The sequence below is a fragment of the Acinonyx jubatus genome, chromosome B2 (genome assembly GCF_027475565.1).
Source record: "Acinonyx jubatus isolate Ajub_Pintada_27869175 chromosome B2, VMU_Ajub_asm_v1.0, whole genome shotgun sequence".
In the NCBI taxonomy this organism is placed as follows: domain Eukaryota; kingdom Metazoa; phylum Chordata; class Mammalia; order Carnivora; family Felidae; genus Acinonyx; species Acinonyx jubatus.
The window spans coordinates 118,664,015-118,735,385 of NC_069385.1; the positions used below are offsets into that span (position 1 = coordinate 118,664,015).

Genomic DNA, 71,371 nt, shown 5'->3' on the forward strand with positions numbered 1-71,371 from the left:
AAATTAAAAATAAATAAATAACCACTAATCCTAAAGAAAGTTTTTTAATAAAAAATAATATAGATTCTGAACACATTGATAAGCTAATTATAGGGACATTTATGGATGCCAGCTTTACAATCCAGGCCTCATCCATTAAACTTATAGTAAAAATATTAGAATACAAATTGACCAGCCAGATGGGTCTGATTTGGTCATGCTGGGAGAGCCTTTATGCTTGGGATATAATTTGAGAGTGGTATAAGGACAAACTGATTCATTTGGGCATCACTTCCATTGGTACCATTTAATGCAGAAGAAAGTGAACTTGGTCAGACTCTATGGCCAGAATCCATGACACACAGGCTGAAATCCTTCCAACCAGGCAGGCAAGTGCTTGATGCTCAGCCATCCTGTAGTGCAGTTGTGTCCCTGCTGAATGTGTTTCAGCACACTTCCTGAGAGAGTGTTAGACACACGGGGTCTAGTATCAATCTTATTATCCTGCACTACATAGTAAGAGTAATAACCGCAACCAAAGAGTGTACTTGCATTTGAGTAGTTTGCGAGGCCTCCTTCAGGGTGTGCAATATGGATACGGAATGAGGGCAATGTATACTTCCTTTGGAGCAAAAGATCCTTTACTTCTTCCTCTAAGGAGCTGCAGGGACCTCGCCCACTTATGCTGAGAGCAGCTGCTAGATCCTGAGGTTCCTATATGAAGTTCATTTTCTAATGTGGCTGTGCACTAGGTGCTTCTTTTCCTATCTCTGAGATCCATACAGTTCCACTAGTGGTTCCTGGAGCTATAATTTCAATCTTCTGCAAAATTTTCAATGAGTTTTATTTAATTAACCAGGCTTTATAACCTGAGTTGTGACGCAAACCCAGTGGCTTTAGAGTCATGGCTGGTACCGGGCCATCATCTGGGCCAATAAATCTGTATAATCATGATCTCCAACAAATTTGGTAGGGGTTTGTACCCTTGGACTCTGTATTAGAAGAGGATCATACTGCATAATTCACCCTTGATTGGCTTGCTGGGATGTAGAAGATGGTGAATGATCAGACAGCAAAAGGTGAAGGACACATTCATCTGGTGAGTAGATATGAATGGCATTCTCTCTGACATCATAGGAGTAGGGGTTTACAGGGAATTGGTATATTTTTATATTGTGTATGAAAATAGGCACCATTGTAAGAATTTTTTGGAAACTATTAAAAATTAGAATTGTTTTATTTTATCCCCCATTCCCTTTCTTTCTCCTTTTGACCCCTTTTACTTTTCCTCCCTTTCTCTCCCCTTCCTTCCTTCCTTCCAAATCTTGCTTCCTTCCCTCGTTCCTTCCATCTTTTCCTCCTCCCTTCTTCCCTTCTTTCTTTCACTCCATACATTCTTTTTCTATACCTGCTTCATATTTTTTTACTTAAAGGTCTTGTCCAGCTGAGCATTTCAGAAGGCAGGGGGAATGTACATGATGGGGGTTGAAACCAGTCAATGAACACAGTACTGAGACAGCTGCAATCACCCATCAATTCAGTGTGGGAAGGAAAAGAGAAACAGCCTAAGTCCAGAACAACTTGCTACAAAAAGTGATTATTCCTTCTAGAGGTTAGTGACCTCTTTAATCCATACCCTGCTTTTCCTAAAACCTCCATCTCTTTCATTCATTACCTATAAATAAATAGCAGGTAGAAAATATTATGGATGACACAATTCACACAGGATTAATTTTTTAAACTATAACTAAAACTCAACTATACAAATTCATTTGTCATTATGGAATGGAAACTTTGTCTACAGAAAAGTAAAGTTTACAGCTCGCTTCCCAGGCAAGGCTCAGATCCAGCAGATGACTCTTGTAGACTTATGCAAAGCAGCCTGGAGATGGCACCAACTATGGGAACAGGCCACTGCCTGGGTCACATCTGGGGATATCCATAGGCTCCTCTTCCTTACCCCATCTTTATCCCGGCCACCAGAAAATTGAAATGGCCCAACAGTGGATAGTGCAGACTGAGAAGTAAAGCTCTTAGACCCATGGAAGACAGAACCATCCTTAAATTGCCTTGGAATCATAAGGAACAAGAAAGAGGGGAGGGAGTAGAGACATGCAATAGGGTATGGAATAAACAGAAAACTTCAGCTAAATGGGGTAAAAAGGCTGATTTTAAACAAGTTGCAAGTGTTTTGATTGAAGGGGAAATGGAGGAGGTCTCAGAAATGACAATGTTACGCTCACATTTCTAGAGTGAAAATACCTGATTTACTTCATGTCTTTTCAAAAATCTACGTGAATAATACACTAGAGTGTATTAATGCTAAGCAAAATAAGCCAATCAGAGAAAGATGACTATCGTATGATTTCACTCATATGTGGAATTTAAGAAAGGAAACAGATGAACGTAGGAGAAAAGAAGGATAAATAAAATAAGGTAAAAACAGAGAAGGAGGCAAACCATAAGAGACTTAAATACAGAGAACAAACTGACAGTTGCTGGAGGGGTGGGGGTGGGGGATGGGCTAAATGGGTGATGGGTATTAAGGAGGGCACTTGTGATAAGCAGTGGGTGTTATATGTAAGTGATGAATCACTAAATTCTACTCCTGAAACCAATACTACAGTATATGTTAACTAACGTGAATTTAAATTAAAAAAAGAGAAAAGATCACATATTAATAATCTATGTTCCTACCTCAACAAACAGTCCATGTCATTTTCTATGTCACCCTCTATTCCTTTTGTTGTTGTTGTTGCAAATGGCAAGATTTTACTCTTTTTGATCCCTGAGTAACATTCCATTGTGTATGTATTTTCCATTCATTAGTTAATGGACATTTGAGCTCTTTCCATAATTTGGCTATTGTTAATAGCGTTGTTATAAACATTGGGGTGCATCTACCCCTTATCCCTTTGGGCATGTATTGTCCATCATCCGGAAGATCTAGTCTTGGGTAGGAGCTTTAACAGCCCCTGGTGTGAGTCCTGATGGTGACCCCACATGAATGGTGGTGGCATGTTCCATTCATTTCTGCTTGCACCATGCCACACATGGATCATGCACAAGCATAATTATTAAACAACCAGTGCATCATTAAACAATCAGACACTGATTATACTGTCCTCGTGTGCGCCAGGTTGGTTTCAATAGCACTCCTTTCCTATTGCAGCTTTCTGTCAAGCTTCTGTGAAATTGATGTCATGTGTGGGGAAAGAAGTCCACATATCCAGCTACAGCACCTGTCTTTGCCATGGACAAGATGGCAAAGCAATGGATGGTCATAGCCAGCAGCTAGAAATTCATACCCGCTTTTATGCAGAGCTTGGTATGTGTGTCAGAAAACAAGAGGGAAAGTCAACGTGACAATCAGATACTTAATCAAACTGCACAGACTCAGAACATCTGCTGTAAGCTGGCTCCCACCTAGCAAAGGTACAAAGATAAAGTTTCAAGCCAGGATGAATGTGCAACGGCTAGTGGTGAGATTAGAAGGAAGGGAGGTGATAGGGCTGCTGATGGCTCCCATCCCCACCCAGCCTGTTCAGACCTCAAATCTGAAATTGTAAGAATAGGTGTCACCAGGGATCCAGTACCAAAAAGCAAGAGACACTGGAGAAGAGATGGGACACTCAGATATACATTCTCTTTTTCTTTCGTGAAGGGTTTGGTACCTTGTTGTGAGTTTCCCTAAGAGAGAGGCCTGTTCTTTGGATAGTATTCAAGTTCTGGAGGCATCTTTCACCCCTGAAATCTAAGAAGGAAGGTGGCACTACCCACATGCTCAGCAAATGTTAAGGTAAGTGGCTTTGGCAAATTGGAGCAATATTGGTGCAGAAAGTCAGAGTCCATAGTCCATAAAAAAAACTGACTCTAAGATTGGCCCCAATGTGCCAGGGTGCATGCTAGGGTTTGAGGGAGCTCCACTATTCCTGACAAAGTTGTCTGCCATCTCTCTCACTTATTTTGTTTTATTGCTTCTCAGCCTACTACAGTGACAGCTGCCCAAGGTGCATGTGGAGCTTTTCATGCAAAATTATGTGCAACAGGAAAAGACTGAAAACAATCCAGGTACCCATTACAAGTGACTGGTTGAACAAATGGAGGACTGTCACACAATACAGCATAGTGCGGCTGTTAAAAGTAGCCAACGAGGGAAGGGACGTGAAGCAGAAGGTCTTCAGATAGAAGACTTTGGGCCATGCTCTGCAGCTACTGGTAATGGGAGCAGCAGGAGCTGCAACGGAAGTCAGAAGCTAGAACTGGTTCCAGAATGAAAGTGCGGCAGTACTGGAGCAAAAGATAGAATTTACCCTGGAAAGGTGCCTAATTTCTCCAACCACTGTTGAATCCCTCCCCTTCCCGCCCTCCCCCCCCCCCCCCCCCATTGTTAATCTCTGCTTATTTAGGTGTTTCTTCATGATCCCTATCTTCAGTCACCAATTTTGCTGAGGCCCTGAGGAGACTGAAGCATACTGGGCAGCAGCAAGTTTCCTACACTTGCCCCGTTCCACACAATTTATGAGAAGAAGAGGTTGGAAGTTAAAATCTGGGATGTTTTAGGACGCAACTCTGTACAGCCTCCCTCACTCCATAGTCGTTGAGCCTACTGAAATCCCCGTTCTTGACAAGCCTGCCATCTACCGGTGACATGAGGAACTACAGTAGCCTGCTTCAGAGTGGCATGGAGGGTGGAATACAAGAACCTGAGAAGTTTGGCAGGGCAAGAGGGTGCAAATGGGGGGGGAGGGGGGGGTGAGTTGGTAGGTAGATAGTCATGCCTGGCTATCTCTGTGAGTGCACTCTCTGGGGTCCTGGGAGGAGTGGAAGTGCATTAACACACATTCGTGATTTTCCTGATTCCCCAAGTGCAGCATCGGCTCTGGTTTGCTAGTCAGCTGGTGTGAGTTTCACCCGTGCTTGTAGCTCTTCTTGGCACTTCACGCCTACGAGCTAAACCCCACAGTAGAATCAATTTATTGTAATTTTTATCATTTTCAAAAACTCATGGTTGCTCTTAGTGATTGTTTCTACACTTATGTAACTTTTTTGTAAAATTAAATTTAAAAGTGCATTAAACTTTTTTAAATGTGAGAGGAATTGGTTTTTCAGACATGTTTTGGATTCAGAGTCAGTGATTGGTCTGACAGTACTAACAGCTTTCAGACTGTAGGTCCGTCAGAGCTAGGAATTCCCCCAGTGCCCCATCCCTAAACGTTTGGGTATTTCAAGTACCACTCTGAAGAAGTTCTACTGCTTTTTAAAAAATTCTACTGACCTCTGGTAGCAAATCTATAATGTGAGGAGATTTTGCTAGGAAAGCTGCATCTGGACAAGAGTCCTTGAGGCAACTGCAGTTACTCTATTCTTGTGGCATGAACTTTAGGAATCACAATCTTCATTCCTCTCTCAATGACTATTCAATCCATAAGATCTCACTTTGCCACTGATTCTTTGCCTTCCTTGTCTAGATGACAATACTCTGCTCCCTATCATTTGATGGAACATTGTCACAGTCCTAAGCCCTAGAGGTCTCAGGAGAGCTTGCCACAATTCCATGTCCATTGTGTCCCCTGATGAGGCCAAAACGACACTGGATAAGGTAGGTAGGATGAGGAGAGTCATACATACCAAGGAGCCCTCCTAGCTGTTTCCTGACAGTTTATTCTCATATCACCTTCATCTTGATGGACCTGAGGTATCACAGAGGGACTCCAGTATAGTCATGAACACAGAAGAGCTTGTTTCTATTCCATCAGGGCTTGAGTTAATCCTCAGGCTATTTATACCTTGGAACACACCACTGTGGGGTGCAAGCTTCCCAGAGGTCAGGGTTGTTGACATGCTTCTATTTAGTCAGCTCCCTTCTGCACACATGGCCCCCTGTAGACCTCCATCCTTACTGATCCTGTAATGGGCAGCCTGAATTCATCATTTAAGCCTCAAATATTACTTTAAAGTGAGGGAACCATTCCTCCTCTCAAAGCCAATTATCTTCTATCTTGTGTCAGAAAAATACATTTTCAAGAGGAACAAATACAAGAAATATTACTGTAAAACATTATTTCAAAGCCTCAGGCCTCTTCTAAACAGCAATAATGACAGTCACACTTTCTTGTCTGTTGTTGTTCCCAAGTTTAAAGGGTGATGGAGGAGGGGGACAGAGAAGGACCACACCCCCCTTCCCAAAGTGCCCATTGAACTTGTGAAGAGAGGCCACGCTCCGCTTCTGAGCAGCAGCTCCCCGTCAGTGCTCTGGGGAAGCCATCTTCTGGGTGGGATCTTAGGGCTCTGCCAGTGCCGTCTCCTCTCCAATCAGAGAGAAGACCAAGAAGGCTATGAAATGATATATTGGTATATCACCAGGATATGAGAATTGATTATTTTTCTTTCTTTTCCTGGAGAGAACTCTATATTTATAAGACCCATTGCTATGGGACTCCATGAAATAAATTATCTTTCTGGTGAGTTGACCTGACAATTCTCAAAAAAGGTTTCCATTAGGAGCCCCAAGAATAGGAGCTGATGGTCATCACCTGAATGTCTCCAAATTCTTAACAAGGCGTCTGACTCCTCTTGCATTACTCCTTTCTTGTCATTTCTCATCTCCTCTACTGTTGTAGTCTCCCTTTTTTCCACAACTCCACTCCCAATAATGAAACCTATACCTAAATAGGAATTTTATGTCATGATTATATTCTCACATTACCCTTTTAGGAATATTTTAACATGAGTAGTGCACGTATTATCCTTATCCTTATTTTAAAGCTAAGGAAATTGAAGCCCCAAAAAGAGACTTATCCAAAGTAAAGCTTATCCAAATTTATAGCAAAACCAGAGTTAAAATCTCAGACATCCTAAGCTCAGGGCTCCTTTTATCATACTGGCTGAGGGAGCCGTGAATGACCGCAGCATTTGGAGGAAGAAACAGCTGAGTGAATCATGTGTTGAAGAAAAGCCCTTGAAGGCCTAATAGTGAGTGTGTCTCTGCTGCCCTCTGGTGACCATGTAGATGCATGACTCTCCTTTCCTTCTGTTCTCCCTCCCGCCCTCTCTGGGATCCTTGCCTGGTCCCAGATGCTTAGTCTCCTCAGTGCTTCCTGACTGTTTCTCCCACATGTCAACATATCCCTACACAAAATGGACATCCATAGTTCACATAATAATTGAGCACACAGTTCTTACTTCCAAACTGGTAGGCCCTTGAGAAAGCATATGTAAGGGTTTTTTGAGAAGAAATGCACAAAAATTTAAATAAGCTTCCTCAAGCTGGCAGTTACTACTACTGAGACTGACCATAAACAAAATGTATAAAATGGGTGCTAAAGACTCCTGGGAGAATCCCAACAATCTATATCGAGATGATACAGAATATGTGCAATGGGTAGAATATTTTCATACTGCAAATTTCGGTGTAAAAAATTTTCTGTGTTTACTTACTGATCCTAACCTTTATGTCAAGCACTATTATGTCTTATAGTAGAGGAATTAAGCTAATAATTGCAAGTGAAACTCAGTGGCATTCACAAGAATTAATCATTTAAAAACAGACATCTTCCCAGGGTTATTTCTAAGTCCTGAGGTAAGGATGATGCAGTGTTGGTATGGAAGGTTGTCCTCAAATTTCCACCATTGACTCCCACTATATGCCTTGATGATGACTATTCTTTTCACAACATCACTCTCCTCTTGCTATATCATTCCACGCCAGCATTTTAGGTAGCAAAATTCCTTCCAATATTTGAGCCTTACAAGGCCTACCTCTTCTTACCTTGGGTGACTTTCCTTTGCTGCTTCCGTGTTATTTTGGGAGAGGGAAGTCTGTGGCACAGCAGCCATTCTGGGAACCAGAGGTAAAGTGGGGCACTTGCCACATTTACCTAACAGATACATAGAAAGAGTAAAGAGATGCTTGGCAATGCTTAATTATTTTTCTCTCTTCTTCGAAGCTCTCATTCTCCACAGTGGAAAGACTCTTCATCTACACTGAAGGATGAAGGGGAAAAAATCTTATATTAGAGATAACAACATCAAGTTAGGTGCCCAAATATGGGCTTATGATAACAGGGGAGGAGAAGACACTTCAGGGAAAAAAAAATCAGCTCAAATCTTGTTATATCATAATATCAGAAATGCTTATATTTTATACTGAAATGAACATCTAAAATTAAATTTTAAATTATTCTGGAGAATTCCTGAATCCCTGAGAATGTCTCTGCAGAACCCCAGGAAGACCTGTACTTTGATTAAAAAACTGACTTAGGAGAATTTGAAGGAAAATCTAACCTAAACAAGAATACACCCCCCTCCCCAAAATGTGCCTGTAGCCTTTATTGTTATAATTTTTGTGCCCAAGCATTTGGTTGAGAAGCTTATTAAATTTCCTTAGTATCTGAGAGTCAATATCTGACTCAGCAAAAAGGGACAAAGAACCAAGATGAAAAGAGCAGTAAACTTGCACATATGAGACCTTGGCTGGGTGCTGTGAAGCTGGGGAGGGTAATCCCTTTCTGGCCTCTGTTTTCTCCCCAGGAAAACGAAGGATGGGACATTTGCTATTCAGTCTTTCTTCTAACTCTAAGCCCTAGCAAACTGCATTTAGGTGCAAACTTGACACTAAGTCGGGGGGGTGGAGGGGGACCCCTGATATATGGGAGGTGGAAGGAAGGGTGAGGACAGACCACCAGTGCCAGGGGCTGTGTGAGGACCTGCCGGAGACAGCGCACACTTAGTGTGTCAAATGGGGCCCAGTAGTAGTGCCATGGCTTTCAGGGGTTGGTGGAGTGCTAATGTCACAGTTTTGGCTGCAACTAAACCCAGTCAAAGTCCACTCGTCTGAGTTTCACTTTTCCGGGGATTACAGCTGGTAGGAGGTGAAAATGCTATTCTGATTGCAATCCATTTTCAGGGTGGGCCTCCAGGACCCGGCTGTCCCTTGAGCTTGGGTGAAGTGGCACAAATCCCCCTTCACCCTAAGCCAGGGGTACCCGAGGCCACCTCCATGCCGTCTGGCTGTCCCTCAGTTCTCCCTCCGGTCAGCACCCCAGGACCCTGACCTGCCTTTGGACACCTGCACGTGGATGAAGGGTACACCTGAGACCAACTGAGAAGACCCAGCAGCCCCCAGTCTCACCCTGAAGGAGAAAAGAGACACGTGAGTGGCTTGCTGCATCCCTGGCCAGGATGGCCAGGGGAAGTTGGGGAAGTTGACTAAGATGAGGAAATGGGATATGTGGACAGTCAGCGCCCACAGCGAAATTCTGCCGCTTGCCCTAATACCTTTCACTTGCCTCTGACACTCATACCCAACTCCGTGCTTTTCAAAGTCCTGCTGTAGTTTATGTGATACTGCTGTGCCGCAGGCCGGGTGAGGGCACTAGATTAAACTCAGAACAGCAGGATCACGTTATTAACTTGTGCGTGATATTGTGCTTGTGTCTCTGGGCCTCACTTGTCTGTTGTGGCGATGATACAGCTGAACAAATGTTAGGAATGAGTATCTCCATCAGAGAGGAGAGAATGGAGAAGTTCAAGAAAATAAATTGAGATTCTCAAGGTCATAGAAGTAAACACAAAGTCACTTTGTCTCCTAGAATTCTTATTTTACCTTGCTTTCCTTCTATAAAAATGTGTAACATATCATCAGTTATATCTATTTTTAAAACTTATATAGATATATAAACTTCAAACTTTGTGGACTGAATAAATTTATTCTCACCAGTTAATTACTGTAATTACTTGGCGTTTTGCGAATTTAACATTTGAGGTCTTTTCCTGAAAAAACCAAACCAAAACAAAACAAAAAAACCCTCTAAAGACCCAAATATGTAGTAATTTGTCATTTTCTTTGGTGTGAATTTTAATAGTGCACACATAGGTCGCAGAATTCGGAATTGTTACTCACCAAATTCCTCAACACAAACCGCCACTTATCACTCATTTATCATTGCAGCTTAATACTTATACTTTATCCAGAAAATTAAATGAAACATAGGCTTTTAAGAATTCGATGATACATACACAAATTAGACCACATCTCTTGGGAATACCAAAGTTTACCATATTTAGTAGCAATGGCAATTTCAAAAGATTCCTGGCCTATGTTCAAATGGTAAAATTGAGATGTAAAAAACCTTGTAATAAAAATGTTTTAATTTAAAGTTTGCAATGTAAGTCCATGTATTTATATACAAAAAATCTGCCAGAGATTTTCCACACACTGACAGCAGATGGTCCATGACAGTGTTTTCCCTCGGCACTGTTGACATTTTAAGTTGGATAATTCTTTCCTGTGAATTGTATGATGTTTAGCAGCTCATCGGGTGCCCCCTTCCCCCAGTTGTGACCACCAAAAATTTCTGCAGACATTGCCAAAGAATCTCTAAGGGCAAGATTGTTACCTTTCCCATTCAGAACCCTGGTCTAAGGCAGTCATTCTCTCCATTTATACTCGCTCATGAATTTCTCTCTGAGCACCAGTGAAGGTTAAGACACATTTTCACCATTCTCTTCAAAAGTCTCAGGGGCATCAGGGTGTCTCAGTCAGTTAAGCATCTGACTTCAGCTCCGGTCAGGATCTCATGGTTTGTGATTTCCAGACCTGCGTTGGGCTCTGTGCTGACAGCTGGGAGTCTGGAGCCTGCTGGGGATTCTGTGTCTCCCTCTCTCTCTACCCCTCCCCCACTCACGGTCTGTCTCTCCCTCTCTCTCAGAAATAAATAAACGTTAAAAATTTTTTGAAAGCTTCATTAATTTGGGCAGTTTTTTTCTAGTTGCATTTGTAGGTTTCCCCCCTGCTTTAACGTGAAAGGCCTAAAGGAACACAAATCTATAAACTGATTTGTAGCAAGTGCGGGTCCTTCTCAGTTCACATGACTGAGCCATGGTGCTTAGCATGAACTTGACAGGTTTTATTTGCTCTTTCTTGGCGGAACAAAATGTATCTGCTTTTCACAAGAGGGGGCATAGGCAATCTCCTTCATTCAGAGGGGAAGTGACTGATGATGTTTCAAGCAGCGAGCAACAGATGGTCTATGCTGTCTTCTAACACCTGGCTCCATTTTCATATTGATACTTGAGTGCTCTTTTAGATCTTCATGTTGTGACTGGGCTTGTATCAGTTTCCCTAAAGGTATTTACATTTTTTTAATGTTTATTTATTTTTGAGAGAGATAGAGACAGAGTGCGATCAGGGGAGGGGCAGAGAGAGAGAAAGAAAGAAAGAGAGAGACAGAGTCACAGAATTTGAAGCAGGCTCCAGGCTCTGAGTTGTCAGCACAGAGCCCACAGCGGGGCTTGAAGTCACAAGCCCAAAGAGCATGTTCTGAGCCAGAGTCTGAGACTTTACTGACTGAGCCAGCCAGGCACCTCCTCCCTAAAGATGTTTTAGATGAAAGTGTGCATCATTTTAAACAATGAACAGTCATAATAAAGTATAAATCATCCCCAGAAACACTTGGTTTATAATCTCTATTTGAGTGAATGTTGCTTTCCCTGCCCTGCAGAATCTTGACTGGTATTAGTTTCTGGGGAAAAAGAAGCAATAACTAGTTTATTGTTGCTCCTAAGCAGGTTCTTCCAGTTTGGTGTGAAGCAATAAGATATTTGATGTATCAGATGGAATGAGTCTTATGCTGCTTTCACTCTGAATTTTTCAGTTTTCAGAACTAAAGCTAGCCTTCTATTTTTGTCCTAGTAATTTTAAAGCTTTTTAGTTGGTGGAAGTATTTTTATAATGCTGGTACAATGGGCATGTTGGGTTCGCCAACCTCTGCAGTTGCACTATTTCTTATACTTATTCCTGTGTATTTCAAGATGACACTGAAAGGCCATTTAGGGTGGTTTCCTTGGTGGTCTCCTTCTGTAGCCCTATTTCCACCACTCTGTCCTTCATTTTCCAAAGCGTGTCCTGCCCCTGGGTTCTCCCAAGGCACTAGCAATGGCTTCCTGGCTGCAGAGTGAGGATGCGGAGCCCAAATGTCCATCGATGGATGAATGGATAAAGAAGATGTGGTATATATATACAGTGGAGTATTACTTGGTAATCAAAAAGAATGAAATCTTGCCATTTGAAACTACGTGGATGGAACTGGAGGGTATTATGCTAAGTGAAATTAGTCAGTCAGAGAAAGACAAAAATCATATAACTTCACTCATATGAGGACTTTAAGAGACAAAACAGGTGAACATAAGGGAAGGGAAACAAAAATAATATAAAAACAGGGAGGGGAACAAAACATAAAAGACTCATAAATATGGAGAAGAAACTGAGGGTTGCTGGAGGGGCTGTGGGAGGGGGGATGGGCTAAATGGGTAAGGGGCATTAAGGAATCTACTCCTGAAATCATTGCTTCACTATATGCTAACTAATTTGGATGTAAATTTAAAAAAATTAAAATTAAAATTAAAAAAAATTTCTACATGCTCAGAATAAATGGACGTTAGGAGATTTTTTAAAACATGGAAATATTATTGTCCCTTTAGCTCAGGAGGGCTTTTCATTTCAATCAGAAATCTTCCCTCAGGCCTAAAAAAATTGACTAAAGTACCCCACCTGACATAAGGGGTCAGAAATGAACGTTAACTGCAGAGAAATGGTGTCAAGTCCGTTTACTTGTTTGATTGTGGAGGGGTTGATGTTGATTCCTTGTTGTGACTGTGTAATTATTGGAAACCACAGAGTGAGTTTGCTCCATGACAGTGTACTCATATTTTTCTCTTGTGTTTGCTCCAGGGAGAATGGTGGATTTTCCAGGATACAGTCTGTCTGGTGTGGTTGCCTCTTTCTTCTTCGTACTGTTCACCATGAGGCAGCCAGGTACAATGAATGCCCTTCTTCCTTTTACTGTATGCCCAAATGTCCCAGCGATACAGTCAACATGCAGAGTTCCAAGTCAAAAGGGCTAGGACAATATTAGGACTGGGGATCCAGGAACCAAAACATCTATGTTCCAAAAAGGGTCCTCCACTTCCAGCTGTGCTATCTTTGGGAAGTTACTTGAGTACCTTCTCCCTTAGTTTCCTTGTCTCTATGATAAGAATAACAGTATATCTGTGTCTTATAGGCTAGGACAGACTTTAGGATTAAATGAGGCTTCACATAAAATACTACCAGGAACACATTAAGATATTCATCCACCTTCCTGCTTCCATGCAAGACAGCACTTTGGAGACAAGACAATCGACTGCTTCTTAGCATAAATTAAACAGCATGAAAATACTTGGAAACAAGAAATAGAAGAGATTTCCAAGAAATGGATTTTGAAATCTCAGTAGCTGAATTGTATCTTTAAAAAAGATTATGGGGGAGCCTGGGTGGCTCAGTCGGTTAAGCATCCGACTTCAGCTCAGGTCACGATCTCGTGGTCTGTGAGTTCGAGCCCCGCATCGGGCTCTGTGCTGACCGCTCAGAGCCTGGAGCCTGCTTTGGATTCTGTGTCTCCCTCTTTCTCTGACCCTCCCCTGTTCATGCTCTGTCTCTCCCTGTCTCAAAAATAAAATAAACATTAAAAAAAATAAAAAAATAAAAAAGATTATGAAAATTAGGTGTCAGAGGGAAATGTCAGAGGCCCAAGGAAAATGCAGCATGCAGAAGTGGAAAACATATTAGACAGGGCACCAGAAGGCACAGGCACCAGACTGATTGCTGCCAGAAACTATGTGATGTGACGTGGGGATGCCCTGCCCTCTGTGTAATGCAATTTCTTAACCTGTAAAAGATGTCAACTAGATGGAATGAGTTCAGATCTAGCTTCATATTTGGATTCCGTAAATGAAGAACGCAAGCACATCTCCATTCAGTTCTATAGTGATTTTTGACTTGATATTGATCAGCAAGTGAGAGAGTTGAAGCTCCTTTTTAGGATGATTGGATGTGGCAGAGAAAGTGAAAATGGCCCCAGAGCATTTTAGGATAAGAAAGAATATAATAACATGACTTATGAGATTATTAAACTTAATAACAAATAGAATTATTAAATATCTCTTCAATTTGTAGATAACAACAAAGAGGTCAAACATGACTCAAAATTTGATTAAAAGGCTCAGACTCTCTAGACAAAACACTGCCCTTACTCCACCACAAAATGCCCTTGAAAAAACTGAATTGTACATACATAGCTCCAGTAACTGGAATCTTGCCTACTCCAGACCAAAAATTGTTTAAAGTTAAAAAATAATCCCAGTTCCTTACCTAGGACCAGAGAAATCCTGAAAAGCTGAAAAATCTAATGAATGAATTTATTACCTAAATTTTTGGAAAAATGATTATGAAAGCAGTCATTAACAGTATAGAGTAAAATCACTAACTATAAAATAAATTTCTATAAAATATAAAATAAATCACTGACAATGTTCCCAATGTAAAAAATCAATTTATACATTAACTTATTTGAGAATAAAACAACCCAGAAATTGTAGCTTTAGTATCTTAAAGGAGAAGAACTTGAGATTCCAAATCTCAAATCTCACTGGATATAATGGCTTCGCCCCCAAAATCACACAGCTGGTGACAGATATAGTACTGACACTCAATTTTTTTCAACTGCATGTTCTCCTCAATACACAAAATTGTCTTTTTAACAGCAAAATGTGCAAATATCATGCTAGATTTCTTTAAAACACTGAAAATAAAACCTTTCCTTCTCCAGGTGCCTCCATTTTGGTAGGTTGGACATCCCAAAGCAAGCATATTAATCTTCCAACTGACATTTCCCAATTCCTCTTTTTCACTCTGTTTTGTAGATAGCTGGAGAGTGATTGGTCCTGCACATCCTATACTGGCTAGGATTGGGGAAGATGCTCTACTCACCTGTCAAATCCTTCCCAAGAGGGCCATGATGCCCACAAAGATGACATGGTACCGCTCAGATCCCAACGCAGTTGTGTTTGCACAGTGGGATGGAGCTGATGTGACTGAGATGCAAATGGAGGAGTACAGAGAAAGGGTAGAGTGGATAAAGGATGATGTTCCTGAGGGAAGTGTGACTCTGAAGATAAACAACATTCGACCATCTGATAATGGGCAATACTGGTGCTGCTTCGAAGAGAAGAACTATTATGAAGAAACAAGCTTGTTGCTTGAAGTAGCAGGTGAATATCTTGGAAAAGACAGAGTCTTGGAAGGAGAGCTTTATTAACTTGTGGTAAGCTTATTGCCAGTTGAAGAATTACCTTCTAATCATCAAGGCAATTCCTAATGCTCAGCCTTCTTCATTTGAAGAGGAATGCCTTCATTCGAAGGCAGATAGTTCTGAAGTCTTCAAAGCAAGCTCACCTAAAACAGTCTTCTCAAATTTAACTTACACAGTTTTGACTATTCTTGACAATGGAATGGCAATCTGTGACATCCGGTCATTAACAGTTTTTTCTGAGCCACAGATTTGTGGTATATCAGGCCAATGTGTTAGGGTAAGTCAATCACTGAGTGAGTGAGTCTAGCTGATTGCCCAGCAGTCATATCTCTACCTGACTTCCAATATGCAGTAAATTAAATGTGAAAATTGTGTTTCATTGTGGAATGCCCCCCAGTTAGAAAACTAATGCTGAGAACAAAGTGGTTAAGAACTTTGTGCTTTTATGGAGACTACCAAATATTAGTGTTCAATGAATTGAGGACTTCCAGACGCATTTGGACATACCCACTGTGATGCTCTTGTATTAGCAAAGTGAGAAACAGTTGAGAAAAAGGGGATGATTAACCAAACAATTTGTGCTAGGGAAAAAAACACGCATCTGAAAAGTAAATAATCATATGGTTCCCTGACAGGAATGACTCCCTCATATGCTAATGAGAAAATCAGGCAAATCCACTTATCTTCTCAGGGAAATAGTTCTCTGGAGATGTTACCATCTCTGACTCACACTAAAAATGTTCCCTAACACTGTTTTTTCTTAATACCTACAACTACGATCATTATTTTTATGTTCTAGGTGATTGAAGATGGATGAAAGAGCATATGTATTTCTGAGATGTGAAGAGAGGGAGGCAGCTGTTCACTATCAGGAACCTTTGAAAATAAGCCACACATTTCCTAGGGCTCTAGGTGAAGGGAGTGAGTCTCTTTCCCCCAGCAAGTGATAGAGTCAGAATTATCATCTATGGGGACCCCTTTGTTTGGGTTTGAGAGTGATGTTGGATAAAGAAAGAATTTCATGATTACATATAACTGGGATTTCTCAAAAACATTTTCCCATTTACTGGAAGGAAGATTTAGAAACAAGAGCTCCTCGTGGGGCATCCCATTCTACATGTGCAGGTTATCTACTTGCTCCCCAAGGAGCAAGAATAGTCCCCATGTAGATGATTTCTGGCTTTATATTTATTAAACATTCTAATTAATCAGAGTCAAGGTATCATCTAAAATGTCGGACAGAGTTTGTGGCATGGGGAAGCTCAATGAATAAATTATAACACATCTTTGCTGGCAGCACTAGTGACATAAGCAAAATGTCGTTATGTCCCTTTCTCTATTCTCCTCTGTCTGGATCTGAAGAAAAATACGTATGCTAAAGTTTATACATCCAGACTGGAGAACAAAGTGAATATGAACTCCAGTTTGAATGCGAAGATTTTGGACTACTTCTTGCTCCCCAGACCTATGAACTCTTGCCCCCTCCCTATAAGACATGTCACTGGGATCTCAGTTTCTATGATTTGTGCCTCCCTGGGTTCCAGGCCTCAGGGCTGTGTCTTCCTTCCACAGGTGTGGGATCTTCCCCTTACATCCACATGGAGGGACCTATAGAAAGTGGAGTCCAGCTTGTGTGCACTGCAAAAGGCTGGTTCCCAGAGCCCCAGGTCTATTGGGAAGATGCCACAGGAAAGAAGTTGCTGTCTGTCTCTGAGCATTCCATCCAAGATGAGAACGGCCTGTTCTATGTGGAAGCCACTCTTGTGGTGAGGAATGCCTCTTTGGAGACCATGTCCTGCTTCATCCACAACCCTATCCTCAATGAGGAGAAGAGCTCAGTCATCTCCATTCCAGGTCAGAGCTCTGCCTCTAGTACTAATGTGCTCAGATTAACAAGAAAGGTTCAAGGGACTGTTCCTTAGCACTGAATATTCTTTTTATCAAGGAAAATATCTAAAATTTAATAATATGTATTAAAAGGTATAAACTATTAATGGTTGGAATTTTGATTGAATATTTTGATTGAATAGCTATTGTGAATGATATTCCAGTTATTTTCAAGTTCTACCTTTTCTTTTTGAATTAATTTTCTTTACTCACAAGTATGCATCACATGACAAAGAAAATAAAACTATATTCTTTCAATTAAAATGTTTTCCTATGCCACATTGTGCCAATTACTTCTGGAAACCTATCATGTGATGATTATCAGAGATGGAGACAACTATTTACATAATAGCATCTTATCTATAACCTTATTTATAAATAGCAACAAAAACAGCAAAAAAGGCACAATACAACAGTGGAGTGTTGTGTCTTATGTTATTATAAATTATAGTATTGATGCAAAATGATATTTTCAAATGATTTTAATGGTTGAAAAATCCTCATGATGGACTATTAATGATGAAGATTATACCTATCTACCTACTTACGTATCTATCTATCTATAAACATTTACAATCATGTGAAGAATAATGGCTTTTAAATAACTTAAAACAGCACTAAGACTTTGGGACACTTTCTTATATTTAGATATTAAGATATAGTTATTCTTACTCATATAAATGGATATGTGAAAGAATTTAAAGTAAACATTACATGTGAATTTTTTTTGTCTTTTTTAAAATGTTTATTTATTTTTGAGAATGAGAGACAGAGTGTGAGCAGGGGAGGGGCAGAGAGAGAGGGAGACACAGAATCCAAAGCAGGCTCCAGGCTCTGAGCTGTCAGCACAGAGCCTGACGTAGGCCTCGAACCCACAAACTGTGAGATCATAACCTGAGCTGAAGTCAGCCCCTTAACCGACTGAGCCACCCAGGGGCCCCCACATGTGAATGTTAAAAGGAGCTGAATATATATATTACATGCTTTATATATATAAATGCTTTATATATATGTTTAATCTGTCAGTTTGGAATTTGAGGTAATAATTGTGTATGCCCATATATTTTTATACTTTCCATGCACTTATAAGAAGAATATGTATTATTTTTATAAGATATTAAATTTCAATATGTTAAATATCAGGAAAAACAAACAATTTTTTGTGTGTGCAAAAAAAAAAAGGAAACACAACTGGATCACAAAATGATCTATGGGAAAGAATATTTTTCTGCATTTAATTTCTTTTTTATAAATTCAGCTTTTCAATTCAAAGTAGAACTTTTTTCTTTTCTTTTCCTTTTCTTTTCTTTTTTTCTTTTCTTTTAATAGTTTCTCTCCTTTCCTTAGATCAAATTCTTTAATATATTATTTTCATTCTTTTTACAGAGAAACTCCAGAATGAGCTAGGTAAGTAGACATTGGATGCACAAATGTAGAAAAGACTTTGCCTCCCCAAAGGAAAGTGGTAATCCCTGGACAAAGCCAGCAGGAGCTACCATGACAGCTCGTGATCCAGATGAGAAACTGAGGCACGACTTTACCAAGTATCAAGTTCAGTTACTACCAAAGGTGACTAGCCAAATGTAGGCCTCCACAGCCTCCTTCAAGCACCATTGCACAGTGTAACCTTTGACTTTAAGTGTTCACAGGGACCCCAGTGAGCTTCAGATAGATACCCGTAAGGGGCACAGACATAATCTCTGCTCTATTTGACTGGAGGAAAGGGTGGTGTCCTTAGACACCATTCCTTTGTGTCTAAGGAGTGGTATAGGACAGGTGGTGGGGCTCTGGAGGTCCTTTTAAAATATTTTAGTGTGAAGGGGCAGTGTCATGGTAACTGGAAGTCACTACCCATCACCTTAACCCTCTGGCCTGCTATGGTTTCTGCACCTTCTCCTCACCCCAGTGGATGGGAGCCTCATCACTATTGGATGGGAGCCATTACTTTCCCAGATCAGGCTGGAACAATGTGCTGGGTCAATCATTTCCTGTTTTTCTGTTTCTTTTTTTTACTTAGTAGTTGGACTGCAGTATTATTATTTTACTGTACGTAAGATAAAGATAAATGGTTTAAAAAGTAACCAACTGATATTTGAGTCTCTTTCAGTTTTTCCTTCACTTCCTTACCATCTTCCTCCTTTCTGTGATGTCTTCTCCCAAACCATGATAACCAGCCTGCTCCCTGCCCAGGTGCATATGACCTTGTATCACTTATTTTCTCCATCAATATCCTGCTCTCTCTCTCAAATCACCAGTTACAAGGAATGTATGTATGTGTGTGTGTGTGTGTGTGTGCCTATGTGCACATTAGATGAGCTTAAGCATACTTTTCAGTCCATGTAGGAATTTTTGAGGAAAATCATGGTGGCAAACACACCTCAATCTCTGCCAGAGTCTAGTGTGACACTTTCGACCCTATCGAGCCATAAAGATAAAGGGAAGGGCCTTGGGAAGGTCAAAGGTAATGCCACAATCTGAGGAGAACTTCACCCCTGTGAGTCTTACCTTCTAAGTTAGATCCTTTTCTGCCTGGGTGGTATCTGCTTATGAGCAGTCAGAAACCTTAACTAACAAAACTTGTTAGTTACAGATCAGAAAGTCAAGCCAGTGTTTGGGGCAGGTTGGCATATGTCTCTCTCTGTCCCCCAGGAAGACTTTAGGTAAAGAGTCACTCCTCCAAGTTATCTGAATCTATTTGACATGTCCATTGCAGACCCAGCACACAAAATGCAATCTGATGTTGTGCTGTTCCTAGTTGTGCTGACCTTCTGGGACCACAGTAAAACATGAAGAAAATATGGAGCTCCCCTGGCTTCCTGTCAGGTGGAGATTACAGGGCTGCACCTTCAGGAGCTTTGAGGGTTGGTGATCATTGGTCTCTATTTTCCTCATCTTCAGAATGAACGTGTTGAATTTAATCTCTAATGTAGTGTCAGGCCTTAAGAGTCTGGATATGATATGATATAATTAACTTAATATTATATAATATCAATATATATATATATATATATATATTTCACTTAATTGAATATGCTGATTGAAAGAGGATTACATGGCATATGATGGGATTATCAGGTTTTAAGGAATTGGTGTATTATGCAGTAAACTGCACTCTCCAGAGAATATTTAATTTTCAGTGAATATTCAGAGGGCATTTCAGTAACATACATACAATAGCACCAAATAAAACAAAACAACATATGTCATCACAAATTGTGTGGAAGGGTATGGACAAAACTATATAGAGAAAGGGAATTATGCAGAGCTTCTCACAAGGAACTTGTATTCTAGTAGAATATCAATTATTAACAGATTGCACTACATGATTTTTTTTCCTGCACTTTAAACTTTATTTTTTACTTGGATATTGGAAAAACAGGAGTTTCATATATGTATGATACACCTACTCATATGGGTAATAGAGATAAGGAAATCGTCTGTTTTATTAAGCAATCTACTGTAAAATACATGGATAGAGAAAGAGCAGCAGACTAATCCCTAGTTCATTTTTTCTGACTCCTACTTTTCCCTTAAGATTTTAAAAGATATATATGCAATGGAGATAATATTATTTTAGGTAAAATTGAAGGATAAAGCAAACAAAATGCTGGAAATAATTGGGAGCCAAATTTTAGCTAGAATAGAAAGGAATAATCTGAAAATTAGGATTGTGTTGACAGAAAGTTTCCTTTCTAAAGAAGAACCTGGCAGATTTTGGCTAATTACATAATGAGGACATTTTTGCCATTGACTCCCATCCAGACAATACATGAATTTATGCCTGTATTTCTATTATAAATGATCACAACCTATGTGAAAACATTTTTACCACTTGATAGAAAAGGTTGACTCTCAATTTAGAACAAAGCAAAACTGACATGGTCAGAGCCTGATGAACTGGAAGTGTAACATAGCTTGGGTCCAGGAAAGCCACCAGAGAATATCTCCCATTTTCACAATGGGAGGATTAGGACTCTTTTGTGTATTTGTTGTTGTTTTATGTTTTGTATTTTAACAACCTCCCCAATTCTTGATCTTATAATGCTTCTCAAAATATTCTGATGACATTGAACCTGATGTGTGTTTAGAACTCCACATATGTGGGACCTCAGGGAACTAAAATATAACGCCTTATAAGGTGTTATAAAAATCAAACCAGGGGAAGGTTTCTTGATATTTCATTACTAAAAATCCACCTGACACTCATTCTTATCCCTTCTCATTATCAAGACAGAAAGAATGGTTACGGTGCCCTTGAGTCTCACGGTCTGCATGCCTCCACTCACATTGTTTGATCATCCAAGAGGTTTATATAGATTTTTGTGTATAACTCCAGAACAATCTTATTATTTTGATAGTGATATACTTATTTTACAGTTTAAGAAACTGAGGCATACACAGATTGAGTAGTTTAAAGAGGTCATATAGATGTGAAGTGATAAAATACTAATTTTATTCTAGAAGTAGTAATTGCAAAATTATTTTATTGGGGTGTAATCTGAATAAAATTATAAGTAAGGGCAGGTGTGGGTTCCATTAGTAGTTCTTTTTTTTTTTTTCAGACTGACACACATCATGGGATGGTTCTACCTTGGACAGGGACAGCCTCTATCCTGATTCCACCAAACTTCCCCCTCTCTAAAGGATGACCTTGTGCCTCACAGCTTCCCTGGGATGCCCATGGGTTCTAAACACCACTGGAGATGTTCTTACTGATGGCACTATTTGTTTCATTTTGTTTCTTTCATTGTGTTTTGTCTGCTGTATTTCATAGCTTCTTTAAAAGTGATTGGACCTTCCCAGCCCATCCTTGTCAGAGTGGGAGAAGACATACAACTAACCTGTTGTCTGTCCCCCAAGACTAATGCACAAAGCATGGAGGTGAGGTGGCTCCAATCACACCATTATCCTGCTGTTTATGTGTATGCGGATGGGGAACATGTGACTGAAGAGCAGATGACAGAATATAGAGGGAGGACAGTCTTGGTGAGTGATGCCATCAATGAGGGGAGACTGACCCTGCAGATACACAACGCCACAACGTCAGATAATGGGCAGTACCGGTGCCGTTTTGAAAAAGATGGTGTCTACCAGGAGGCCAGTTTGGATCTGAAGATAGTAGGTAAGGATTCCAGATGTTTTGGTTTCAACCTCTGTTCCTACTGCTTTAACATGCTAGTTCCTGGAAATTTGCCTGGTACCTGAAATTTTCTGAATGACCATTCATTTGTCAAATTTATATTGAACACTCTGATGCACAGGAACTGTAGTACATACTTATAAATTCACAAACTCAAATGAACCAGATTTAATTCTCTGGGTATAAAATCTGTGCACTTACCAGGATCTCCATAAAATGACCACATGTTTACTAAAACTGGAGAATTTTACTCCATAACTTTACACAAAACTAATTATTTCACAGAGTGTTATTAAAATTCTGGAAAATGTGTAGTTACTAGGAAGTATAACTGTGCGAAGATTAAACTAGATCTACATATCAGTTAAAATAATAAGTATCAACAGAATTGGCAGGATGGAAGAGGAAAGACAAAATCACTCCCTGAATGATAATTTCCCACTGCTTATATTGTGAGTTAGAATTGATTTTTCAAGGTTAGCAAATGCCATTGAAGACACAGGTCAACATCTTAGATAATTGATTTGTTTCTCTCATTGATTTTGTGTCTCCGTTCATAAACATATTCATGACATATCCATAGGGGCACACGTTGAGAAGTTAAATGGACTCCATCATTTTCTGCCACTGGACACACATATTTCTAAAATCTTGATCTTTAAGAATATTCTCTTAATCATTTTCTTTTATCCTGTCCATGAGATTTGTGTCATGGTCAAACTTATTTTGTTCACAGATACAGAAAAGATTGGATTTAAAATTTATTGTTCCTCTGACTCTCTCTGAGGATTGAATTTAGGAAGACAAAAAATAAAAAACAAAACAATAAACCACTCCAGCCAATGTCATCTCTCAGTGGAATATAATTCCACTGTAAGCTTTGTTCTCTTCCCAAACCTTTGACTTGCCAAGCTCTTTCCTCTCAGTGAAGTTACTGGCCATATAACCACTTGGCAGATACTTGAGGTTTTGTTCCTTGATCTTTATTCCCCAGGTCTAGGTTCTTCCCCGCTGATTACCATAATAGGACAGAAGGATGGAGAAATAGAGTTGATGTGCAGTTCAGAAGGGTGGTTCCCACAGCCCCATGTGCAGTGGAAGGACATGGAAGCAAAGATAATACCATCATTTTCAGAGGTTCTGACTCAAGGAAGTCATGGGCTTTTCCATGTGAAGACATCTCTATTGGTCACAAACAGCTTTATTGTGAATGTAACCTGCTCCATTAGCAACCCCCTTCTTGGTGAGGAGAAAATGGCAACTTTTTCTCTCTCAGGTTGGTGACTCCATGTGTTCCTCTCAACTGTGGAAAATAAATATGAAGACAAATGCAGACTTACTTATTTTATTGCTCTACCATATTTTAATTTTTATTTTATTCTCTCTGGTAAAGTCTCCACTATCTCTTGCAAAACTGGTCTTCAGGACACCTGGAGTTCCTATCGATATCCCTTGACTAAAGTCCTAAGGTTATATTGTTGTGTATACACTAACTTTTAAGAATTGACTCTACTGTTACTCTAAGGACAAAGCCTTTTCTTCTGATGTAAAAACAATATCACTCTTGGTGTTCTTTTTTCTTTATTGTGGATTGTCTTCAGAATTAGAAACTAGTTTTCCTTAACATCATCTTCATGCCTGTGGATTAAATAATTTTATCCTTGTGTTACCCTCATTACTCCAGCAATGGTGATATAATTGGAAAAGAGAAGGGAAAGAAATGTGTGTGTGTGTGTGTGTGTGTGTGTGTATTTCTGACAGGAGCAAACAATAAAGCTAGCATAAACTTTGGGTCTCTCCTCAGCTTCTGCAGAGCAGGGAGGAACTGACCAGCTATCTCCTTGAGAGACCCACTTCTCATCCTCCTTTCTAGCCCAGGAGTTGTTCAGATAAAAAGAACAATCTTTGAATTTTCCCAGGTTCATGACTTAATGAGCTTATGGGTTTTCCATTTTAGAGTCCATGATGACTTTTTCATGGAAGACAGTGCTTATTTGTGGATTGCTTCTTGCTGCAGCTGTAGGCCTGGTCATAAGGAAGAGGTATAAAAAAGGTAAGTCAGGTAAATAGAAATGGTATGGAGCATACTTTGTAATGGGAACCTTGCTGTGCACTTTCCCTAGCCTCTCTTTTCAGCAACCGCATAGGGGAGGCTTTCAGTGAACATTCAGTAATTAATGAAACATAAGGTCCATGGTTTTACATTCATGTAATGGATTGGTGTTGACTGATATCAGAGTTTACAGTGATAAAAGTAGCAAAAGAATTAAAAGACAATAATTGGATCCCACTATGAACATTCCCAAGTGATCTAGTTAAGGAGAGGATGAAAAAAGTAGCATAGTCATCTATGCTTTCAAGACTGATAGCTGAGACTTGACTGAGGTTCTGTTGGTATGAACATTTCACTAAGATCTTTAAAAATATGGTGACTCACTTATTGGTGGTTCTTGTTCTGTGGATAAAGGGCCCTTATGTGTTGACATAGAGATTGTTTTTTGTGCCCTATAAAGTTTCTTCACTTCAAATTTCTTATGTCACTGTAACTTTGGTTTGCCTGTTTGGATGTTAATGTAATGAAATTTATATTTTAAAATACTCCACATTGATTATTATCATAATGGATTTTCTTTCTCTATAATGAACATGACATTGGATCCAAATAGAGCTTACCCAGAATGATACTTTCTGAGGAGAACAAGCATGTGACCCCTGAACACTCATGCAGCCATACATCCTATGGAGATTTGGCAACTTGCTCAATGTGCCAAGCCAGGAGGGGCTCATGTGAGGGAAGTGGTACTGTGAGGTGGAGGTTGGGGACAAGACAGTATGGGTCTCAGGTGTTGCCAAGGATAATGTAGCAAGGGAGTCACCCCTGTGTTACCTGCGAATGTGTTCAGGCAATGAGTCACTATAGAAACCAGTACGGGCCATTACCTTTCTTCCAAGCGTCCTCTCCATGGCTCCAGGATGGGTCAGAATCTCCCTTGAAGAGCCTCTGGATACCTTTACTTTTATAATATGACCAACAAGTGCTCTATCTACACTTTTCCCCAAGTTTTCTTCTCTGAAACTACACTCCTTCTTCATTTTCATTCTTTGATCCTTTAATGTGGGTTCTCCTGACATCTTTCCTGCACCCATGAAATTTTGCAACATCTCCAAGGGAAATAACAACCTTGGATTCTGGAAACAAGGATTATATTCTAAGTCCCAGCTCTTCTCCTTTTACCAGCTGCTTGAAAGATTTCACGCCATCGTCAAGCTACCAAATCAAGATGCTTTAATGTCAGTCTGGCTTCAAATCTGATCTGGAGACTGATCCTTCAGAGAACTATCCTCTCCCAAGCTGTCTGATATCCTGCCACTCATCACAACCTGATATGTGATGACCAAAGATTCTTAGAAAATCCAACGGGAAATGCAATTAGGCCTATAGGAGGAAATGCAAGGAATTATTATTTGATATGTTCCTTTACGAAGGTGACAATTTTCCAAGTGGGGCTAAGTAAATGAAAAATACTGTTGAAAAGAGTAAGAGAAAATACAGCTAAATGGAAAGAGAAAAATATGATAACTGAGATATAATCTTGAATATCATATGAAATGTGGAATTCCTGTTCCAGACTTTTTCAAAAAGTTAATAGAGAACTTGGAGTGAAAAAATTTTTCAGAAATTCTAGTCCAAGACAAATGCCATATGATTTAATTTATGTGTGGAATCCAAAAGCAAAACAAATGAATAAATAAACAAAAAGCAGAATCAGATCTATGAATACAGAGAACAAACTGATGGTTACCATAGAGAAGGGGTAGGGGTATGAGCAAAATGGGTGAAGGGGAGTGGGAGACATAGGTTTCCAGTTACGGAATGAATAAGTACAAAAATTAAAGGTACACCATAGGAAATACAGTCAATAATATTACAATAGTATTGTATGGTGACATATGGTGAGCATAGCATAATATACAGACTTGTTGAATCACTATGTTGTAAACCTGAAATTAATGTAACATTGTGTGTCAACTTTCCTCAAATAAAAAAAAATTTAAGTAAAAGAAATTCTAGTCCAAGAAAAAAATTAATTTCTTTTCATTGTATCTATATGAGATGATAGATGTTAACTAAACCTAGTGTGGTAAACATTTCCACAATATATACAAAATGAATCATCATGCCGTGGACCTTACTCTTATATAGTGATATATGTCAATTATTTAACAATAAAAGGAAAAAAAGAGAAAAAATCATTGTGTCATGTATATGAAGATATCAGTTTTATTTTTAGAGTAAAAAAGTGCACAATTAAAATTTATAATTCCAAGATAAATATACATAAGTGATAAATGCAACACATAGCAAAATTTTTTTAAAGTCATAATGAATTACAGAAGAGAAGCTACATGTGGAAGAGGAGAGACTCTGGAAAAGGGAAGATTTGGAAAAAGTCTTAAAGTCTTCTGAAGTGACAATGAGGAATACCTACTAATGGCACTCTGCTGTTTTTTAGGATGACAGCCATCACAGTAATCACTGTCCTTTGAAAATCATTCATTTGTTGCATCCTGGAGAGTCTCTTTTGGCTCATAGTATTTTTTTCTCTGTTTTTTTTTTTAAGTCATACATTTATGTTTGAAACTATTATTCTCCCACTGGTATTTACACATTTATATTACTTAGTTTTAAATTTTTCAGTTGTGAAATACACATAACACAAAACTTATTATTTTAGCCATTTTAAAGTATACAATTCAGTGGTATTTATGCCTTCATAATTTTGTGCAGCCATCTTCAGCATCCAGTTCCAGAATATTGTTCCAGAAGAAAACTCTATAACGATTAAGCAGTCACTATCCATATTCTCCTCTCCCCAGCCTTTGGAAACCACTAATCTCACTAATCTATTTTCTGTCCCTATGAATTTGCCTATACTAGATATTTCATATAAATGGAGTTGTAAAATATATGGATTTTGTTTTTAGTGCCTGGCTTTTTTTTTTTTTTTTTTTACTTAGCATAGTGTTTTTAAGGTTCATCCATGTTGTAGCATGTACCAGTACTTCATTCCTTTTTTCTGTTAAAAAATTTTATTTTTTTAAGAGCTGTTTTAGTTTTACTACAAAATTGAGTGGAAAATTCAGAGCATTCTCATATCCCTCCTCTCTTTCCTCACAATTTCCTCTACTATTAATACCTTGCACTGGTGTAGTACATTTGTTACAACAGATGAATTGATATTGATGCATTATTTCCAACTACAGTTCATAGGTAGGGTTCACATCAGGGTTCACTTTTTGTGTTGTACATTCTGTAGGGTTTGGCCAATGACTTACCATTTTTGGTACATTAATATACCCTGATATACTCTATATTTTGAATACAAACTTATTAGTAGATATGTTAGTTTTGCCTTAAAATATTTTTAATGTTACTCTATTTTGATCTAATATAATTTAAAATGTTTTCTCTAATAAAGTCTGAAAGTTAACTATCCCTTTATTTATTTATTTTTTGTCTTCCTTCCTGATCAGTCTTTTTGCTTGTTAGTTTTATGTACTTGTGCCAGCCCTATATATAAACATATAGGTTTTCCCTAGGAAGGTCTCAAGAAAATGTGTTTTTTATCAGTCACATTCTTTCACTATGTATTAAGAAACCTGTTTTTCTTTAGCTCACCAAATTGGGGATTAATTTATTTTCTCAGTTCCAATGCCACTTGGGAAAATCATGGGGAAGGAGAATGATTGGTGGCTTGACTAAAACACCCCAATCATTGAGCCATCACTGTGGCTGATGGATGGATTGGCCATCAAGGATCCTGTTCCCTGACACTCCTGATGCATAGGTAGCTGGTCGTAGTCATGAAAAGCATGGGACTCTCGGAAGAGTTGTACAGATTGGATGGATCTCAATTTAAAGGAGAGGACTGGAGGAAACCAGAGACTTTCAGTTCCATTAGGGCAGTGATTGTGTGTGTGTGTGTGTCCTCACAAAAAGTGACATATATTAGTTGATCAATAAACATTTATGAAATAGAGGAATAGATTCATAAACAGGATATTTATAAGATATTTTATCTGTATAATGCACTGTGGTCAGCTGTAGAGATAAAGTGATTAGTAAGGCTAATTCCTGCCCTAAGATATTTTTTTATTCTAGTAAGGTGTCTCTTTGTTTTTTGAATGTTTTATCATTCCTTTCTAGGCTCTATTCAGAATGGGATTGCCAGAGTGGTCCAGCAATAAATAATTAATTGATGGAGTCAGATGGTGAATTCAAGGTCACTACTTTGTCAGGAACTATGGGCTACTTGGAGATCCTTCATTGCTCGTTGATTTACTCATAGCAGAAATGAGGATATGATGGAGGATGCTACCCCTCACATTTCTACAACTGTGATCCCAGCAGAAAATTAGCCTTCATATTTTCTTTCATTGCCACCTCTAGCCTATGTTCTTTAAGATCTAAGCTTAGAAGGACAAAACCCATTAAAATGAGTGGAGGAATAGGGGCGCCTGGCTGGCTCAGTGGTGAAGCATATGAGTCTTAATCTCAGAGTCCTGACTTCATTAGAGCTTACTTAACACCACCACAACAATGAAAACAACATTTCAGAGCCAGGGAGCTGCCCCCCAGGCCCACAGTGGGTCTGCCTGTCTGCCCAGCCTCTGCTGCAGCCATGGGAGTGCAGGAGTAGACCATCTCCCCTGGAGGTGGGTGAACCTTGTCCAAGCATGGTCAGACGTATGTGGTGTACTACCCAGTGATACTTGAAGATGGAAAAAAATTGTATTCTTCCCAGGATGGAAACAATCCCTTTACATTTATGCTAGGCATGTAGGAGGTGATCCGAGGTTGGGAAGAAAGGATTGCCCAGGTGAGTGTGGGTCAGAGAGTAAAATTGTCTCCCTAGACTACATCTACAGTGTGGTGCCACTGAGAACCCAGGCATCATCCCACCAAATGCTACTGTCCTCTTTGGCATGGAGCTTCTGAAACTGGAATGACAGGAATGACAGGGCCTCCTCCCCATTCTTCGATGTGTCATGGAGGGATCCAGTGACTCCAGAAGCACATGTGAATCATATGGAGCTTTTTCTGACATTCCACAACACTCTGTATAAACATGACCCTGACTGAATATGTTCTGGCACCCAGCTCTTTGCTCTTTCCCTTTCTTCCCCTAAGTGTGTTGAACTAAACTATATGCCATAAATGTCGTTACTCATTTTATTTAGTTTTTGCTTTTGGGGTGAAGGTTCAGTTTCAGTCTTTTGGATCTAAGTTTCCATGTAAGTATTAGTCAAGTATTAACAGCACAGGTAATGGGTTAACTTTAGAATAGGAATTGGTGTGGGTTGGGTGGGGGAGAATGCAAGAATCTTTATTTTATTATTTTGGATGAAATTTTTATCTGTAATATATTAAACATTCTTGCTGCTGCACTGCTAAGTCATAGCAGATTTGAGGTGTTATTGAGGGCCTGCTCTCCAAGTTGAGACATGTCCTTGGGTCAAATTAAAAGTCCTACCTAAAACTAAAGTGGGGAGTGGGAGATCCTTGCCTCCAATATACCATGCCAGTCTCCCGTTAAACCCTCTGCCTTTTTGTTTGTTTGTTTGGTTTTGTTTTTTTTAATATAATTTATTGTCAAGTTGGCTTACATATAACACCCAGTGCTCATCCCAACAAGTGCTCTCCTCAATGCCCATCACCCATTGTCCCCTCTGTCCCATCCCCCATCCACTCTCAGTTTGTTATCTGTATTCAAGAGTCTCTTGTGGTTTGCCTCCCTCCCTCTCAGTTTGTTTGTAATTAATTTTTTCCCCTTCCCTTCCCCCATGGTCTTCTGTTAAGTTTCTCAAGATCCACAGATGAGTGAAAACATATGATATCTGTCCTTCTCTGACTGACTTATCTCACTCAGCATAATACCTTCCAGTTCCATCCATGTTGCTGCAAATGGCATGATTTCATTCTTTCTCATTGCCAAGTAGTATTCCATTGTATATATAAACCACATCTTCTTCATTCATTCATCATTCATCCATTCATCAGTTGATGGACATTTAGGCTCTTTCCATAACTTGGCTATTGTTGAATGCGCTGCTATAAACATTCGGGTACATGTGGCCCTATGCATCAGCACTCCTGTATCCCTTGGGTAAATTCCTAGCAGCGCTATTGCTGGGCCATAGGCAGATCATTCTCACTGAGTTGCTGGACACTACAGGTATCTGTGCCCAGGCTAGGAGGGACCTCTGAAACCTTCTTTGTGGCCTGGCTTATTATTACTATTTTTTTTCCATCCTGTGGTTTTTTTAATGGATATTCAGGACTTTTGTAATTTCATAGCTATCCAAGCTCTACTTCCCCAATTGTAAAAACTTTAATCAAAAGTTTAAAATGAAAGGACACCTGGGTGGCCCAGTTGGCTGAGTGTCTGACTCTTGATTTTGGCTCAGGTCACCATGCTTCATGAGATTGAGCCCTGTGTCAGGCTCTGTGTTGATAACATGGAACCTGCTTGGGATGTTCTCTCTCCATCTCTCCTTGGCCCTCCCCCACTCTCTGTCTCTCAAAATGAACATTTTATTAAAAAATTTTTAACATTTTTATTTATTTTTGAGAGAGAGACAGAGTGCAAGCGGAGGAGGAGCAGAGAGAGAGGGAGACACACAATCCGAAGCAGGTTCCAGGCTCCAAGCTGTCAGCACAGAACCCCACACAGGGATCAAACCCACAAACCATGAGATCATGACCTGAGCCAAAGTCAGATGCTTAACCGATGGAGCCACTCAGGCATCCCAATAAACATTTTTTTTAAGTTTAAAGTGATGGGGCGTCTGGGTGGCTCAGTCAATTAATTAGGTATCTGACTTCGACTCAGGTCATGATCTCATGGTCCGTCCATGGATTTTAGCCCCGTGTCGGGCTCTGTGCTAACAGCTGAGAGCCTGGAGATTGCTTTGGATTCTGTGTCTCCCTCTCTCTCTGCCCCTCCCGTTTGCCCCTCCCCCCCTCAAAAACAAATAAATGTTAAAAATTTTTTTTAGAGTTTAAATTGAAGGTGCTGGTTATAGTCATCCAATGAAAGTCCAGACATCATGACAAACCCTTGAGTGTTGTCTTGAGAAAAGCTTCAGTGTCTCCTGGTTTTGGATGTTCAGCTACCCCTGCTCATCTGTTTCCTTGCTTTTCTTCCCCCCTCTCACCTTTTGCTGTCCTGCATAATGATTTGGTGAGAGAAATTATTGCTGTCTACCCACTCCCACCTCCCCACACTACATATGCATGTCAAGTTTTATTATTGCAATAAAAGTGCTTTTATGCTGGCCTTTCTAAAACAAAAAAAATGAGTGGAGGAGTAACAGGTGGAAGCATTCTGTAGTTTCTTCAGTTGAGATACTTAAAAACACATCTGGAAACCTCATGCTGATTGTCCAGGGTATATAACAAACATAAAATATCCAAAACTCAACCTGTTATCCTTCCTGTTCCATATCACAGTTTCAATCCCATTTGTTCCTATTTTGTGGTTATCTCCATGTAAAGGGTTCTTATGTCCAGAAATCCCTTCTCATCCACCATGTCCATTTGATTATGGCTATTAATGCTTGTCCACCATTCATTTACCTCTCTCCTGACTCTATTTTTGCTTGCTTATTATATAAGCCCTCCATTTACTGTCAGTAAATTTAATATTCTGGGCTCTGGTTTCATTCTTCCTGGGTTTCAATACTGCCTATAATGCATCAGCAGAATGTTGCTAAGGAGATACATCTTCCAAGAGAGGTTGATAATGAGACGTATGGTTTAAAGATCCGTTAATAGTGTATACAAATCTAAGTGGATCTCTTCTATCTCCAGGAAGAGGGAGCTTTTTTAACAGGAGAAGCTCATATTTTATATCCTTGAAGACATAGGCTTAGTTGCATTAAAGGTAAAGAAACCCTGAAGAGTGGGAAGAAGATGGTCAGAAAGAAAAAAAATTATATATATATATATATATATATATATATATATATATACACACACACACACATATCAGCATTCTCAATGACTTTTTCTCCATGAAGACTGTAGATGTTTCTTCATTCTTATTTGACTATTTTTCTCTAAAAACATAAACTGCAACATCAATTCCTTTTTCATTCACATACTCACATAGGGCACAATTCAGGACCTGCTAATCAGTGAGAATTTGGTAAAAAACAACAACAAAGAGGGTGTGTGTATGTGGGGGGTGGGTAGGTTTCTCTCACAGAAGTCTTGGGCTCCTGCTCAAATGGTTTATAGTTTTATATTAGTCTTCCCTACCCCATGGCAGACTCCAAGTTTAGAGGTCAATGGCTGAAGAAAGGACAAGCTGAGCTATTAACTTTCACAAAACTTGGACAGTTTTGTGTATCTCTAACACTAGTAACATGTATCAAGAATTTACTCAACTGTGATTCTTCCCTTCAAACACCACCCCCTCCTTCATATTTGATAACAAAACTAGTAAGAAGAGAGATTTTTGTCTTTAAATGCAGTTTCTTTAAATGTTTATTTATTTTTTAGACAAAGAGAGTGTGACCAGGAAGGGACAGAGAAAGGGGGGACAGAGGATCCAAATCAGGCTCTGCGCTGACAGTAGAAAGCCCAATGCAGGCCTCGAAGTTACGAACCAAACTGTGAGATCATGACCTGAGCTGAAGTCAGATGCTTAACCGACTGGGTCAGAGCCACCCAGGCACCCCTCTTTAAATGTAGTTTTAAAAATGCTACTTCAACACACACTGAGTACCAGAACAGAAGAGAGGCCATGCACTTGTTTGGGATTTTCTTGTGACAACTTGCTGCTGCTCAAAAAAGACACTGAATTTCCCCAAAACCAATACGAGAGGAAACTCCCCCAGACATTTTGTAGTTGCCCCATTTCTCTTTCTGCCTCTCTTTTTGAAAGGGGCTGAAAATGTACCTAGTGAAGCTGACCTACTCTCCACGCAGGGACAGCTTTCTTTTTTTTTTTCTTTTAATGTTTATTTATTTTTGAGAGAGAGAACAGTGTGCAAGTGGGGGAAGGGCAGAGAGAGAGAGGGAGACACAGAATCTGAAACAGGCTCCAGGCTCTGAGCTGTCTGCATAGAGCCCAGCGTGGGGCTTGAACTCAAGAACTGTGAGATCATGACCTGAGCCGAAGTCAGATACTTAACTGGCTGAGCCACCCAGGCGCCCAGGGCAGCTTTCTTTGAGAATATACTTATAAGAAGCCTGAGCAGAGACAGCAGAAGTGCTGACATTTCACCTCTTATGAAGGTAATAGAGGATTAGCTTCTTGGGCAACACCCATATCACGACTCTTTAAATGATTCTTTGGAGAAGACTCAGGGTAATTTTCAGTGTCATCTGAAGCTGAGCAGATGGTCACATATGTGCCAGCACCCTGAAGGCTTAAATAAGGACGGAGGGTCCCATAGAAGGTGATTCCAGTAAAGGAATAGATGTGGGATCCATCAACCATGTTGTAAAAGGACACATCCTTATCCTCCAAGTCCAGGAAAACTCCTATCCTTTGAGGATGCTGTCTCAGTGACAGAAACTCTAGGTGGGTGAAGAGAACTCCTTTGTTATATGCAATCACCCAGAAATTCTTCTCTGGACTTTCTACAAACCACTCATCTCTCTCTGCTGTATCTGAGCAAACACCCACAGCCCATCTAGGTTCAAGTCCAACTTCTGTGCCTATATTGACTTCTATCTCCCAGTAATGTCTCCCTGTGGTAAAGCAATTCTGGCCCAGAACACTGAAGATGGTTTCAGATTCCCCTTGTCCTTGGCGTACTGAAGCATCACAATTCTGAGGAGCATTTCCCATTAAAGAAACTTGTTTTCTATTCTCAGATAGGATGAGGTTGTGATGAGCTGTGTCTGGATCCAGAGTAACAGCAACTGCAAATGTAGGGGGGAGGGGGGGATAGGTCATTCCACAGTGGAAAGTGGTTGTCCTTAGGAAAGATGCTGTCACTTTATGCTTGCTCTGAGTAATTAGGCCCTGTCATATTCCAGTCACAGTGTATCTACTTTCATTTAAGCTTCTTTGGTATCATTTTCATTTAGAATCATTTATTATGTAATAATTAAGTCACCCACTTCTCATGCACTCTTATTAGATTTCTAATGGCTGAAATCTTAGGCTCTGTAGTCAGAAAGATCTGAATTTTGATAATCACTCTGTCTTTAGTAAGGGTGATCTTGAAATTACTTTGTTTCTCTCAGCTTCACTTTACCCTCATAATCATGGATACAATTATGATACCTCAGCATAGGACTGTTGTGAGAAATAAACAAGATAATGTGTAGAGAACTCAGAACTAGGTCTTGCCCATGATGAACGCTTGGTAAATTTTTTAGCTTCCAATATTTATGGAAACACTAATACCAGTAGTAATAGCAGACTCCAGTACTGATACCAGCAATAATTAATCTGTTCTTCTGAAATCAAACATCGTCAATAGTCAGAATTTTTCTCATAAGAATTTGTATGTGGGAATACTAGAATGTGCTTTAATTTGGGGAGGATTGAATTAACTAGGAAACATTTGTGGATGCAGGGATATTCAGAGTAAAGCAACATGTACTAGAAACTGATAATCAACTCATAATTCTGGAAAGACTCTAAGATAGTTTTCCACTTACACTGAGATACAATGAGCTAGTCCCTGTCTCAGGCTGATGTAATAGACTTCCTTCTTACTGAACTGCTCTTGCAGTGTTATTCACACGAATAAATCCACCGTATCACTAAGTCTCAGATTGAGAAGTCAATTCCTCAGGGAAATTCCTTTAATCCACCGTATTTTTCTCATGGAAATCTCTTGTTCTTTCATAACCTTCATTACAACTTGTACATGTATTTTTCCATGAAATCAGAGATCAGATATCCTTTATTTATTTGACCCTGCATAAACAGTTCTATAAATTAATTGTAAATGAATGAATGATATCAGAAAAGTAAGAAATCTGTTCACATTTCAGCATGAGATTGAGACTGAACTGAAAGCCATGAAATGAAAAACCAACCAGGTTTTATTGAGAGTTTATATAAATGTAAGAGTTTCTAATTTGTGATAGAAGAGATTGTGCGGGTCAAAATAATAAGGTCACTCACCTGTTTCAAACTGTTCTTTTCTCCAGTCTAAAACGAAAAAAAAAATCATATAAGAAAATACATCAAGAACATGTCTTCTCACCTGGGTGACTCAGTTGGCAAAGCGTGGGACTTTGGCTCAGTTCATGATCTCACAGCTCGTGAGTTCGAGCCCCGCGTCAGGCTCCGTGCTGACAGCTCAGAGCCTGGAGTCTGCTTCCAATTCTGTATTTCTCTCTTGCTCTGCCTCTCCCCTGCTTATGCTCTGTCTCTCTCTCTCTCTCTCTCTCTCTCTCTCTCAAGAACAAATAAAACATTAAAAAAGTTTTTGAAAAAAAAGAACATGTCTTCTCAACTAGGAGAGAGAATCCCCTGTATTTTTTTGAAGTCCCACATTCAAAATCAATTTTCCAGAATATAGCATGTCTTTGAAAAATGCCCTAGAATTGCCTCATGAAATCCTGGGGTGCCTGAAGTCCCAAGACATCTGTTACTCACCAGCATATAACTTTGCTTTTCTCCAGTCTGAAATAAAACAAAGGAATTAGATTCTCTCATCCTTAAGACCTTCACTCCAGACTATTAAATTGTTACAACCACATGAGATATGAAGATTTATAATAGTGCTATATTTCTGTATTAATCACCTCAATGACAGCTCTGGGGTATTTGTCTCCTTCAGTCTCCTGTTCTATTTCTCACATTTTCCACATTCCGCCAACATATCTGTGATAGAATAGGAGGTTCTGATTCTTTTGGGAGAAGGATAAGATAAACTTGAATTGTGAGAGTGTATTGTAAAGCCTAAAACTTCATGTGCTGCCTTGACATCTTTGGACCTCATAGGGCTCTAAACGCCATAAGCTCCCCTTCTCTCACCAGATATGCCTCCAATCAGCAGGAAAATCTCCACATTCAACTAATTTCCCTACCAGTCAAGCCAGCTGAACCCCACCTGGTCCTCAACGTAATGGCTTTCACCTTCCTATCAACCTGAAAAGTTACTCAGACAAGCCAATCATATACTTCCAAGGAGACTAGTAGAATTTCATCTTATTATTACTAAAAAGCCTGCTTCCCTCAGCCCTTGCTGGTTCACTCTGTTCCCAAGTGAAAACCCATGTGGTCTGCATGACTTGTGGTGTCCTCCTCCCCCAGGATAGGAGTATAGGTGATTAATAAACTGCTGTCAAGCTCATATGTCCAGTGTTGGATGTCATGTGTCTAACCATCTTATCCTAATTAGGGTGGGGGATCCCTTCCTCACTAGCAAGGTGAATAGGGTATGATAAGAACAGAGGGACAGATGAGATGACTGGTCCAACCACAACACTGATATAACTTACCTTGTTGATATAATTGCTTTCTTCTCCCTGAAAAGGAATAACAACCTATGAGGTGCAAAGTACCAGCATGGAGTAAGGACTCTATTTCTTGTACTAGAGCAAAGAAAAATGGAAAACTTACCAAGCTCTTTCTCAAGTGATTCTAAAAAGGAAAGAAAATAACAAAACATTTTATGGAAAAAAAGTCCAGACTACATTTCCTAAGCTCAGGTCCTGAACACTACTTCCATATACCTAGATCAAGAAATTCACCTTAATTGAGAATTACTGTGACCATTTTTTTTTCTAACTCCATGTTTATAGCAGTGAGTTTTCTCTCTCCATTGGAGAGAAGATCCTAGGCTCCATGTCTTACTGGAGGTCTTGGGACTCTAACTAAGTACACTCCTATCTCTATGTTCCTATAGATGCCATTTATATATACAGCCAACAGGGGAGGATGGCGGTGTAGGAGGACGCTGGGCTCACCGTGTCCTGATGATCACTTAGATTCCATCTACACCTGCCTAAATAACCCAGAAAACCGCCAGAAGACTAGCAGAACGGAGTCTCTGGAGCCAAGCACAGGCGAGAGGCCCACGGAAGAGGGTAGGAAGGGCAGTGAGGTGGTGCGCGCTCCACGGACTGGCGGGAGGGAGCCGGGGCAGAGGGGCGGCCCACCGGCCAAGCAGAGTCTGGCTTGCAAAAGCGGAGGGGCCGGACAGAGTGTGTTCTGACAGCAAGCAGGACTTAACATCTGGAAGGTTATAAGCTAACAGCTCTGCTTGGAGAATGGGAGGGCTGGAAGACAACGGGAGGGAGAGTTGTTGAGCCCTGGACAACAGAGCTCAGCTTGGCGGGGAACAACGGCGCTCACCAGCACCATTTCCCTCACCCATCTCCCAGCCAAAATCCCAAAGGGAACCAGTTCCTGCCAGGGAACTTGCTTGCACTGCGCAAACACCCAACTCTGTGCTTCTGCAGATCCATCCCTCCAGCGGCAGGTCTGACTCCCTCCCTGTGCCACAGGGCCCCTCCCGAAGTGGATCTCAGAAGGAAAAGAGAGCTGAGCCTGTCCCTCCCACCCCTGTGCACCTTGCCGATCCACCCCAGCTAATATGCCAGATCCCCAGCACCACAAGCCTGGCAGTGTCCAAGTAGCCCAGATGGGCCATGCCACCCCACAGTGAATCCCGCCCCTAGGAGAGGGGAAGAGAAGGCAGACACCAGTCTGACTGTGGCGCCAGCTGTGGGCTGGGGGCAGACATCAGGTCTGACTGCGGCCCCACCCACCAACGCAAGTTATTCAAGACAGCACAGGGGAAGTGCCCCACAGTTCCACACCACTCCAGGGACTATCCAAAATGATGAAATGGAAGAATTCCCCTCAAAAGAATCTCCAGGAATAACAACAGCTAACGAACTGATCAAAAAGGATTTAAACAATATAACAGAAAGTGAATTTAGAATAATAGTCATAAAATTAATCGCTGGGCTTGAAAACAGTATAAAGGACAGCAGAGAATCTATTGCTACAGAGATCAAGGGACTAAGGAACAGTCAGGAGGAGCTAAAAAATGCTATAAACGAGCTGCAAAATAAAATGGAAACGACCACGGCTCAGATTGAAGAGGCATAGGAGAGAATAGGTGAACTAGAAGATAAAGCTATGGAAAAAGAGGAAGCTGAGAAATAGAGAGATAAAAAAAATCCAGGAGTATGAGAGGAAAATTAGAGAACTAAGTGATGCACTAAAGAGAAATAATCTACTCATAATTGGTATCCCAGAGGAGGAAGAGAGAGGGAAAGGTGCTGAAGGTGTACTTGAATAACTCATAGCTGAGAACTTCCCTGATCTGGGGAAGGAAAAAGGCATTGAAATCCAAGAGGCACAGAGAACGCCCTTCAGACGTAACTTGAATCGATCTTCTGCACGACACATCATAGTGAAACTGGCAAAATACAAGGATAAAGAGAAAATTCTGAAAGCAGCTAGGGATATAAAGGGAGACCTATAAGACCCGTGACCGATCTCTCTACTGAAACTTGGCAGGCCAGAAAGGAATGGCAGGAGATCTTCAATGTGATGAACAGAAAAAATTTGCAGCCGAGAATCCTTTATCCAGCAAGTCTGTCATTTAGAATAGAAGGAGAGATAAAGGTCTTCCCAAACAAACAAAAACTGAAGGAATTCCTCACCACTAAACCAGCCCTACTAGAGATCCCAAGGGGGATCCTGTGAGACAAAGTACCAGAGACATCGCTACAAGCATGAAACCTACAGACATCAAAATGACTCTAAACCCATATCTTTCTATAATAACACTGAACGTAAATGGACTAAATGTGCCAACCAAAAGACACAGGGTATCAGAATGGATAAAAAACCAAGACCCATCTATTTGCTGTCTACAAGAGGCTCATTTTAGACCTGAGGACACCTTCAGATTGAAAGTGAGGGGATGGAGAACTATTTTTCATGCCACTGGAAGTCAAAAGAAAGCTGGAGTAGCCATACTTCTATCATACAAACTAGACTTTAAATTAAAGGCTGTAACAAGAGATGAAGAAGGGCATTATATAATAATCACAGGGTCTATCCATCAGGAAGAGCTAACAATTATACATGTCTATGTGTTGAATATGGGAGCCCCCAAATATATACAACAATTACCCACAAACATAAGCAACCTTATTGATAAGAATGTGGTAATTGCAGGGGACTTTAACACTCCACTTACAGAAATGGATAGATCATCTAGACACATGGTCAATAAAGAAACAAGGGCCCTGAATGACACATTGGATCAGATGGACTTGACAGATATATTTAGAACTCTGCGTCCCAAAGCAACAGAATAGACTTTCTTCTCGAGTGCACATGGAACATTCTCCAAGATAGATCACATACTGGGTCACAAAACAGCCCTTCATAAGTATACAAGAATTGAGATCATACCATGCATACTTTTATATATACAGCCAACAAACCCATAAATTCACAGATCCCACCAAGTCTGATTCACAGTTTTACCTTTGTCTTTACTTTCTTTCTCTTTTTCTGTCTGGGCTTCCTGTGCTCTCTTCTTCTCCTGTCGTTCTTTCCAGGCCAAAAACACAACAGCACCCAGGAATATCCCAAGTATGATAAAAGTCACAGCAAATGCCGTCATCCAAGGGGAGGTCCTAGGGAAGAAGGATTCTGATACAGAGGTCCCAAAGACTTGATTAAAAACATACACCAAGCAATCCTACTCCATCCTAGTTCTTAAATGTCCCTTCCTTACCCTTATCCTGTCCCCCAAATGAGCAACACTGACCTGGGATAGAAATGGTTTCCACCTGCTCTTGTCCAAAGAAGGGGTTCTTCATGGAGCAGGACACTTCTCTCTTTGAACTGTCTCTTACAATGAGGGATGCCTCTATTTGAAATAACCCATCGTCATCCTGGGTCTCAACCTCAGAAAGAGATGGTATCTTCTCTCCCATTGCATCTTTCCATTGCACCTCAGGCTGGGGAAACCACCTCTTGCCTGTGCATGTCAGTCTTATTCCTGTACCTTCTGGACCTACCATGAAAACATGAGGACCAGAACCCAGACCTGGAGAGGAGAAAGTCATTCATTTGAGACGTGGACACTTTTGGCCCAGAAGTCCCTAATTTATACAGTAACACCAGTGTGGGGATATGGACAAAGCACCATCATTCTTGGTGGGAGGAGAGGGTTTGTTTTCTTCTCTTACGAGGTAAACGGGTAATTGTAGTAAAATCTCAAGAGATTTGAAGCTGACACTAGGTCTTCATACTGATGCCTAGCACATTTTCTCTACCCAGGCATATCTGCAATTGGCCATAGAAGGAAAAAAGCAGAGCAAATTTTACCAATGTTAATTTCTTTCAGGAACACACCAATATATCTATATCTATCCATTCCACTTACTGAAGTCTCTAGAACCACTACCTTTCTGTGATTAAACTGAGTCTTGTAGTCACTTCCTTAAACAATCTCATTTTGTAATGTTTTCCAAATTTTCTTTCTTCCTCTGAGTACAGAATAACAAAAAGATGAAGATAGCCAGGTGAAATGATTCCATGAAGGAGTCAATATGTTTTTCACTTTTACACTCTCATTTATTTATTTTCCCTCCACAACCTCTCCTGATTCCAACTGTAATATTTCAGCTTCAGGAATATTTTTTTGGCTTAAAGCATAACTGAATGGAGAAGACGACTCTCTTGCTGTATTGCTGAGTGTACAAATTAGTGAAAGTAATTGTGCAGTATGGGTGGAAAGAAGAATGTTAATGAGCTAGTGTCCATACGGGGAACAGAAGGAAGCTTTGGTAGATTGAATGGGAGGTTTCTCAAAACCTAACAGAGACAGAGATCTTCAGGGCTTCTAGAAGGGTAGCATCAAAAGTTTTTAATAATATCCGTAACTTAATCTTTGCAGTTAATGGAAGAGATTAACAAAGTCTGGGATGATGATCATCCTAGCACTAACCAGTGAGGGCCCAAGACTGGAGCTGAATCCTGAATGCTTTGGGCTGCATAGGACCTTTGCACAGTGATTACTCAAGAGAAAGAGGGGCAGGAAGCCCCAGTAAGAATTAAGACAAAGCTTCACACTAGCTCGATTGGCTGGGGGCTCAAAGATTCAATTTTGTATTTAAACAAGTTACAATAAACATTTTAAAGGTTAGTTTATGAACAGAGATTAAGGTCTGCTACATAAATATATTATAATAATTATATAATATATAACATATATTATAATATATAATATATAATAAAATAATATAATCATATATTGTTATATTATATAATATATACTATATTATTGTACTATTATTTTATTATATATAATTATATATTACTATATATATAGTATATAGTATATATAGTAATATATATAATTATATATTATTATATATAATATTATATGTAATTAGTGATATCTTTATATAAATATATAACTGGAAGGACATAGAACAATCTGGTATTGATAGTTACTTTGGAGGAGAAAAAGGAGAAAAAGGAATATTGAAAGGACAGAAGGACAGAAGGATTATCAACTTATATTTTCTATATTTTTTGAATTGTTGGAGTTTGATACAATGAGTTATAATTTTATTGTAATTAAAAATAAAACAGCACCAATGGTGCCAAAATTGACAGTGGCCAATTCAACGTCCTATGGACCAAGGCTCAGTCATTCCAGCTTTTCACACTGGTCTCTCTCTTCAGGGCCTTTTTATTTCCCAAAAGCTACACAGTTGATGGTTTCCTCTACTTCTGCTTCACTTAGTCACTGAGCGTCAGTTATTTTCTGGCCTCAATCCTCTGGTGACAACTTTTGTTCTCTGCAATACCTGTCCACCCTGCCCAACCCCCATAGTCACTTCCTCCAAACAGTGCATTCAAGACTCAACCACTGACATTCCCAGCTGAGCCTCTACCCAACACAGCAGCCAACTAGGACTCTGGTCTCTGATGGTAATTTTAGGGAATCATGGTGTCTTCCTTCAAAATGTGTGAGGAGAGACATATCAGAGAAATAAATGATCTATTTTTTATGGCAGATACTTATGGAAGTCATTGAATATTAAAGTACAGCACAATAAATGTATAAATAGATTAAGAGAATTTCGGATTAAACCCAGGGTCGAGGACGTTGACCAGCTCCCAGAATATGTACCTTTTTGTCTCTGTTCTGTTCACCATCCTCCCCAGAAATCAAATGCAGAGCACTTACATTCCCTTAGAACGATCTGTGTTCTCAGATAATTACTCACCGATCACCTTCAGCTCCAAAGTGGCTTCTTGAAATTCACTGCCTTTTTTAAAAAAACACTTGTATATTCCACTGTCTGAGATCCGGAGACTGTAGATTCTCACAGATACTCTTCCCTCAGTGATGTAATCTTTCACCAACTCTGCTCTCCCTTTGAAATCTACCAGCTGTTCTCCCACCTGCTCCATTCCATCCTGATATACATACACAGCCTCTGAGAATTCAGAACGGAACCACCGCAGCTCCATATTCTCTGCACTCATGGCCGGGGACACGTGACAGGGCAGCACTGTGTCCATGCCCAGCATGGCTACAATTGGCTCTGAGGGGCTGATAACCAAGAATGAATCTGTGGAATATAGCCATAGTGAACAGAATATCAATGACCTGTCTGGACATTTTGGAATACAGCATCATTATTGGCCCAGTAGAAGCCCGTAGACATTGTCATTCATACACTAGTTTCCATAGCAAACATTCAGACTGAAGATGGTGGTGCACAAGACAAAGAGTATCTCTACCCAATCAATAGGGTAATCTCTTATTGAACAAATAATTTTTTAATTGCAATGGTGAGAAATTCTATGAAGAAGTAGGGAAGAGTGTTGGGAAATCATGAAACCAGGGTTTTTAATTAGGTCTTGGGCTCAGAAAAATGTGTTCTTCATGAAGCAGAGACCTGAGTGAATTAGAAGGCATTAGTGAAATAATTCCAGCTGGTCTTTCTCTCTAAACTAATCATATAATGGCTTATTTGCCCTCATGTATGGGCAGATAAATCATTATATCAAAATGAAGGATTTGTAATTAACCCAGGCATATAGTGATAGGGTAATTTACTCCTGTTCAGAGAATAAAAGAATCCAAGAATATAAAGTACAAAATATAAAATATTCTTACCTGAGCCCCACATGGACACCTGGAGAAGTAGGAGAGAGAAGAAGTCTCTTAGCAGAGAGAAGTCCAGGAAACCCACCATCTTTCCCAGAGCAGACAACAGTATGACACAGAGTAAGGTCCTGAAAATAGCTAGGGTAAAGACAAAAATGGGATCCATAAGGTAAAAAAAAAAAAAAAAAAAGTCATAGTTAAGACAATTTGCAGTGATTCTAAGAAATGGCCTCCAGAAGCTCTCAAACAACTGTAGTGTGTCTCTCAGAGAACATCAGAGAAGCCTCTAACACTCCCAAAAAAAGAACTTTTGTTTCCCTTTTCAAGGAAACAGTCTGTTTTAAAGTTTATTTATTTATTTTGAGAGAGAGAGCAGGGGGAGGAGCAGAGAGAGAAAATCCCAAGCAGGCTCCATGCTGAGCCCCAACACGGGCTTGTTCCCACAAACGATGAGACCATGACCTGAGCCGAAATCAAGAGTTGGATGCTTAACCAACTGAGCCACCCAGTGAACAGTCCCTCCAAGTGAACAGTCTTCATCTCAACAGCCAAGTTCTGCAATGACAAATCTGTCCACAATCTCTCTAAATTCTTCTCTAACTCAAGAATATTTTTTTCCAATGGACAAAGAGACAGAAGGGAGGCAATGAGCAACCACAGAAAGAGATGGCTTTAGTACAAACATTAATTTGGCTTCAACAAATTCTACTTCCCCTCACCGCCCACCCCCCACCACATTCCTATCTGATGGAGGAGCACATATAACTTGGTTTGTCCTCTGTCAGTCAGCCCTTAGGATCCTTGCCCAAATGCTCTCACTTCCCTCTCTCTTGCCCATCACCCACAAAAATGCAACACTCACATCTTTTACATTCTTCTTACAGAAGTGAAGACATTCTGAAACTTCTCAGACTCAGGCCACAGGCACCATGGATAAATACTCTCATCCATTCCTTCCAGTTACCTGCTCTTGGCTGCCAACAGGTATCTCCAAGATGCCAAGAGGATATCAGACTTTGCAAAACATGGGGTCTAGGAGGAAGCCTGGGGTGGTTTTTTAAGGGGGTTGAGACAACTGGAAGAAAGACGGCCCCTACATAGGAATCTCTCAGCAGTATACTTCTCTTTGACGATACTGACACACTCAAAACCGAAAGTAAAATAAGATAAGGAAAGAAAACTTTGACCTGTCATGTATAGTAAATCTATCTAATGATTACTTGCTTATAAAATATAGATAGGATCAAAAGCAAGTCATTTCTTTCTTTCTGAGAAATATATTGTCTAGGTTAATAGCATAGATATTAGAACTTGACTACCTAAGATTCTGGTGAGGCTATTTACAACTTATGATTTTAAGCAAGTTACACAACCTATCTGTGCCTCAGTTTCCTCATGTGACAATGGGTTGGATAATAGTATGTACCCTATTTTGGGTGAGGAGTACACAAGTGTATGTAAAGCACTTAGAAGAGTGTCAATAACTTATAGATTATGTGTAAGTTGTTAGCAATTTTTATTTTAATGTCTTGCTCATTCACCATAATATGTCTGCCATTCTGATGAGAATTTTGGACTCCCTCATTTCATTAGGCAGGGAACTGAGAAGACATGGGCACATTCATACTCTCTAACTCATCTCCCAGACAGAAATTTTCTCCACTAACATCCAGATTTTATCCATCTCAACAAGGATAAAAGAAAAACAGTATTAAAATTTCCCAAATGATCCTCTTAGATTTTCATCTTCATTCAATGCTATAAATAATGAGAGAGGTAAGGATGAGATTACTGTCCCCTGTCTACATAAATCATTTTTGTTTTGAAGATCGTTTAAGGTCTATGAATTCTAGAATAATTGTTTCTTGCTTAGAATGACAGAAATTCTGAGTTAGAGACTAAAAATTTTTTTAAAACTCTAATTTACATTTTTGAAACTCTGTGTCTAAGATTAAATATCTATAAATGGTTTATAAGAGACATAGAGAACAAGAAATAAATACAAACCAGACACATTCTAATACAGTTGTAGATATGGCACTATTAATTTTTAAAAAAATAACATTCAGAGAAATTCAAAGAAACAAAATTGTCCTTTCAAATAGATACATTTAGTAACAACAAAGACTTTTGGATGGTGCTAATAGCATACAGTTGAATTAAAAAATGCAAAATCAGAAGCTTCTGGGTGGCTCAGTTGGTGAAGCATCCGACTTTGGCTCAGGTCATGATCTCACAGCTTGTGATTTCGAGCCCACATCAGGCTCTGTGCTGACAGCTCGGAGCCTGGAGCCTGCTTCAGATTCTGTGTCTCCCTCTCTCTCTCTGCCCCTCCCCCACTCATGCTCTGTCTCTCTCTCTCTCAAAAATAAATAAACATTAAAAAAATTAAAAAACGCAAAATCAGTTGGGAACTCAAAAAGGAATTTTAGGGGGCGCCTGGGTGGCTCAGTCGGTTGAGCGTCCGACTTCAGCCCGGGTCACGATCTCGCGGTCTGTGAGTTCGAGCCCCGCGTCAGGCTCTGGGCTGGTGGCTCAGAGCCTGGAGCCTGCTTCCGATTCTGTGTCTCCCTCTCTCTCTGCCCCTCCCCCGTTCATGCTCTGTCTCTCTCTGTCTCAAGAATAAATAAACGTTAAAAAAAATTTTTTTTTAAATTAAAAAAAAGGAATTTTAGTTATAATTTAGTCAGAAATTAACAGAACTATTATAGAAACATATAAATGAAGTTATAGAAGTTATGTTATATAAACTATGCTATATCAAACCTTTATGACTTTGTGAGATCCAACAATTTCTCTTAATTTTTGATTAATATAAATCCACTGCAGACAATTAACATGGATTAGTAGAAATGACCCAGTGTGACACTTATCTAACTCCTTCCTCCATTGTGCTGGGAGTTCCAGATCTTTTCCAGCTGTTCTTATATAAACAAATACAAAATATCTGCTTATTTCAAGCATTCTTTTTGAAACTTGCTTAAGTATGTAATCTCAATAGGGATTTGGATTTACATTTTCTAAACAGTCAGGGATTCAACATGAATGTGAACACTTGAATTTAAATTTATGAAATAAGTCACTACCACAGAAAAGCCACACAGTTTCTCTTGGAGGCAACTGCTCTTTTGGGAGAGGCTACCAGAAAAACAAAAACACAAAGTCAGCATGTGGCTCCTCCATTCCTAGGTAGCTAACTTCAGTAGACAACATCTACCAAATCTCCTATCTTTCCACCTTACTCCAACCCAAGTGGAGTAAACAGAGCATGAGATGTATCTCCAAACCTCCCTGCTCCAAGCCCCTGTGGTCAAAACCTCCAACTCTTCACTCTTTACATAAGAGAAGTTTTGTGAGGGGGAAACTTCTGATTCCTTACTTGTCCAGAAATGTCTTTTGCCCTTACATTTAGATGTTCATTTTGTCACTTAGATAATTCTAGTTTCTACTCAGGGATGTAAAGACTACTTTGAATTGTTTTCTAGCAAATAATTTAACATTCAACATGGCAGATGTATGATGGAATCTGATTCTTCTCTTGTACATGAGGGATTTTTTTGGACTTTGGAAGCTTTGAAATTCTTTTTTATTTATTTGGGATTCTAAAACTTTTTAAAAATTCATGCATAAGTGACATCTTTTTTCCCTCCAATAATCTAACTCTTTACGAAGTACTCTTTCTTCTGATTCTGGGCCCTAATCTGCTTCCCAGTTTGGAAAACCTATTAGATGAATGTTGAAGTTCTGGATCTAATGCACTTAATTTAACTTATGTTTCTTAGATTTTATCTCTTTGATTTAATATCAGATTCTGGAAGAATCCAGTAACCCGTTTTTCTAGCCCAATATATTCTTTTAAGTTTTAATTTAAATTCCTGTTAGTTAACATACAGTGTAAGTTTCAGGTGTACAGTTTAGTGATGCAACATTCCATGTTACACCAAGTGCTCTCGCCCAATATTTTGACCTTCAGCAGTGTCTACTCCCATATCTGAGCCTTTCACTTGGTTTCTACTTTAAGACAGTTTTTCACTCCCAGGAATGTTGACTGTTTCTTCAGTCCTGCGTTTCCTACAAATGAATCCTTCCTAGTGTACTTCACATTTGTATTTTTAAAAATCTTTATATACATATTATTCTTCACTTTTTTATGTAAGAGAAATTTGAAAATTCAAGATAAGCAAAAATAACAGATAGAAACACCCATATTTGAGAGTCTCTTATGGTTTGGCTCTCTCCCTAACTCTTTTTTTCCTTCCCCTCCCCCATGGTCTTCTGTTAAGTTTCTCAGGATCCACATAAGAGTGAAATGTATGGTATCTGTCTTTCTCTGTATGACTTATTTCACTTAGCATAACACTCTCCAGTTCCATCCACGTTGCTACAAAGGGCCATATTTCGCTCTTTCTCATTGCCAAGTAGTATCCCATTGTGTATATAAACCACAATTTCTTTATCCATGATGGGAGGGTGGGGAGGATGAATGATGGGCATAGAGGAAGGCACCTGTTGAGATGAGCACTGGGTGTTGTATGGAAACAAATTTGACAATAAATTTCATATTAAAAAAAAACACCCATTTTTGGGGCGCCTGGATGGCTCAGTAAGTTAAGCGGCCAACTTCGGCTCAGGTCATGATCTCACAGTTTGTGGGTTTAAGCCCTGCATGGGACTTAAGCTCAGAGCTTGGAAACTGCTTCAAATTCTATGTCTCCCTCTCTCTCTCTCTCTCCCCCTCCCCTGTTCACACTCTGTCTCCCTCTGTCTCTCAAAAATGAATAAACATTTAAATATATATATAAAAAAGAAACACCCATATTTGTATCACTCAAAAATAAATACCACAGGATACCTTTTTTTGTGATTTCGATGTCTATCCTTTCCTATTTCTTAAGCAAATAAGACCATACTGTTCACACTGTCTTAAAACTGCTTTTCGAAATGAATAATATCTTGTAGTGCTCACTTACTCTCCCTCCTCACCTTTCCCCTTAAAAACATGAACACTGCTATAGACATGATGTAATTCCCTTAAAATATTCTCCACAGATTGACTTTCCTCAAACAATTCTCTATTATTGGGAAAAATGTCTTAATATATACATATGAATTTTTCACATTTATTTTGTAGCTTTGTTGGAAATGTATATTGATCTATTTACATTTGGGAACAGAATACACACACAAGCATATTCAGAAATCACAAAGTAAACAAGAGGTAAGTAGTATCTTTAACCCTCACTTTTTTTCTTTCAGTGTTCCCTTCTCATTCCCAAATACTTCAGACTTAACGTATTAGGTGGATGTCAGAGCTCAGTGCTCAGTGGGGAGGGCTGCCCTACATGATGGGAGAGGGCTTGAGTGGACGAGTAGGGAGTGAGAGAGGTGGGAAAGCAACCCTGAAAAGAACTGTAGAAAAATATATTGTAGGGGCACCTGGTGGCTCAGTCAGTTGAGCATCTGACTTCTGCTCAGGTCATGATCTCATGAGTTCAAGCCCAGCATCAGGCTTTGTGCTGACAGCTCAGAGCCTGGAGCTTGCTTCAGATTCTATGTCTCCATCTCTCTCTGACCCTCCCCTGCTCACACTCTTGTCTCTCGCTCTCAAAAATAAATAAACATTTTTTAAAAAATTTTTTAAAAAGAACATATTGTACTATAATCAAACAATGCCATATTATGCAGCAACAAAAAAAATTTTTAAATGTGCTGATACAACATGGTTGAATCTCCAAAAAAAAACCATTTTGTTTATACAAAGAAGCCAAATGCTAAAGCAGACATGCTGTATGATTTTTTTTATTGTTTTTGAAGTTTTAGGAAAGGCAATATTAAGCTATCATGATTCATATCAAAATACTGTTTGTTTTTCCTGGAATGAATTGGCTGACAGTAAAGATGAGGGAAATTTTCAGGAGACAAACATGTTCCATATTTTGAGGGAAGTGGTAGTTCTATGAGTGTAAGCATTTGTAAGACTTCATTGGCATGTACATTTCAAATCCATACATTCCATTGCATGCAAATTATTTCTCCATAAATTTTATTTTTAAAGAGTCAAATGTACCTCACTGTCTCTAGAGAATATTTATTTAGAATCTTGGTATCCCTTTCACCTGACTGCTAGTGGCTTACATACTAATATTTACGCAATTGCTATTTGTGTCCCTAATTATCTGTAAACTTTGTGTGATATGAAAAAACATGACTTGGACTTGGAAAGAATGTGAAATGGAAAGAAACGCCTTTTGAGCACATTCTATGTCTGGGATTGTACAATTGCGTTATTATTTCCATGTTACTTTAGGGAGCCCTGAAGTTTTTGGATATACAGCCCTAAGTTCCTCAGAGTACAGAGCCCTCCATTTCCGACCTCTTGTTTTCCCCTGCACAGCTCAGCATGTGGCTTCCAGTGTCATTTGGGGTGTGATAGGAGGAAGGCTGTATTTGTGGTTCTTGTTCTCTTAATCAGTTAACTTTGTGAGTTAAACATTGGGATGACCAACATCCCTGAATATCACACAGGAAAGGGATTCTCCCTCCCTGAATAATGTGATTTCAGCCCTTTGCAGGTAGGAAGACGTGAGCATTTTTGACCAAAGCACACCTTAGACTTCCTATCATTTTATATCTTAGCCCAGTCCAAAGTCCCCTAGGATTAATGCTATTACCTCTACTTTTCAAAGTAACAGGAAGAGCTGCAGGCAGGCTGTGACTTCCTCATTCGACTCCTTCTAGGGGAGGCATTCACCTGTCAGCGCCTCTTGGCAGCTCCATTTGCCCCCCTTCCTAAGTACATTTTCCAATCCAGGGATGGGTTGAAAACCTGCTGCTCCCAGCACCTACAGCCACACCTTTGGATGCTGACCACAAGAACAACCAGGTACCAATTGTCTCTGGAGCTGGGCCTTGTAGTTGCACTGAGGAGATCAGGAGTTTCCAGGAAGCCCCTGGCTCAATCTGGATGTGAGAAAGAAATGTGTGGTGATGTGGAGGTGAGTTTGTGGGAAATATGGATCCCAAAAACAAAAGGGCTTGAGCTCCAGGTCACATGGAGAGAAAACTCCTCTCTCTTTCTGGAGTTAAGCCACAAGTGTATTTGTGGTCAAACAAATAAATAAATGTATGAATGAATCAGTGAATAAATGCAAGAAGGAGGAAGTTAGATCGGCTAATAGGAGTGGACTAATTTTGTGTCTGCTTTCATTTCTCAAAATGAACTCAAGGTTTTCAATTTCAAGAGAGCTTTGGTGAGAGGATGAGTCCATAGATAAACAAGAGAACCCCCAGGGCACAAGAGAATGGTTTATAGTTTCTCTGCTGGAGAAACAGTTGGTTTTCAGAAAGAAGAGAGGGAAGGAAAACCCATTGGGGAGGGGTTGGAATTGGTAGTGGTCTGTCAGGAATAACAGCCAAAAAACTGTGTATGAAAGTAAATCTTTGAACAGGGGATTTTTTTTTCCTAAAAGCCTTCTTCCTGCTAACTTACTCACCAGCTTCTCCTACAGAGTACTTCTTCCTTGTCAGAGTGAATATTTTGTGCTTTTACTTTCTGTTCTGAAGAAGATGGTGGGCTCTCCTGGCTATTATGCTGGCTTCCTCCTTCCTGTCCTCCTTCTCCAGGTGTCTACATGGTACTCAACAGGTCAGTGTTCTCCCTCAGGCTTTTTATTTATTAGCTTGTTTTCAATGGCTCTTCTCAGATGATGAAAATACTTGGTCATTCATCAGTCGCCAGTGTATCTCTTCTCAAAGGCAGTCAATATTGGGGGAAAACCGTGACTGTGTTCACACTAACAGAATGCTGGAAAGTTCTGGCCAAGAATGGGAGTGATCTTTGTATCAACACCCCTTATTACTTTGGGTAGACCTTAAAAAACTCATAGCTATGTTTGTCTAAATCTTTATTGAGTATAGGTGATTTTAGCCTGCTTAATTTTGATGTAATTATCAGTTAAAAACATACTTTATAATGTTCACACTGCCAAGAAAACCCAAGTCTGAGCATAAAGAATTTGGACTCAGGATCTCTGGGCTCTATCTGGTTATGACGCTTGACAAAAAATTTTTTTTCTGGGACTTGAGTGCTTCCATAAATACGAAGGTCCCTCAGGAAGTTTTCAGACTCGAGGTTTATAGACAAACCAGGCATGAGTTTACAATAATGATATTTTTTTGTTAACATCTCTTTAATTTTTTTTTTATTTTTTTCAACGTTTATTTTATTTTTGGGACAGAGAGAGACAGAGCATGAATGGGGGAGGGGCAGAGAGAGAAGGAGACACAGAATCGGAAACAGGCTCCAGGCTCTGAGCCATCAGCCCAGAGCCTGACGCGGGGCTCGAACTCACGGACTGCGAGATCGTGACCTGGCTGAAGTCGGACGCTTAACCGGCTGCGCCACCCAGGCGCCCCAACATCTCTTTAATTTGATGTCAGTTAGGCAAGGAGTATTAAATTGTTTCATTTCTATACATGTTGATTCAGCAATTCTACAAGAATTTATCATAAAGAAAAGCTCTTCCTTGTGTATATGTATATATGTATTAAATAGGGGAACCTGGGTGGCTCAATGGGTTAAGCAACTGACTCTTGATTTCTTCTCAGGTCATGATCTCACAGTGTGGAAATGGAGCCCCAAGTCAGGCTCCATGCTGAATGTGAAGCCTGCTTGGGATTCTTTCTCTCCCTCTCTCTCTGCCCTCCTGCTTGTGTGTGCATATGTGTGCATGGGCACACGTGCTCTCTCTCAAAAAAAAAAAAATCTTAAAGAAAAATACAGTTGGGGCTTTTGTCTCCCCCTCACTCATTCCCCCAATCTGTCTGATTTTCATGCAGTGTCCGGGTTTTCTGTAAAGGGACCGGTTGAGCCAACCGTGGTTCTGCTAGGGACAGATGCCACTCTGCCTTGCCAGCTGTCCCCTGAGCAGAGTGCAACCCACATGCACATCCGGTGGTACCGAGCCCAACTCTCCCCTGCTGTGCTTGTGTACCAGAATGGACAGGAACAAAGTGGGGAGCAAATGCTGGAATACCGTGGCAGGACAGCGTTGGTGAGGGACTCCATCAGCAAAGGGGGTGTGGCCCTGCTGATCCAACATGTCCGTGCTTCTGATCATGGCCAGTACCGGTGTCATTTTAAGGATGGTCACAGTTCCCAAGAAGCCGTTGTGGAGCTGCATGTTATAGGTATGTCAACTTGGCACAGAAGTGTGCTTCATGGTGTAAAGCAAAGAGAAAAATGAGGACATTTGGATTCCTAACGTGGCATTTCTTATGATCTTCCATATATTGATATTGATATGCTAATTTACCTTGCAAGATATCAGTTTCCTAAACTATACAGTGAGGATATGACTACATACTCTATTCACTTTTAAACACCAAAAAGGGCAATATTTTTAGGGTTGTTTTGGTATCCTAAAAGACTCCAGAAAATAAACTAATATTAATTCAGATTGGTACTGACACCCTCAGACATTAGTAGAATTTTATACATTCAGTAGTAAAAGACAATTTATAGAATTAAACTCCTTCTATAGCTTTAATTGTACCTGTTTTTTCCTATCCGTGAAATGACCCCAAAGCTTTCTTAGTCCAAATATAGTGCAAAGGCATCAAGTTGATTTCAAAAAGGAATCACAGTTTGGCCTAACACTCACTACGAGAGGTTTCTTGACCTCTGAGCTTCAGTTTGCTCATCAGTCTAGTGAGGGCACTTTGGCCTTCAGCCTTAGGGGCTTCTAAACCCCAAGGACCACAGGCCTTAGGAACATGCCTTCTCTCCTCAGGGTTGGGCTCTGTGCCTCATGTTCACATGATGGGGCCTGAGGATGGTGGGATACGAGTACTGTGCTCTGCAGAAGGCTGGTTCCCAAAACCCAGGGTACAGTGGAGTGACATGATGGGTGTGAAGTTACAGTCTCTCACTGAGTCTCACACCCAAGATGAAGATGGGCTCTTCCATGTGGAAGCATCTCTTGTGGTCACAGACAGCTCTCTGGGCAATGTGACCTGTTCCATCCAGAATCCCCTCTCTGGTCAGGAGAAAGTGTCAGCCATCTTCCTCCCAGGTGAGTGAGGCACAAACCCCAAGGCAGAGCTGGGGTGTGGGGAGGGGAGGGAGGGGGGAAACAGAGTTGAGGGAGCCCTGGAGAGAGGGCAGGATAGCCTCTAGGCTAGTCTCACTGTGTCTTCACATGCCTGTGTCAGAGCCCTTCTTCCCCAGGATGTCTCCATGGAAGGCAGCCCTGGTTGGGACAGTCCCTACGCTGGTGCTCCTCCTCACTGGGATCAGCTACATTGGCTGGAGAGAACACCAAGCCAAAGAAAGAGAAGTAAAGAAAAGGAAGAAAGAATCTCAGGAAAGAGATCAGATGGAGAATGAAAAGGAATTGGCACTTAAGGTGAAAGGTAAATTGGAACAGCAGGACAAATCAGATGTTCATGGAACAGCTGGGGGTATAGGATGTATAATGTACATGGGAAAATAAAAGGTTGCCAAGGGACCCCAGGGAAAATAGAGGGTACCAAGAATTCCATAAAGCTGGGAATCCTATGGAAAGGAGAAAACCATGTGGGAAGCTTGGAGATTTGTGGGCAGTGATCATCAGGCCTCTAAGGTGGGGCTCCTCAAACCACACCATGCCCTTCATGCATCTGTACCCAACCTATGCTGCTGTTTCTCCTTGTGTAAATGTCTTCCCCCATCTTCTCCTCCTATTCTTCCTTCGAGAATAAGCTTCTGAAGAACCTAAAAATTCCTACCTTCTCATGAAGCATAGGCCCTCCTTCCTCAGTGACCCCATGACATTTCCCATGTAACTTTTCTCAGCACTTGTCATTTTTAGATTGTCATTTCCTAGCACTTGTCAAGATTAGATTGCTAATCCTTCTCACCTACTTAACTATGGACCCTTAAGGGAAGGCCACATGGAATTGATTCAGCTACTCCATGAACTCAAGAGCAGCTAAAACCCAGTTTGATGGATTTTTTTATCTCTTCTTTCAGAGAAGCTCAAGAAAGAACTTGGTGAGTCTTGCTTCTTCTCATGCCCTGTATAGAATTTGCTCCCCTGTCGACATCTGTTCTGGGTCTCTCACTGAATGTCATTTCTTTCAGAACAGCGAAAGGCACTATACCATGCAGGTAAGCAACTGGGTTTCCCACACCACTCAATGTTTTGATGTCCAACACTTTCTCAGCTCCCTCTCCTCAGAGAGAAAGACTGAAAGATTTAATAGTGATTGGTGGAAAAAATTAAGGGGGAAGGAGAAGAATGTGAGGCTCTGGATGTCTTGGCTTGCCTTAACTGGATTTGTTCTGTTTTAGTTTGGAAGAAGGCCCTGCTGTATCCTGGTAAGTAACTCTCTGACTTAGCTCTTTCCATGAGCCTCTGATATTCTGAGTATAATAAGCGGAGACATAAACACACACAAGCACACATCCACTTGCAAGATGTGAAGATTTATTTGGTACCAATCTATAGTATTTTGTATTTGGGAGCTCAAATATTCAATTATTTTTCAGAGCTAAAGAGAAATAACTGTTGACTGGTAAATTCCACATGAATAGAGTAGGACTTGACATAAATTGTTAACCTATCCACAATGGAGAAGGAAGAGAAAGAATTCAGAGCGATTTTGATGAGACTTAAGAAGAATAAAGAATATCCTATATGATATCAGCACTCCTATACTGTGAATAAAGCTCAAAAGAGAAGATAATGTTATATTTCACATTTGGAGAAAAAGATATTATGATTTTATTTATTTTACCTATAAATAAAGAAAGTTCAGTACACAAGAACAAGGTTTAAGTTTGAAAACAATCTCTCAAAATATTTTAATATTATTTGTAAAAATATGTTTATCTGGTAGTAGAGGGAATTGGTTATTTTTTATCTTCTAATACCTGTGCCCATGTACTGTATGTGTTTAAGACAGTGTATGTGCATATGTAATACAGAGTTAGACCTCAAAAGCATACTGGGTCATTCCTTAAACATACAGTTGTGCAATTTTTATATGCCAGATATTGTGTTAGATGTTGGTGCATAGCCATGATCTCTGACCATTTAGAACTTGAATGGTCTTAAACTTGGGGTAGGAGGGATGAGTAAGCTAAGAACCAGGCAAATGCACACAGTCTGGTAAATGCTTTGGTAAGAGAGGATCAAGAAGCCCCTCTCAAAGGCTAAAGTCAGGTAAGCAGTTTCTATTAAAAGCTTTCTTTCCGGAGCTGCTTTAACATGTTCCATGATTCTACAAGAGAGAGCAAAGTATAGTATAGTAAGGATGAGGATAAGTGGGTTTTAGTTCCAAATCTATCAGTTAATTACAGCTGAGGAATTCAGTCATTTTTGCTTTCTTTACCTCAGCCTCCTTATTTCTAAGATGAAGAGATTGGAATACATGATCACAGATGTCCTTCTTGACTCACATATTCATTGATTCTGTATATAGAGTACTACCCTTCTTAGAAGAGGGCAGGTCAGTGAGAGACCATCAAGAATTATGGATAAGTTCTTATCTGCCTATTGCCCCAAGACACTAAGAGAATATCCAATCTTTAAATAAAATCATAAATCTTATCATAAGAGAAGTGGCCCCAGGCAGAAGCAGATGTAGTTCTATCCCCCATGAGAAATCTGTCTCTGGAGAAAAATATTAAAAATCTGATTACAAGTATCCAAATAAAAGAGCTTAGTTTAAAAACCTTGGTCATAAATTTAACTCTACTCTGAAGTGGTCATAGGCTGGGAAAACCCTAAAACAAACAAAACAAAACAAAACAAAACAAAACAAAACAAAACAAAATAAAATATACAATGACATTTTATAACTTTCATCCTCAGTGAGGAGTGCCACAAAAGTCTTAGGTGCCTAGGACACTAGACCTTGCTCCAAGTGTTCTCCAGACTTATTTCTGCAGCATCAGCTCAATTGAGGGGATTGTTTTTAATCTGAGACAGCAGGCAGGAAGTACATCCTTTGTCTTGTAGTTTCTGGACACTGCCGTTGTTCAAGGGGCTCAGCAGAGGACGGAAAGAGAGCTGAGAAGAGACAGCAATGATCCAGGAGAGGAAGTGTGTATCTCATCTTCATTCTGTGGGTATGCTTCCATCACAGTCTCAATTTGTATTGCTCTTTTACAGACTGGAGGAAGGAACAGTTCCAGCCTGGTGAGTGGCTCTTTGTTTATTTTTCTGACTCCTTTCCAACCTACCTGAGGGTACCCTGTTTTTCGCTCCTACCATTACCTCCTAGTTGAAAAGACAGAAGTACGATTATTCTGGTAAAGAGAAGCAAGAACATGAAGATCATTAACTGTTGGCCTGAACTGAAAATTGCTGCTGGGATTAGCTACTCTGGTTGCATTTCTGCTTTCATATAATGGCTACGCTTTCTCATCTCTGTGTGTGTATGTGTGTGTGGTGGGGGTTCCACTTGGTTCTGAACAGAAATTGTAGCCCCTGTTGAGGAGATCCCCAACTGAGTAACAAGTGCTCAAAATGGTGAGAGTAACTCAACTCTTCTTTTTAAAGAGGTCAGCTGACATGGAGTCTGTTACTAATTGAAGAACATGGTTCTAATTTGTAAAGAACATGGAAAAACACTATTCTCAAGTAAACACAAGTCTCAGCTTATTCTGGCACTCTGCCAAGACATTGATAATAACATAGGTAATATAAGAAGAGATAAGTAAATTGCACCCAAGGTGAGAGCACTCCACAGCTCTACCTCCCCCAGTACACACACATTCAGGGGATAGGTGTTCTTTCACTACTTGATCCTGTTTTTCCAAGGTTTCGCTTGCACAACTTTCTGAAATATATAATGTTGGCCCTTCCCTTCCCTTTTCTTTATCCTCAGCCACTGTGACTGTAAATCAGGAAATCTTTCATCAGAATAATTCTGACCCAGAGAGAAAAGAGAACTTCAAAGAGGAAACACACAATCTATCTCTCAGGGATAAGCAAGGAGACTGCAACCTTATCACACTGAATCAGCAAGACTTCACCTCAGGAAAACATTACTGGGAAGTGGATGTTAAGGATGCTGATGAGTGGACTCTAGGCATTTATGAGAATCCCACAGACAGCAGGGAGTTATCCAAAGATCTACAAAACAAGAAATTCAGAGTCTTAGAGAAGAAAGGATGTGAATACAGGGCTCTCACCTATTGCCTCCAAAACATTTCTCTGCAAGAGTGTCTCTTGATAAAAAAGTGTCCACAAAAGATTGCGATTTTTTTGGATTATGAGGATAATGACATTTCTTTCTATGACATGACTGAGGGTACCCACATCTTCTCCTTCACCCAGGCAACTTTCTCTGGGTCACTCTATCCTTACTTCAACCTTAAATCCATGAAGCTCTCCTTATAGGTGTAATATTAAGTGACTTAGAGGAAGAACCCATACTGTGAGGATAATAGCCCATTCTCTGTAAACTCTAGATTGCTAGGGTGTTTTTTTTTTAAGTTTGTTTATTTATTTTGAGAGAGAGAGAGAGAGTGGGGAAGGGGGATAGAGGGAGGGAGAGAGAGAGAGAATTTCAAACAGGCTCCACACTGTCAATGCAGAGCCTGATGCAGGGCTTGACCTCATGAAGCATGTGAGTGCCAGAAGACCATGACCTGAGCCAAAGTTAGATGCTTAATCGACTGAGCCACCCAGATTACAGTTCTGATGGGTGACCTCAGGCTCACTGATTATGAGGCCTCTTGGCCTGAAGGTCCATGAGTCCCTGTGACCAGAGTTTCTGACTATATCCAGCAGTGTTTCTGAATTGCAGAGAATCTTTTTGTTGTAGTTGTTATTGTTATAAGTGCTGTTTATTGCTTTATATTTAATATATCACAGACTGGTAATTTTCTAAAACAAATTATTGTAAAAATGAAGTCAATAAAAAACATGCATACAATTACATGTTGTAATTATTGTTAGATTCAACATTCTTAAAATTTCTCTGTCAATTTACTCTAAATGTTAGAAATACTCTATTTCTATATTTATCTTGTAAAGAAGTGGTAAGAAACAGTTAATATAGTTCACTGGTGTGTGAACCATAATTTAAGTAGCACTTCTAAAGCAGTATTCACAGGAGTAAAAGTTAGATAAACCTCTTCACATTTCCCATTGCAACACTGAATAAAAGTGACAAAATAGTGCTATTTTCAAATGCTGAAGGAGAAAAGTTAAATTATAATTTGATGCAAGCTAAGCTATATCTTAAATGCAAGGATAATTTGAGGAAAGAAAAAATAAATATCAATCACAATCCAATTCTAACAAATGTGATGATGTCAACATGATAGCAGTCTGGGAAAACTAATGCAGTGAGAGCATATTGAAGTATTTATCTTATAAAGAAAGAGAGAGACATTTTATTACTGCTTTGCCCAAGATATTAATAAGGGAAATAACTATTTTGGGGAATTCTAAGTATAGACACCAGCAGAGATAAGGAAAGGGCCTTCTTCTCCTTCCAATCAAAACTGTCATATTAAAATGAAATGACTAGAGGAAACAATAATTAGTGTTTAAATAGGGGTAAGAAGAGAATGTGCTCCTGTGAACTGTACTGAAAAACCTGGTAAATTCTGTGGATATGGAGTAGAGTACCCAGAAGAGTCTTGCTCCAGTGGCAGGGAATAATTAGACCTAAACTGATCCAATACTGATGAACAAACCTTAAAAGCAAAGCTCAACAGGATCAAATTATTTACAAGTATCTAACTTTATTCCAGAGCAGAGTTCAAGTTAAAATTCACAGCCAATCAAAAATTACGAGGCTTGGAAAGAAGCAGGAAATCCAACTCATAATGAACAGAAAATCAATAAATTAAAAGTGACATGGAACTGATGAAAGTGTTAGAGATTTAACAGACAAGGAGAGGGGCGCCTGGGTGGCTCAGTCGGCTAAGTGGCCGACTTCAGCTCAGGTCACGATCTCGCAGTTTGTGGGTTCGAGCCCCGCGTCGGGCTCTGTGCTGACAGCTCAGAGCCAGGAGCCTGTTTCAGATTCTGTGTCTCCCTCTCTCTCTGACCCACCCCCTTCATACTCTATCTCTCTCTGTCTTAAAAATAAATAAACGTTAAAAAAATTTTTTAAAAAAATAGACAAGGAGATTAAAACAGATGTTGTAACTATATTCCAGATATTTAAAAAGTTCACTGTATTCTAGATATTCAAAAAGTTCACTAGAAATATGCATTTAAAAGAAAGACCCAAATTCAAATTCTTTAGTTGGAAAAGACCATGAATGAGATGAAAATTACATTGGCTATGACTGGCAGCAGATTAACAGTTACAGAAATAAATGATTAGTGAACTTGAATAAATAAAAATGGAAACGATCCAAAATAAACCGCACATTTTTTTAAAGTATTTTTTAAATAGTATCAGTGAGTTGTGGGAAAACTTTAAAGGGCCCAATACAAAGGCAATTGAAGTTTTTGAAAAGAAGAGAAGGGAGGACAGAAAAAGGATTTGAGAAAATAAGAGCCAAATATATATTCCAAATTTGATCATTATATCCTAGTCTGTTTGGGCTGCTATAACAAAAATACCACAGACTCAGTGACATACAAACTACAGAAATTCATTTTTCATGATTCTGGAGGCTGAGAACTCCAAGATCAAGGTGCCTTTAGCTTTGGTGTCTAGTGAGAGCTAGTTGCCTGGTTTGTAGACGGTTGTCTTCTCACTGTGTCTTCACATGGTTGAAGGGATTATGGAGCTTTGTGGGGTCTCCTTTTTAAGGACACTAATGCCATTCATAAAGGCTCCACTCTCATGTTTTAATTGCTTTCCAAAGGTGGAAATACTAAACACCATCATCACTTTGGGGATTAGGCTTCAACCTATGTATTTTGGGAGAACATAAACATTCATTCCATAGCAAAGTTCAATGAACTCAAAGAACAAAAATACAGAGAATACATAGCATATGCAAATCAAATTGCGTAAAATCAAAGATTTAAAGATGCCAAAGCAAAAAAATTAAATTATGTTCAGAAAAACAAAGATAAAGATGACAACGTATTTCTCATTGTAAACAGTGTAAGTGAGAAACATGGAAAAAATATATATCATCAGAATAGCATTTAATACCCAGTGAAAAATTTTCAAAAGCAAATGTGAAATAAAGATGTTTTCATTCATAGACAAGCAAAAAAAAGCAATCATCACCAGCAGACCCACACTACAAGAATGGTAGAAGCAGTCCCTTTAAACAGAAGGAAAATGGTAACCAATGGAAATTTGTATCTATACAAAGGAATTAAGAGCACCGGAAATGGTATCTGTATAAGGAATTATAAAATGATTTCTTTTTCTTGTTTAAAAGTTTTAAAAGATAAGAGACACTTTAAACAAAAATAATAACAATGAAGAATGGGATTTATAACAGAAGAAAAAATTTAATGTATGACAACAAGAGCACAAAAACCAGGAGGGAGGACATGAAAAAGTACTGCTGTAAGTCTCCTACTAGACATGAAGTAGTATTAACAGCATTTGAGGTTAGAACGCTGTAAGTTAAAAGTGAATGCTATAAACTGTGAACACTCACTAAAATAACAACAAATTACAGTTATTAAGCCAGAAATGGAAATAAAATGAATCATTAAAAAATAATCAGCTTGGGGCACCTGGGTGGCTCAGTTGGTTAAACACAGGACTCAGTTTTGGCTCAAGTCATGATCTCACAGTCTGTGAGTTTGGGCCCCATATCACGCTCCATGCTGACAGCAAGGGACCTGCTTGGGATTCTGTCTCTCTCCATCTCTCTCTGCCCATCCCCTGCTCACGCGCTCATGCTCTCTCTCTCTCTCAAAATAAAATTAAAGATGTGGTTTATATATATAATGGAATACTACTTGGCAAAAAGAAAGAATGAAATCCTGCCATTTGCAGCAACGTGGATGGAACTGGAGGGTATTATGCTAAGTGAAACAAGTCAGTCAGAGAAATACAAATATCATATGTTTCCATTCATATGCAGAACTTGAGAAACTTAACAAAAGACCATGGGGGAAGGAAGGGGGAAAAATAGTTACAAACAGAGGGAAGGAAGCAAACCATAACAGACTGTTAAATACAGAAAACAAACTGAGGATTGATGAGGGGTAGGGGAGAGGGGAAAATGGGTGATGGGCATTGAGAAGGGCACTTGTTGGGATGAGCACTGAGTGTTGTATGTAAGCGATGAATCATGGGAATCTACCCCCAAAACCAAGAGCACACTATACACACTGTATGTTAGCCAATTTGGCAATAAATTATATTAATTTTTTTAAATAATCAGCTAACTCAAACAGAAAGAGGAAAAAGTTAATGTAGTATAGATAGAACAAATAGAAAATAAACAAATGATAGACTTGAACCATATCAATAATGACATTAAATACAAAGGCAGATTGTTGGGTTGGTTAAGAAAGTAAATCCCTGGGGCACCTCAGTGAATCAGTTGGTTGGGCGTCCGACTACGGCTTGGGTCATGATCTTACAGTTCGTGAATTTGAGCCCTGTGTCAGGCTCTGTGATGACAGCTCAGAGCCTGGAGCCTGCTTCAGATTCTGTGGCTCCCTCTCTCTCTGCCCCTCCCCCGCTAATGCTCTGTCTCTCTCTGTCTCTCAAAAATGAATAAACATTAAAAAAAAATTTTTTTAAAAAGAAAAGAAATACCTAAATATACACTGACCACAAGAAAAATAAATATAAAAACACAAATAGGTTAAAATTAAAAGGATGGGAAAAGACATATTATACAAATATTAATGAAAAGATAGCTGGAATGGCTCTATTAACATTAAAGTAGATTACAGAACAAAGAAAGAATGTTATCCAGAATAAAGAAGGTCATTCTATAACAATAAAGGGATCAATTCATCAAGAGAACATTACAATACTAAATGTTTAGATAACAATAATCATTTGCAGTAAACATAAACAATACATGATGAATATTATCTAACAGTCATTTAAATTTTATAAATAAAAATCTGATAAAATTAGGAGAAACAGACAAATCCATAAATATAGTCAAAGATTTTAATACCTTTTTCTCAATAATTGATGGAATAAGTAGATTATAAGGACATAGAAGACTTGAATGAAACCACCAACTAACATGACCTAATTGACATTTATACAACATACCACACAGCAAGAGAAAGCACATTCTATTCATATTCATGCAGAATATTTACAAAGAGAGATCATTTTCTGAGCCATAAATTATATCTCAATATATTTAAAAAGATTCACATTGTAGGAAGTATCTTCTCTGTTCACAGTAAAATTAAATTAGAAAGCAACCTGGGAAGATACCTGCAAAAATCCCCACATATTTGGAAACTAAATAACATACTTCCATAAACTTTGGGACAAATAAGAAATAAGAAAGGAAGGGAAGGAAAGGAAATTAGAATTGGAATCTAGAAAACAGTACATGGTGAAACCCCAAGGCCTAGGACAACAGAGGACAGCAGAAGAAGTTAAAGCCATTAGTGTCTATGCTACAGAAAACATTAAATACAGATTAACATAAATCTTCTCACTAAAGGCCTAATTGCTTTAGTTCTTATTACCTCATCCAACATTTATGACTTTCAGCAAAAAATTGCAAGGCATGCCAAAAGGCAAAAACAAAACAAAATAACACACACAAATACACAACAAAAAACAAACAAACAAACAAAAGTCTGAAGAGGCAAATTCAGCATCAGAATGAGACTCAAATATGACATAGAAGTTGTGATTATCAGACAGGAAACTTAAAATAATTATAAATAAAATGGTAAGGGTTCCAGTGGGGAAAAAAAGAAACATGTAATATAAGCAGGGGTACAGAAATTATAAAAATAAACCCAATGGAAATGCTAGAAGTAAAAGGTAAGTAACAGATATGAGGAATGCATTTGATGGCATTTTTTTTTTGTCAGTAAACTCAAAATGGCCAAGGAAAAAGTCAGTGAAACTGAAGAGAGGTGAATAGAAATTTCCCAAATAAAATCCAAGAAAAAAGAAAAAAGAACGACTAAAAGAGAACAGAATATCCAATAATTGTGACACAATATGTGACATCTGTGCAGTTGGAATACCAGAAGGAGAAAAGAGAAAGCAGAAGAAATATTTGAAGTAATAATGGCTGACAGCTTACCAAACCTTTTGACAGACACAGAGACACAGATACAGACAGCTCAAAAAACACCCAAAAAAAGGATAAACACTAAAAACATCACATTTAAGCACATTATAGTCAAACTGTATAAAACCAAAGACAAATAGAAAATTTCAAAGGAAGCTACAGGAGAAAAACATATTGTCCATAGGGGAACAAGGGTAAGAATTACAGCTAACGTCTTGTTGGAAACCATGTAAGCAAGAAGAGAGTGAATTACGGGGCGCTTGGGTGGCTCAGTCAGTTAAGCATCCAACTTCAGCTTAGGTCATGTTCTCACAGTCCGTGAGTTCGAGCCCCGCGTTGGGCTCTGTGCTGACAGTTCAGAGCCTGGAGCCTGCTTCAGATTCTATGTCTCCCTCTCTCTCTCTGCCCCTTCCCTGTTCATGCTGTGTCTCTGTCTCAAAAATAAAAACATTTAAAAAATTAAAAAAAAAAAAAAGAGAGAGAGTGAATTGGAATCTTTCAGTGGAGTAGAATGAATTATATATCCAGCAAAAACAGTGTGCTAAGTAAAAAAAGCCAGATACAAGAGGTCACAAATGGTACAATGCAATTTATATGAAATACATGGAATGGCTCAGACAAGAAGCAGAGAACTGGTTTCGAGGGATGAAGAGAGGAAGTAATGAAGACTGACTGCTTCGTGAGTAGGAAGTCCCCTTCAGGAGACTGTGATTTTCCCAGGTGATCAGATTGTTTTTCTGAAAGAGCATATTTATACTCATGTTGACTAGCTGCTGTTCTACATCATATTGTTATTCCTTCTGATAGTGATTCTAGGGTTAATGATGGAACCATCTCAGAACAATTACAGATTTTTAGTGGTTTTATAATGTCTCCTAAATCATGTAATCTAATTTGAGTCAGATGCTAATGTTAATGAGATACTGTAGTAGTAACTGCTATTTTTCTGACAACTGACTGAAATCTTAAAGCCTGCATACCTCTTCTTAAAGTGGTGAGTGTGCAAAATCTGGAGTTCCTCTGCTGTTTCTTTATATAGGTAGATAGGGCTGTCAATTATTTCCTATTTAGATGTATTGACTTTCATCCATATTTAAATACACAGGTCATTAGCTTATTATAATTTGACTATTTATACTACTATTTATTTACGTATGTATGTATTTATTTATTTATTTGAGAGAGAGAAAGAGTGTGTGAGCAGGGGAGAGGGGCAGAAGGAGAGAGAGAGAGAGAGAGAGAGAGAGAGAGAGAATCTTAAGCAGGCTCCAGGCCCAGCACGGAGCCTGACATGGGGCTCGATCCCACTACCCTGAGGTCATAACGTGAGCCGAAATCAAGAGACAGATGCTTAACTGACTGAGCCACCCAGGTGCCCCTATTTACATTACTTTCAACTTAATGGAGTATAAATAAAACTTCCAGAGCACACATGAGGTAGATATTGGATACATAGATTAAGATTTGGGGTGGGCTTTCTGTGGGTTATATGTAGAACTCACATATTTAATATTCATTGTTTTAAATGACCAATGCTAGTATGAGGAGAATGCAGCGCCAATACTTGGACTATTTTTAAACTAGTGTAATAACCCTAGTCATACTGTTCAATGTTTGCTTTTTAAAATAAGTAGTTACAATTAAGTGTTCTAACCCTTGCATTTCAAAAAAGCTGGTCTTTACTTTCAGTTATCTGTTAGTTCTTTCTTTTTTTTAAGTTTATTCATTTTTGAGAGAGAAAGACAGAAAGAGAGTGAGCAGGGGAGGGGCAGAGGGAGGGAGACACAGAATACAGAGCGGGGTTCAGGCTCTGAGCTGTCAGCACAGAGCCCAACTCAGGGCTTGAACTCACAAACAGTGAGATCATGACCTGAGCCAAAGTCAGATGTTTAAGTGACTGAGCCACCCAGGCGCCCCAATTGTCTGTTAGTTCTGTTTAAGAGGGATGTTAAAAACTTTGAATCTAAAAGAATTCTCAACCAAATTTAGTCTTGTCTCTCATCTTGATTAGATTAATTCCATAATGATTCAGTCCACAATAGCTCAGAGGGATGAATAATTTGCCTTAATAAATTACTTTGTTGTTTACTCAACACTTTGGGAGTTGTCAGACCCCAGACTGTCAGTTACTCAAGGGGGCAAGAACCATATCTTCTCCAAGCTGTGTAAATGTTCTGAAGTGCTTGGCAGCATTCTGTACCCTGCGGGGTACTCAGTACCTTCTGCTTGATGTTGCTCACAAGACTGAAAAACTAATCCCATAAAGTACCTACTATTAAAATGTAGCAAAACTGAAAAAAAAAAAAAGCTTTACAGACAAACAAAAAACAAGGGAATTCACTGTTAGTATACTTGGCCTGCAAAAAAATGTGAAAAGGAGTTTTTCAGGCAGGAAAAAAAAAATGACATAGATCAGAAAATTACATCTGCATAAAAAAAGAAAGGTCAGGGGCACCCAGGTGGCTCAGGCACCTGAGTATTGGGGTTGAATGTCTGACTTCTGCTCAGGTCATGACCTCGAGGTTTCTGAGTTTGAGCTCTGCATTGGGCTCTGTACTGACATCCCAGAGCCTAGAGCCTGCGTCGGACTCTGTGTCACCACCCCCTCTCTCTGCCCCTCCCATGCTCATGCTGTCTCTCTCTCTCTCTCTCAAAAATAAACAAGCATTAAAAATTTTTTTTAATGAAAATAAAATTAAACCTTCTTTTTTTCTTATTATTAACAGATATAAAATATAACTGCTCAAAGCAATAATAACAGTGTTTTGGGTGATTATAGTATATGGATAAATAAAATGAGTGACAGCAATATCACAAGGTATAGGAAAGAGGATTTGGGAGTACTCTATTACAAAATATTCACATTGTACATAAAGTGATATAGTGTTATTTGAGGTGAGCTTAGATTATTTAAAAATATATATGTTAAGCTTCAGGTAAATCCCTAAAAGGTTTAAAGGAGGTATAAATGATATGCTAAAGGAGACAGTAAAACGCAATCATTTAAAAAGTTCTGTTAAAACCAGAAAAGGCAGAAAAAGGGAAAGGGAGATAAAATAAAAGAAAAATGCAATGAATAGGAAACAGTTACAAAGATAGTAGATACTAATCTGACTATATAAAAAAGTATCCTAAATACGAATAGGCTAAATACACCAATCAAATGACAGCGATTGTCAGCATAGATAAAAAAGACAACACCCAGCTATACATTGTCACTAAGAAACTCACTTTAAATGATAAAGACTCAGATACTTAGAAGCAAAGGGATAAGGAAAGATAAATCATATTAGCATTAGTTGAAAACAAGCTGAAGTATTTAGATTAATTTATATTAATTTTGTTAAGGGCAATACATAGGATAAATGAGTTAATTCCCCAAGAAGACATAACAATCCTTAGATGTAAGTGTTGAATCGCTAAATTCTACACCTGAAACTAATATTACACTATGTGTTACCTAACTGGAATTTACATAAAAACTTGAGGAAACAAGAATAATCCTAAACACATATGCACCTACATCAGAATATCAGAGTACATGGGGCAAAAACTTATAGAACTAAATAGAGAAATAGACAAACTATAACAGTTTGAGTTTTAAACACCCTTATAATAGTCTTATATTGCTGTTCTAACAAACTGCCACAAATTTAGTAGCTTGCAAATTATCTCACAAATTATCATATTAAATTTCTGAAGTCTGACAGGTCTCACTGGGCTAAAATCAAGGTGTTGGCAGGATTCCATTCTTCCCTTCTGGAAGCTGTAGTATAGAATATGTCACCTTGGCTTTCCAGCTTCTAAAGGCTGCTCATATTCTTTGGCTCATGGTCTCCATCCTTCATCTTCAAACCAGAAATGGTAGGTTAAGTTCATCTCATATGGCATCACTCTGACCTTTTGTTCTATCTCCATCTCCCTTTTTTTTTTTTTTTAGTATTTATTTTGAGAGACAGAGTAAGAGAGAGCATGCAATGGGAGGGCAGAGAGAGAGAGAGAGAGAGAATCCCAAGCAGACTCCACTCTATCAGCACAGAGCCTGACATGGGGCTCAGTCCCACAATTGTGGGATCATGACCTGACCTGAAATCAAGAGTAGGAAGTTAAACCAACTGAGCCACCCAGGTGCCCCATCCCTCTTCCACTTTTAAAGACCTTTGTCATAACATTAGGCCCACTCAGATAACCCTGGATAATCTTCTTGGTCAGCTAATTGGCAACGTTAATCTTTTCTGCTATCTTAATCCCTATTTGCTCTGTAATATAACATATTTTTCAGATTCTGAGGATTAGGATGATCCAGATTGAGATCAAGCAATGAAGATTAACATTAAAAGTGATAAGTCATGTTGACTTTATATATCTTCAAAATGATGTGATGAGAACTGTCCTCATTCAACAGAGTGTGGGCTTCATCCACCAATATCTAACTCTTGTCTAACCATTTAAGAAAAATGAAGACAAACCCAAGTTGAAGGACATTGTATAAAATGCTTTGTCAGAACTCTTCAAACTGTCAAGGTCATTAAAAATAAAGTCTGAGAAACTATCACAGCCAAGAGTAACCTAGGTTTACATGACAAATTAATGTCATATGGTATTCTGGATAGAATCCTAGAACAGAAAAAGAGAATTAGGTAAAAACTAAAGAAATCTGAATAAAATATGAACTTCAGTTAATAATAATGCATCAACATTGGTTCATTAGTGGGACTATAGCACCACACAAATGTAAAAAATGCTAATGAGGGGAAAGGAGTATGGAGTACATGGCAACACCTGCACTCATTCTGAACTCGTCTATAAATCCAAAACCATTCTAAAATTGGGTGGAGGAATGAGCGAAATGGGTGAAGGGGATTAAGAGGTACAAACTTCCAGTCATAAAATAGAATTATCATGGGGATGGGAAGTACAGCATAGGGAGTATAGTTAATAATATTGTAATAATATATGGTGACATATAGCAACTACACTTATTGTGATGAGCATTGTGTAATGTATAGAATTGTCAAATCACTATGTTGTACACCTAAATTAATATAATATTGTACACCAACTATACTTCAATAAAAATTTATTATAAATGCATGTAAATAGACACATAGTGGAGTCCACCATTCTTAAAATTCATTAACTTATTTATAAATTAAGAAAGAATTTATTAAAAATGAGAACAGTAAAAAGAAATAAAAATATTTATACGTAATATATTATTATATGTATAATATACTCATAATTTATATATGTATGATATATATATATAAAGAAATATTCAGTACCTAATAGAAGAGAATCTTCCAGAAATGAGGGAAGATCAGAGTCTTCAGATTGAAAACACTCAACAGATGGCCAGAATACTGGGACAGAGGGAAAACTTCACCAAGTAAATCTCTATGAAAAAACTACCTAGAAAAGGACATGAATCAAACTGGCATCTCGTTTTCCATCAGCAACATTATGTAATAGTAACCAGTGGAACAATGTCTTCTAATTTATGAAGTGTTTAAGAAGTTAATAATTAGCTAGAGTATAAATTAAATAGTATTTTAGGGAAAATAATATTTCATTTATGTATGGTTGCAGAAATTTTACCTACTACATGTGCCTCTAGGAAGATCCTGAAGATAATACTCCAGAGAAATGAGGCCTAAACCAAGAAAATGGATCCAACCCAGTTGAAAACTGAAAAGAATTCCAAGAGCCAGAGATTCAGAGGAAAATATTTCAAGTTTGGGGAAACTGTGATTCCATCAATATTATAAACTGGAAAGGAAAGGATCTACTTCTGCCAAGTTTTAGCTACAAAGGTTTGTATTAAAGGATATTACATGGCACACAAACTATTTGGTAATTAGAAAGCTAGACTCTGATGAACATGGACAGTAATAAAACGCCTCGCCCTCATAGGAGTTGTTTAGTGGAAACACCCTGTATCACCACTGTCTGTATTCCACCAAGACGGGAAAGCCTGTAATGTGGGAAGATTACAGTAACTAGGGAGAGTGTTCAAAGACAGTGGAAGACCACAAATGACAACTGTCCAAGATGTAAGTGCATAACATTCAGAGAACAAATTATCCTGGAAAAAAAAAAAAAAATATATATATATATATATATACACACACACATATGTAGGAATGGGGAGCTTGGTAGAAAAGATAGTTTGACAAAAATCGAAGTATTTTAAAGAAGTATAAGGCATGATCTTAAGCGACTGCTGAAGTATAAGAACAGATACATGATCTGGTATGATACTAGACTCCATTAGTCTACCCAGGAGTTATGGCACTGAACCTGGAAAAACAAAAAAAGCAACTTTTATATAATCATAAAGTGAATGTTTTCTGTCAGTACTCAGATTGGAGGTAACCAGTTAGCAAAAGGGAAGACGTGTGTATACAAAAAAGAATATCAATATTAATATCCTTAACAATATAGAAGCAACAGTGTAACTGGTGTAAAATGGGGCAACATCTGACTGGTTCAGTCCACAGAGCATGAGACTCTTGATCTTGGAGACTCATAATTTTGAGCCCCAAGTTGGGTATAGAGATGACTTAAAATATAAATAAATAAACTTACAAAAAAAGACTGGACAAATACGTTTGAGTGGGTGGTAGGGAGAAAATGTGGAGGAAAATCATAAGGAGTGAAGAGTTTAATAAAATGTACAACTCTGCTCCTTTAGAGCACCTCTTTACTTGCTAGATGGGGTACTCCCTGATTCATCAATTGTTTATTAAAGCTAATTAGATCTTCAAATTTACTTGGTTGAATCTTGTTATTTAACAGTATAAAGTAGGTCTTCTATGAGTAGTAAATTCTGTTTATGTGTAAGACATACACAATAATAATTAGTATATATCCCTGGAATAATGGGAGAAAACTAATGCTGGAAATTTTTGTACTGTTAATAGCAATTTTTATTTTATTTTTAAAAATTTTTAAAGTTTATTTATTTATTTATTTATTTATTTATTTTTGAGAGAGAGAGAGCATAGGGGAGGGGCAGAGAGAGAGGGAGAGAGAGAATCCCAAGCAGGATTCTGTACTGTCTGAGCAGAGCCCGATGCAGGGCTCAAATCCATGAACTGTGAGATCATGACCTGAGTCAAAATCAAGAGTCGGACACTTAACTGACTGAGCCACCTAGGTGCCCCAATAGCACCTTTTAAATTAGGCATTTGAAGGCAGAGTACTAGAGGATGCTTTAATATCTGCTTAGGAAAAAGGAAAAGAGAAAAGAGGTAGGTAGTAGAACCATCTGTGACAGAAGTGATGCAGACTGGCTGGGTCCAAGGACCCAGACGGGGTTCCCTCAGAACCAGCCCAAAGGGTCCTTGGCTTTGCACAGGGTGGAATCAAACATGAGCTGAGAGAAAGTGAGAGCAGAGCTTATGGAAGACATAGAGAGCAGATATAGACAGAGTGTCTGGGAGATTCAGAAAGGAAAGGAGAGAGAGTTTCATCTTTTCTTGGGGCCTGGAGCTTTTACTGAGGATTGTGGTCTGGTGTACCTATCTTCTCAGGTATCCAGGAGCTGCTTAAAACAAAGAGGAGTGTTTAGGTGTCCTCAATAAGCCATTTATGCCTGGGAGCCACGGGTCATGGTGTCAGTGGTCTGGAAAATGTAAATGATGGTCAGGTTGGCTAGGGAAGATGGCGGCGTAGGAGGACGCTGGGCTCACCGCGCGTCCTGCTGATCACTTAGATTCCACCTACACCTGCCTAAATAACCCAGAAAACCACCAGAGGATTAGCAGAACGGAGTCGCCGGAGCCAAGCGCAGACGAGAGGCCCACGAAAGAGGGTAGGAAGGGCGGCGAGGCGGTGCGCGCTCCACGGACTGGCGGGAGGGAGCCAGGGCGGAGGGGCGGCTCGCCGGCCAAGCAGAGCCCCCTAGTCTGGCTTGCAAAAGCA

At 39.3% G+C, this 71,371-nt stretch overlaps 3 protein-coding genes and 1 pseudogene across 11 annotated transcripts; 3 read left to right on the top strand and 1 right to left on the bottom strand.

The window, feature by feature from the left end:
- The first annotated feature begins 8,811 nt into the window (after positions 1-8,811).
- BTNL2 (butyrophilin like 2) lies at positions 8,812-28,544 on the top strand. 2 transcript variants are annotated; one of them, XM_053222964.1, is made up of 9 exons: positions 8,812-9,133; positions 12,713-12,796; positions 14,722-15,069; positions 16,683-16,964; positions 18,384-18,404; positions 21,772-22,119; positions 23,132-23,413; positions 24,095-24,190; positions 28,346-28,544. In XM_053222964.1, the coding sequence occupies exons 2-9, from the start codon at positions 12,718-12,720 to the stop codon at positions 28,384-28,386; spliced, it is 1,497 nt and encodes a 498-aa protein (XP_053078939.1). In that variant the 5' UTR covers positions 8,812-9,133; positions 12,713-12,717; the 3' UTR covers positions 28,387-28,544. The 2 variants fall into 2 exon arrangements, with proteins under 2 accessions (XP_053078939.1, XP_014937194.2); XM_015081708.3 differs by lacking the exon at positions 28,346-28,544 and adding an exon at positions 25,376-27,640.
- A 263-nt stretch (positions 28,545-28,807) lies between these two features.
- Positions 28,808-31,180, top strand: LOC106983499 (peptidyl-prolyl cis-trans isomerase FKBP1A-like; annotated as a pseudogene).
- Positions 31,181-33,144: 1,964 nt separating this feature from the next.
- Positions 33,145-44,434, bottom strand: LOC106983468 (butyrophilin subfamily 1 member A1-like). Of its 2 annotated transcripts, XM_015081667.3 has the most exons (10): positions 44,147-44,434; positions 43,294-43,422; positions 42,395-42,742; positions 39,919-40,200; positions 39,633-39,800; positions 36,741-36,761; positions 36,620-36,646; positions 35,772-35,798; positions 35,295-35,321; positions 33,145-34,075 (listed from the first exon to the last, which is right to left on the bottom strand). In XM_015081667.3, exons 2-10 carry the CDS (start codon positions 43,370-43,372, stop codon positions 33,435-33,437), a joined length of 1,620 nt encoding a protein of 539 aa, XP_014937153.3. In that variant the 5' UTR covers positions 43,373-43,422; positions 44,147-44,434; the 3' UTR covers positions 33,145-33,434. The 2 variants fall into 2 exon arrangements, with proteins under 2 accessions (XP_014937153.3, XP_053078940.1); XM_053222965.1 differs by lacking the exon at positions 36,741-36,761.
- A 5,549-nt stretch (positions 44,435-49,983) lies between these two features.
- LOC106983469 (butyrophilin-like protein 1) lies at positions 49,984-59,820 on the top strand. Of its 7 annotated transcripts, none has more exons than XM_053222966.1 (10): positions 49,984-50,279; positions 50,848-50,929; positions 52,123-52,473; positions 53,076-53,357; positions 53,497-53,697; positions 54,296-54,316; positions 54,407-54,433; positions 54,617-54,643; positions 56,442-56,468; positions 57,160-59,820. In XM_053222966.1, exons 1-10 carry the CDS (start codon positions 50,145-50,147, stop codon positions 57,672-57,674), a joined length of 1,668 nt encoding a protein of 555 aa, XP_053078941.1. In that variant the 5' UTR covers positions 49,984-50,144; the 3' UTR covers positions 57,675-59,820. The 7 variants fall into 7 exon arrangements, with proteins under 7 accessions (XP_053078941.1, XP_053078942.1, XP_053078943.1 ...); XM_053222967.1 differs by having other exon boundaries at positions 50,851-50,929; XM_053222968.1 differs by having other exon boundaries at positions 49,984-50,167; positions 50,781-50,929.
- The last annotated feature ends 11,551 nt before the right edge of the window (positions 59,821-71,371 follow it).

What these genes read in the sequence shown, in the direction of transcription:
- LOC106983468 (XM_015081667.3), bottom strand. Translation starts at nt 43,372, where the DNA reads ATGGTGGGTTTCCTGGACTTCTCTCTGCTAAGAGACTTCTTCTCTCTC. An exon ending in GAAAGAAAGTAAAGACAAAG is followed by an intron (nt 36,762 to 39,632) that starts GTAAAACTGTGA and finishes TTTCCTTTTTAG; the next exon opens with AATCACTTGAGAAAGAGCTT. An exon ending in ATCACTTGAGAAAGAGCTTG is followed by an intron (nt 36,647 to 36,740) that starts GTAAGTTTTCCA and finishes ATTCCTTTTCAG; the next exon opens with GGAGAAGAAAGCAATTATAT.
- BTNL2 (XM_053222964.1), top strand. Translation starts at nt 12,718, where the DNA reads ATGGTGGATTTTCCAGGATACAGTCTGTCTGGTGTGGTTGCCTCTTTC. An exon ending in CTTGTTGCTTGAAGTAGCAG is followed by an intron (nt 15,070 to 16,682) that starts GTGAATATCTTG and finishes TTCCTTCCACAG; the next exon opens with GTGTGGGATCTTCCCCTTAC. An exon ending in GAAACTCCAGAATGAGCTAG is followed by an intron (nt 18,405 to 21,771) that starts GTAAGTAGACAT and finishes TGTATTTCATAG; the next exon opens with CTTCTTTAAAAGTGATTGGA.
- LOC106983469 (XM_053222966.1), top strand. Translation starts at nt 50,145, where the DNA reads ATGCTGACCACAAGAACAACCAGGTACCAATTGTCTCTGGAGCTGGGC. An exon ending in AAATGTGTGGTGATGTGGAG is followed by an intron (nt 50,280 to 50,847) that starts GTGAGTTTGTGG and finishes TCTGTTCTGAAG; the next exon opens with AAGATGGTGGGCTCTCCTGG. An exon ending in GAAGGAACAGTTCCAGCCTG is followed by an intron (nt 56,469 to 57,159) that starts GTGAGTGGCTCT and finishes CTTTATCCTCAG; the next exon opens with CCACTGTGACTGTAAATCAG.